Source organism: Mytilus edulis, chromosome 3 (assembly GCF_963676685.1).
Source record: "Mytilus edulis chromosome 3, xbMytEdul2.2, whole genome shotgun sequence".
In the NCBI taxonomy this organism is placed as follows: domain Eukaryota; kingdom Metazoa; phylum Mollusca; class Bivalvia; order Mytilida; family Mytilidae; genus Mytilus; species Mytilus edulis.
The window spans coordinates 6,904,793-6,976,881 of record NC_092346.1 but is presented as its reverse complement, the minus strand read 5'-3'; the positions used below and the strand labels follow the sequence as shown (position 1 = coordinate 6,976,881).

Here is a 72,089-nt window from a genome sequence, read left to right as displayed (position 1 = left end):
AGTACAATTACAGAGAGATCCATTATGAATATACATGTACTTAAACCCAAGTTATTGTTTGGGAACTAGAAATGTGCTTCTTTTCGGCCCTTTTTTGGCCCCTTATTCCTACATATTTTGGGCAATTAATCCAAAACTAAATCCCAGCCTCCCCTTTGTTATATGGAGTATTGTGGTACAGTTTGAAAGAGATCCATACAATTACACACAAGTTATCGTCTTGAAATAAGAAAAATGCTTGTTTTGGGCCCCTTTTTGGCCCTTTATTCCTAACTTTGATTCCATGACCCATTTAAAGGAATCCAAACCTTCTACTTGTGGTTTTAAACATTATGATACAATATCAGAGCAATTGAAATACTTATACACAAGTTATTATCCTTAAGCTATAAAATGCTTGTTTTGGGCCCCTTTTGGGCCCTTAATTCCTAAACGGTAGGGACCATCATCCCCAAAATCGTTCCAAAGCTTCCTTTTGTAGTATTGAACCTTCTGAAAAAAAATCATAAAGATCTATACACTTAAACTAAAGTTATTGGCCGAAATATAAGTCTACTTTGATCAGTTTTAGTTAAAATGTTAAGGGCGAAAACTATTACAATAGTGCATTTTATAGATATTTGGGGGCATTTTTTACTAACTTCCCATTATTTGCCAGGCTAAAAATTTTTACTTGTCTTAGAACAGATATGCACCTTTAAAAAAACCCTAAAAGTTTAAAAAAATAAATATGATCTTGAGAGAAAACACCTACTGAGTACATGTACTACATGCAAGTTATCTAATACATCTGTTGCACGAATTTTTCTGGCAACCTGCCAAAAGGTAAAAAGTATGTCAAAATGCATTTTTTCTTTTTTTTTATAATATTCTTTGCAAAATATAACAAGATAATGCTATATTTAAGAGATATATCAATTATTCAGACCTTTAAAAAGTACCTAAATTTTGGTGATTTTTTTGCATTATTTTTTTATAATTCACAAATATGCAAATTAGGCTGTTAAATGGAAAATAGTGTGAATTAACCAAAATTTTTTTTTTATCTTAACTCCTAAATACCCAAAGATTTTGGAAATATATATAATGTTGCAAAGTTATAACTACCAATTTGGACGAAATTTGAGATTTTGCATGGTTTTATGGCAGACTGGCTTGATGATTCACCAACCAGAACATATCAGAAAATTATGATTATCTCATAAATATTCATAATCCGGATAGACACGTAAGGATATTTATAAATCTAAATACGTTCCGACGATTATATATAGTATTTAAAACCCGTTGACACTTCATACCTATCACTTAAATAACCTATCTGAAACTAGGATTGCATATACAGCTTGACATGCGGTTGAATGATTGACTTGTGAGTCATTAATACATCAGCGATGTTCTTGTAGTTATTTTTAGAAAATGTAATCATTTACTGTTTATAGCGAAACACTATTTCAAGGAATTACTTTTATTCATGAATCGTAGATTTGCACTTTTTACCAATCTACTGTTTTTATGAATATGTGACTACTTCTATTTACTATCAAATAAAAGAATATAACATTTACTCTTAGATCTGCTTCGTATCAATTCCTGTATAATTTCGCCATTTGGTCTCTGGTGGAGGGTTGCCTTTTTGACACTCATACCCCATGTTCTTATTTGTAAATACTAGACGTCTACATTACTAGTAAAAAGTTGAATAATAGAAAAGGGATGTTAAAAACAGGAAGTCTTTTATAAAATGACAAAATCAAATACTCAAACATATTAAACAAATGGAAACAACTGTCATTTTCCTGAATCGGTTCAGTCTTTTCCTAATGTAGGAAATGGTAGAATAGACCTGGTTTTATAGGAAGCTAAACCTATAACTTATGTAACAGCCACATATAATTCCTTTATAATGACAACACTGTGTGTGAGCAAAACAAACAGACACAATAGGTAAAAATGTTAAATTTAGGATACATTAGTCAACATTGTATTATGATCTTAATCACCATACAATTAAATATATATTTTAACAAAGAAAAAGAAAATGACATGTGAACACAAAATAGGCACTTTCTTTTTCTTTGTTAAAATATATGTAGCAGCATAACTTACTACATACTGAAACCGCGCACAGCAGGGCGAGACAGACACAGAGCAATGGCAGCAGAAGAAACAGTTGAAAAGAATTGTAGAATAAATATATTTGATCCTTTTGCTAATCATGTAATCAGTCATTTGAGACCAAGAACAACAGAGACAAATTGTTATTTCGGAAATTTTATTTGAAAAAAAAATCATAGAAGATTTTCTTTTCAGCCTATCTTGTGGCAGACATTCTGTTCTTTAATAGTTTGGCTTATATTCTTATGCATATGTTGGCCTATAGTGTGGTGCATATGTTGGCTTATACTATGGTGCATAATTTGACTTATATTCTGGTGCATATGTTGGCTTATATTCTGGTGCATATGTTGGCTTATATTCTGGTGCATATTTTGGCTTATATTCTGGTGCATATGTAAGCTTACATTCTGGTGCATATGTTGACTTATATTCTGGTGCATATGTTGGCTTATATTCTAGTGCATATGTTGGCTTATGTTCTGGTGCATATGTTGGCTTGTATTGTGGTGCATACTTTGACTTATATTCTGGTGCATACTTTGACTTATATATTCGTGCATACTTTGACTTATATTCTGGTGCATACTGTGGTGCATATTGTGGTTCATATTTTGCATCATATCCGGCATATCCAGATTCTGAAAAAAACCAAATAAGCATGACTTGAATGAGATGTTGGCGAAAATTGTTAACATTTCATAACTGTGAATAATTTTGAATATCGCAAATTCAAACTCGCCATTACACATTTTAATTGTTGATGGTCATATTTCTACAACATGTTTATAAGAAACATATGAAAGAAATATTCTAAATAATAAATGCAGTTTAAATTTTCATTTGACTATAGGTATCAACAGGACGGAAACCAACACAGAAGTAAACCAACTTTGATATTAAGACTTCAGCGATGGATGAGAGGAAACATTTTCAAAATTGTCTAGAGTCAACTGACTTTGGCTATGAAAAATAAAGACAGACAACTATATTCCTGACTCCAAAAGCAAATCCTTACTTAAGGAAAAATTCGAAAAGAGACAATTGATGACCAATGTCGATTCTTGGGATGATTATAAAACAAAAACAGTCAAATACTTCGTACCCGCCCTATTTTGTCATATGCGTATTGTAGAAAACCAAAACACAACTTAACACATTGAGTGTATGACATAACAAATGCTGTATATTACTACAGGTGCCTTTTTTAAATTCGTATACTATTAATTGCCAATTACCTTTAATCAAAGAAACAAAAAAACACAGCTAGTATGCTGAAGTATCATATTAATAAACAATTTAGATATCTTTCTTAATTAACTAGGATTGCTACTTTTACTATAGATGGTAGTATGTTCTCTATGGACACTTTGGCTCCTTCACAAATGAAAACTCTCGGTCATGATATAGCCAGCAGTGCTGAAAGTGGCATGAGACACCAATAATCAATCAATAACTCAATCAATCAATCAATCAATCATACAAGGAACTTTCAATTTTGTATTTATACTGATTGTAAATGAAGGATTATCAACTAAGTATTAGTACTTACTATTACGTCGACAACAATTTTTATAGTCATTACAATCACTGAGTTTTGTGTCCGTTTCCAGATAGTAACCATATTTACAATGGTGACGGGTGCAATATCCATTTCATGCACTTTCACAATTACATTTAAGAAACGAGTAACCTATTAATTTAAATTTAAATGAAGTAAGTTGATAATGAATATACATATAACGAAAACAAAATAATTGTGTGATTGAGGGATACCACTTATCCTTTGTTTTTCTATTAAGATACAATAAATATATTTTTAGCAGCACACAAGGTTTTTTTCTCTTTTATTTTTTCTTTTGTTGTTGTTCATATCCCATTATACTATCATTATGAATAAAGACAAGTAGTATTAAGCAATACAAAAAGTCAATGTGAACAATATGTTGTACTGTGTGAAAGGCGAGACAAGGTATGAGATAAAATTGAGAATGAAAATGGGGAATATGTCAAAGAGACAACAACCCGACCATAAAACAGATAACAGCAGAAGGTACAATAAGAGTTTTTTTATTGTAAAGAATTAACATTTTATATATACTGTAAACCAACTAATTTTCGCGGATACTTTATTTCGCGTTTTACCCTTCCTATTCCAATTCGCCACTATTTAATTTCGCGATTTTTCAATTAACTTAATGTAGGTTAGTAACGAAAGATCGAAGTTTTACATATTCATGACGATTAATATTCGCGTTGTTTTTCTACTCGCGAAAGTCGCGAAAATAAATCGCTCGCGAAAATTAGTTGGTTTACAGTAACAGCTTTTTATCAAACCTTAAACCCTGCTGTATCCATTTTATTGCAATGACATTCGGAAACGTGACAAACATTTTATGAACACGACAAAGAAAGTAATTGTCTTATAGGGTGTGCATCGTACAGGTCTTTGAATTTAATTTTTCTTTCAATTTACGTGTAAGTATCAATAGTTAACTTTGAAAACAAAAATATGTTTCTTCATAACATGTAAAAAAACATAGTATAAAGGTATTATTTCTGACACCTCGTGTATATGGCATATACTGTACTTTTTTAGAAGGCATCTTGCAACAACTCAGTGAAGAACCCATAACTGTCCTATTGCATATAAAAATGTGTCCCCCCTTTTCTGCATAAAGTCATTTCCGATTGGCTGTTAAAAGTAACACCCTACCTCTTGGTCAACCCAGAGGCTATATAGGTCTGATCTAGATGTAGTGTTAATGTGTTCTCATTCTTAATATATATGAAATATCAGAATGGACTTTAACACATACAACTTTAAATCAATCAATCAGCCGAAAAGTTCTATTTACTATAAACATGAGTTATCAATGCTCGTGCACTGTAGATAAGAAACAACAGTTATAAAATAAACATAACTATGAAAAAAGAGAGAAAGAAAAGAAAATAAAAAAACATGTATGTGCAATCACAATAAATTATCCAATATATTTTGTGAAATGAATGTTATGAATACTAATATAATGAAGAAATGATATCTTACTAAATAGTGCTTCCCTTAACTTTTAGGTAAGTTAACATGAGGGATATTAAGTTAAAAGCTGTAAACTTAGTAAATTGTTACAGCAAATTTGCAATAGAGATATTGTTACGTTGGGAAAAAACATAATTTTTCTCTTGAGTTATTGGATTGTGATTAACTCTACTAATGTGTGACCCCTATACCTATTTCTAAATTACAACCTCTATGCCCTTCTGCGTACAATTATTACTAATCGCAACAAAGTGTGAACCCTTCAAATGGGTAGTGAGCTTAAGTAATTGGTCTATTTCCTTTTTAAAAAATTTAAAACAACCACTCTTAGAAACACAATTAAACTTGGCGAATAAAATTATAAACCTGGTACCTTTGATAACTAATTAAGTCGGGATGGATTTATTAAACATAGAACCTGTACCGCACAGAGCGGCGATTACTAAAGTTCCGAGGAGTATCTGGGCTGCGATCATCTTGGTGCTGTAAAGTACTGTTTTGGAATTGGAGGTGTGGACGTTGCTCTAAATATAAACGTAACATTGATTTTTTATACAGATTTGCCACTACTTACATGCAAGATATTCCAAGTTATGTTTTTGAAATAGAATTAAAATGCTAAACAACCACGCACACACCTGTCAACAGATTAATTCCACCTGTTGAGAAAATATTTAATAAAATTGTGGAAAATGTACATTACATTTGAAAACAAAAGTCTCCGCTGAGTCTGTAGGGAAAACGGTAGTATTACATTTTCCCTGCATTAGGTTGGCCTTTTGTGTACCCAAGACAGGTGAAGGAAGTCAACTTAGGAGCACTGTGATTGGATGTAAGGGTACAATATATTTTTTTTTATTTATCTATGAATAACTGCAGTGTGTATATTTATAATATAAATTTGAAAATCTTTTGAAATATTTTCTAGAGAATTATTCGAAAAGGCTTCCAAAATTTCATAAATTTAGTGCAAAATGACGGTGCGCATGGATAACATAAACAAGCTCCGTAGAAAATTGGTCATGATACTATATTGCTTTAATTTTTGAAATAGAGTAATAAAGTACTAACACCACACATAACTGTTTTATCCAAGTTTTTATTATAAAAAAGTAGTAAATTTAGAAAATGTTAGTATTGTCGCCTATGGCAGAATAAATAGTACCGTTTTCCCTGTATCGCTCACTTGGTTTACAAATTATGAATCAAATATGAAAATATGAAAGTTTTAAATAGCTTAGTAGAGACGTACCTGCGTTGCACAACGTTCGCTATGTATATCAGCACAGGACAAAGAACCTATACAGATGATCTCAAAATTACAAATTTAAACAAAACAGTTTTAACATACAACATGTACAACATTGTACATTTTATTTTACAACTCAAATTTGTTGATGAATACACAGATAAATAATAAATGATGTTGTATTTTACAATATATTAGCAATTCATGAATTAACATGCATGGAAAGCTTGTTATACAAGATCCCGCAGTACTAAATGTAATTACAAATATCAAATCAATCAACAATATGTTTTACAATAAGAATAATATCTGACTCATGTTATCTGATTTTGGTTAATTCAGGATTTATTCTCCATTTCTATGGCAGACTGGAAAAATATGTAATCAATAAATCAAGAATATGACATTGTGAAATCCAAAAAGTCTGCTATCTGCCAGAATATTAGTATCCACACTTCTGCTAGGTATTTTGAAACAGGTTTACAGCCACGTAAACAATAGTAAATCATCGAATCTAACTAGTTGTAGGGATTCGGTTTTCATAAAATTCCTACTACTAAAATTGATCGTAAGAGGTTAACAATTCAGTATATGAATCGTTAGATTTTATTTTCGCTTAACCGATTTTTTTTTCGTCCGTTATTATTCAGATACATTTCCAGACGATGTAGAATATATAATTTTAAAACAAAACAATTATTTGGACAGCTATAATTTATTCCCTTGTCGCTAGGTTTTTATCAGTCGGCCCTCATTACCATCACTTTGTAGTAGATCATCAAGATGTGAGGGAGACTTTATTGAATGTGTTGTTTCCTTTATTTCAAGTCCGATAGATAGATGCTTTCAACAATCACCAAACGTTCAATTGTCTAGTGATAGTGCATCATCTATACAGCGGACATTAACAGTTAAAGAATAATGCTAGCTTCTTTTCATGTGAATAAGAAGCTACTGTAGAAACCGTCCGATGAATTATGAAACAAGTCAGTAAGAAGATAATACATTTTGTTCCATAAGAATACCAATTTTCTATTAAAAAATCACAAACAATTACATACTAGGTGAAAGTTTAATGAGTACCCTTTAGATATATAATATAGTAAAGAACATTTACATACAGATGAGTGCAGTCCTAACTTGTACACGTCACAAGAGGACTCGAAGAGGCGTACAATTGGTCCTTATGATGTATTATCTATAATGAGTTTATTTACATCCACTGGGTCGATACAAATCCTGCGGAGTTTTTATTCCCCGATGATATCACCAGCCAAGTTGTCAACACTTCTGTGTTGACATGAATTATCATTGATATGGTCATGATTATAAATTAACTGTTTAAAAACATTGAATTTTTGAAATAATAGGGCTTTTCTTTATCATGAATAAATCACCTTTGCTGCATTTTGCAAACCTTTTAGGAACGTTTGGTCGTCAATGCTCTTCAAGTTCGTTCCTTATTTGTCCCTTTTAACTTGTTATGATCGAGCGGCATTAATGAATCTATTGTAGACGAAACGCGCGTCTGGCGAAAATGCAAAGTTTTACTCTTGGTATCTATGACGAGTTTATTTATATGGAAAAAGGTTATGATTTGAGTTTAGAATACCGATAAACTGCATAAATTAAATTCGCCACTTTCAATGATGTATCTATGTGACTGAAACAAATGTAAAAGCATTGTGTCATATGTTATTTGTTTTATACTTAATATATAAAACCCAAAGATTTTGGTCAAATGTTAATTAGAAATAATTCAAATTAAGACAATATATTTTGAGTGCTTTAGTGACTTTTTGTAAATCAATCTATCTAACATTTTACATTTCTTTGTATATGATTAACTCTATTGATAAATATATGTTTCTCTTTATGGAAACAACCATAACGATAACATGTTTATCCGTTTGACACTAATCCTTTTCTATAGAAACTAATGTTATAAATACCTTTGTCTGTTTTCTAAGGCAGTTTAGGTCTTAGGTCTTTTATGGTCCGGTCCTTGCTGATAAAGTTTAAAGAATTGGTAATCCGTTTATGAGTTAATTATAGCCGGACAACCAACGGATATTTATGATTGATATAATCCTGCAATGATGTTTTCTAATACTTGTATTTATAAAAGATTAAAACTAGTTGTTTGCTCGGAGTTGTCACTGTTTTAGATTTTACTTTTGAAGTAATGTCGAAACCGTTTAAAATATTTATTCTGAAAAGAAAATAATAGCCTAATAGATACTTCGGCTGATTAGAATCTTGACGTCCATACTTGTTTTTTATATTGTGGATCTTTACAAATTAACTCTTTAGTGCGCGATAGGTTTTTACTGACCATGTACTCAAAAGACACAAACGAGTGGACACATCATTTCAACAGGTGTTGTTAAAGAAAGAACGAACCATTTCACTCGATTTTCACCAGCAGTGCTCACACGGAGTCGGACAGGCACACCAACAACAGAAGAACTATTCAAAAGATTACATTCGGACCAAGGTGTTACTTATAATGACTGTCATGTTATCAATATCGTATACCTTTTAATGAATGTCAATTCTCACTTTTGTAGACCAAAAAAGACTTCCTGTTCTCAATGTCATATACCTTAGAATAAATGTAATGTTATCTCTAATGTATAGTAGAAGTAATAATATCTGTCATGTTCTTTTTACTGTAGACCTGATCATGACAGTCATTTTCTCAGTTTTTCAATATTGTAGACCTTGTTATGATCCATGTAATTACCATTGCAGACCTAAAAATGACTCTCATGTTATGATTTTATAGCAGTTTCGTAACCTAGATTCCCTACACTTGAAAAAACATTTCGAACCGTTATGTTGAAGATTTGTATGAATTTTCAGAGAATCAACAAGATAGTTATATTGATGTGTCTGTATATTTGATACAGGGGTTAGGACATGATTTCATTGGACATAAAGCGAGAAAATGACCTTTCAAATAGATCTTAATTCTTCAAAATTCATGGCTTCTCTTTTAAGTGAATTTTACTGTAGTTCAGTCAAACACGTCTGTTTAGAATTATGAAAGCAGTTGCATATAATTTCCTAATCCACTATAAATAAATGCTCAAACTAAACTTATTATTCCTTTATTGGTTAATCAACCCCATATTTTAAAGTTGAACAATGTATTAAAGATAAACATGCACACACACAGCAATATTAAAACACAGTTGTCGTGTGCTGCTTAATTAAAACAATATAAAAGGTCTTAAGAAAATTGTTAGTACATGAATCATTTTATTGCTTATGTTATGATGAATATATATTCGAAATCATCTCAAAATGTCTTTTACATTGTTATTACTAAAAGATTAGTAATGAATTATTGAATTAACTAATGTTTATTGTTTGTTCTTATGTTTTACTGTCACACTAATGTCACAGGTTAGGGGAGGGCTTGGTACCAGGGCACGTGTTTAACCCGCCACATTCTTTTTGTGTCTGTTCCCCAAGTTAGGAGCCTGTAATCCAGTGGCTGTCGTTTGTTGCTGTATTTCTTATTTTTTTCGTTCACTGTTTTGTACATAAATTAGGCAGTTATTTTTTTTTTATTGTTTTACAATATTCATTTCGGGGCCTTGTATTTCTGACAAGTATACTCTGTGTGTTTTTCCAATCGTTTAAGGCTGTACAATGATCTACAGTTGTTAACTTCTATCATGTCATTTAGTCTCTGATGGAGACTTGATTTTTAGAAGACATAATAATGACTTTCCAATTATTACTACTAAAAATCTTATAATGACTTTCATGTTGTTACCATTGAAAATCTATTAATGATCTAAGATTAAAATGTTATTACCGGTGAAAATCTTACCACCAAATCTAAGTACGTCAAATCTGGTTTCATACGAAAAAGGGTCGAACAGAAATTTTTCATTGATTTTGACAGTTTTAGGAAATTCTACATTGCAGTCTTAGTCATAAACATATATCTTGGGTTTTTAAAAGCGCAATTCTTTTTATTTGCTGTTTCTATAAAATATTTTGGAAAATATAGGTGACATGGTTACTAAGGCTTGTAAACAGGAAAAAAGGGCGAACATTAAATTGTTTTTACTCCCGGTATATGAAATGGTTATAATCTTATATGCAATAAAATGTTCTGTTATTTTCCCAAAGTTTTCAAATTTAACAAAGACAAATCGGAGGAAATCAATAATGGTATTAATTCTAATGATGAATCTCATATTTTTATAATGAATAATACTTCTCAATGACGCTTATGCTTACCTTAACTGTATTAGTCAAAACTTTTCTGCATTTTCAGTCCTCAACTACTTAATTTGTTTGCCCTATGAACTTTATGGATTCGAGGTTGAATGATGAGTCATTTGTTATCACAACGCTCTTCTGGTGTACAAAATTATATGCCTGGTATCTTTGATGAGTTTTGTTATAATCACCGAAGACATGATCAAGATTCTCATGTTCTCACCACTGAGACCTTGAAATGTTACTATGTTCTCACCACTGAGACCTTAATATGTTAGTTTGTTCTCACCACTGAGACCTTATAATGATGCTATGTTCCCACCACTGAGACCTTATAATGATGCTATGTTCCCACCACTGAGACTTTAAAATGATACTATGTTCCCACCACTGAGACCTTATAATGATATTATGTTCCCACCACTGAGACCTTATAATGATATTATGTTCCCACCACTGAGACCTTATAATGATGCTATGTTCCCACCACTGATACTTTAAAATGATACTATGTTCTCACCACTGAGACCTTAATATGTTAATAAATTCTCACCACTGCAACCTTATAATAATGATATGTTCCCATCGCTGCAGCCTCATAATGATACTACGTTCTCACACTGAGACCGTATAATGATACAATGTTCTCACCACTTAGACATTATAATGATACTATGTTCCCACCACTGAGACCTTTAAATGATTCTATGTTCTCACCACTGAGACCTCATAATGATACTATGTTCTCACCACTGAGACCTTATAATGATACTATGTTCCCACCACTGAGACCTTATACTGATACTATGTTCTCACCACTGAGACCTTATAATGATACTATGTTCTTACCACTGAGACCTTAAAATGATGCTATGTTCTCACCACTGAGACCTTAAAATGATACTATGTTCCCACCACTGAGACCTTATAATGATACTATGTTCTCACCACTTAGACCTTATAATGATACTATAATCGCAACACTGAGACATTGACTGTCATGTTCAAACTATTGTAGACCTAGGCATGACTCACAAGTCTTCAGAACTTCAGAAATAAGAATAAATCTCATTATATTTGTACTGCAGACATTATAATGACTGAACGAGTTTTCACTATTGTATCATGTTCTCTCTAAAGTAGACATACTAATGACTCACATGTTCTCCCAACTGTAGACATACGAATTTAATGTTCTTAGTACTGTAGAACTGACAATGAATATAAAAAAGAAGATGTGGTATAATTGCCAATGACACAACTCTCCACAAGAGACCAAATGACACAGAAATGTCATTTTCTCATATTGTAAAACCGTAGAACGACGCTCATGTACTCAATATTGTATATGTCGTGTACATGTTATTATTTTGTACAGGTTATTACTTGTACAAACATTCTATACAAGTAATTACGTGTATGAAGCCATCATACAAGTTATTACTTGTACAAATACAATTGTACAAGTAATTACTAGTACAATTTTTACTGAGAAAAAGATAATAACTTGTAAAAATCATTATATTTGATGTTCTCAAGCAATCGTTTCCCTTTAAACAAATAATTTACTACTTACACATATAAAGGTATAAACTTTCAACATGTGTGTTCTTTTTGAATAACAAACATATAAGCAAAACTTAAAAAAACAAGTGAAGACTTAAGTGTAAAGATGGAAAACAGTGTAGAAAAAACTATAAAGAAATAATTAAATCTAATAATTCGCTTTCACAAGCGTAAGATAGTACAGAGAGAATAGTAGTAATGTAAAGGTAGCCAAATTCAGTTCCAAAAGGATAGCACTCCAAAGATATTTCTTATGACAGAATGGTGTTTTGAGTGTACCAGTAATTGAATTGTTTATATTGTGCAGTTGATGAATTCTATCCTTTGATAAGAACAGCACATGCCAAAAGATGATTAAAATATTTAGAAATTGTAGACAATGTTACAGTTAAATGGAAGACAGAGGTCTGATTGACTGTAGAAATATCAAAGGAGTTGTACTGAATATTGCAGAAAGTTAAAAAATAGGAACAAACGTTGAAATCATGATTGGTTTAATGAGTCAAAATCAAATCGAAAAGATTCGTAGAAAGGATTTGACAATGTTTGACATACCAGAGAGCACTGAGGTATACGTCATGGAAGCAGTACAAGTGCTTTCTTGAATTGGTGACCAAGATCATGTTCACTGCAGTTGGCGGTGTGGCTGTAAGACAGGCAAATGTAAATGAAAAGATCAACTTATTGTGTAATTCCAGATGTCATGCTTCCTTGTCTTGTGCAAACAAATATAGATTATTTTATCTATAAGGTTTAACTTTCAATTCCAATATATGATATTACATATGCAACTTTTTATCATTATTTTTTTTTTATAATAAATTGTAGAAGGGTTTTATTTTATTCTTGCTTTTAACGACTTGTTACTTTGCACCAGTAGTTAGTATTTAAATGGCAAGAAGCTGTTAAGCTTATTTTGCTCAATGTTTCATGCTAGGTTATGTTGTTACTCTGCGTTCGTCGTGTGTCTTATTTCTTCTAACATTTCAAAAATAATGCTAATATAAAAAGGAGATGTGATATAATTGACAATGGGACAACTCTCCACAAGAGCACAAATGACAGAAATTAAACACTATAGATCACCACCACGGCCTTTAAGCATAGTCAGCTTTAAAAGGCCCCGAAATGGCAAATGTAAATCATTCAAACGAGAAAACCAACGGTCTTATTTATGTACAAAAATGAACGGAAAAAGTATGTAACACATCGTCAAGCGACAATCATTGAATGACAGGCTCCTGCATAATGTGGCGGGATTAAACATGTCAGCAGGACCCCAACCCTACCCTTTCCTGGGACAGTGGTGTAACATTACAACATAAGAACGAACTATAAAAATCAGTTGAAAAAGGCTTTATAGAATGCAAAAAAAAAAGAAAAACAAACACAATTGATTTCAAAAATACATACGCTCTATGATAAGAAAAAAATTAAACAAACAAATAAATAAATACGAACAAAAAGAGTAAAAGAAAATTTTTAATATTACCCGACAATTGACAAAACAATACCAGACCTACTAACTCAAAGAAAGGAGTTTTTCAATAAAACATTTTGTTAAAAGCAAAAGTAGAAGCACATACAGCTAAAAGATATTGTGTTGTACAAGTTATTATCTTTTTTCTCAACAAAAATTATACAAGTAATTACTGGTACAATTATATTTGTACAGGTAATAACTTGTATGATGGCATCATACAAGTAATTACTCATACAAAGTTTTTGTACCAGTAATAACCTGTACCAAATAATAAAATGTTTACGACATATACATGATTATGAAACTATGTTCTCATCAGTGTAGAGCAAATAACGGATTTATCTACCTACTACTTTAGACTTGATAATGACGCGCATATTTGCACTAATATAGACCTAAAATAGCTCCTTGGTCTCATTATTGTAGACATCATCATGACCCATCACTAAATATTTTATGACTCATGTTCTTACAACTGTAGACATAAAAACGACAACCCTCGTTCTCATTATTGTTATTAGACTATCTTCTCACTAATAGAGACCATATCATGACTCTCACTACTTAATACTTAAGATCGTCCTTTTGTAGACATTATAAAAACCCGTGTTCTCCGTGTTCTATACTTAAAAAAGACTCCCATGTTCTCACCAATAAAGACCTTATAACGACTTCTTTTCTCACTACCTTGGACCTTATGATAAGATGACACAAACGTGTACCGAATTATGAGACTATAATCTCACTAAAATATACTATTGACTCTCATGTCCTTACTATAGACTTAATAAAGACTGTCATGTTTTAAGTACTGAAGCTCTTATAGTATAAAAAAAATAAAATAAACTATAGGTCCCCTTACGGCCTTCAACAATGAGCAAAGCCCATTCTGCATGGTCAGCTATAAAAGGCCCCGAAATGACAAATGTAAAACAATTCAAACCAGAAAAACTAACGGCATAATTTACGTAAATAAAAATGAACTAAAACAAATATGTAACACATCAATTAACGACAATAACTGAATTACAGGCTCCTGACTTGAGACAGACACATAAATATAGATTGTGGCAGGGTTAAAAATGTTAGCGGGATCCCAACCCTCCACCAAACCTGGGACAGTGGTATAACAGTACGATATATGAGAACAAACTATAAAAATCATTTGATAAAGGCTCAACTCATCAGATGGATACAAATAAAGTCTGTCATGTTCTCAATATTATAGACCTAATGAAATGCTTTGCTGAGCGCAGCCTGATACGACCAGAGAGGTCGAACCCTAAACAGCTGGGACTAATGTAGGCACAATATTCAAGATTGACACTATCTGAATTCGGGTTGTGATAAAATTTTGCCATAATTTAGGTTTCTGACAAAAAATAAACATGGTCAAAGATTTTACAAAGCAAAGCGCAATACTGTGCAATTGAAGATTTCTTTTTGAAACTTTTTCAAAAATTTGTAAAATGTTGATTTTTTTTAATTTGAACCGTTTAAGAAATATTGGAATCCCCCTTTCAAATTTTGTTAATCCCCCTGGTAGCATTAACCATCAAACCCAATCCCAGTCTTTCCTTCGTAGTATGGAACCTTGTAGTACAATGTTAGAGAGATCAATACACTTAAACATACGTTATTGTTTACTTATAATGACTGATGTTCTTAGTTCTGTAGACCTAATAATGACTCATGTTGTGAGCACTGTAGACCTTATGGTGATTCTAATTTTCTGCTTACTGTAGACCTCATAATGACTCTCATGTTCTCACTACTGTTTGCCATATAATGACCATCATACTCTTCCCATTATACACCTAGAAATAACTCTCATATGCTATCCATTCTGTAAAACAAATACGAACTATCATGTTCCGCCTACTGTAGACCTTCTAATAACTGTCATGTTCCCAGAACACCTTAAAATGGCTCTCATATGTTACTGTTTCTGTAACACAAATAATAACTCGCATGTTCTTCTTACTGTATACCTTATATTGACTGTAAAGATTTAATACTGTATACCTTATAATTACTGTCGTGTTCTTAATACTGTATACCTTATAATGACTCTCATATGTTTCCTTTCTGTAACATAAATAATAACTCTCATGCTCTGCTAACTGTTTACCTGATAATGACTTCTGTTCTTAGTAGTGTAGATCTGATACGGCTGTCCTATTTTAACAATTTAAGACCTAATAATGACTCTTTTGATCTCCCTTTTGTAGACGTTTCACTTTTGATGAACTTATAACGACTATTATTTTCCCCTACTGTTGTACTTATATAATAATGACTGATGTTCTTAGTTTTATAGACCTAATAATGACTTAAGCACTGTAGACATTATGATGATTATTATGTTCTGTTTAATGTAGACGTCATAATGACTCTCATGTTCTCACTACGGCAGACCTTATTACAACTATCATCTTCTTAGTACTGTTGACTTTATGATGACCTCATACTCTCCCAGTGTACTCATAGAAATGACACTCATAAGTTATCCATTCTGTAGAGAAAATACGAACTCTCATGTTTTGCCTACTGTATATCTTATAATAACTGGCATGTTCTCAGAACTGTAGACCTCATACTGACTCTCGTGTTTTCACTACTGTATACCTTCTAATAACTGGCATGTTCTTAGAACTGTAGACCTCATACTGACTCTCGTGTTTTCATTACTGTATACCTTATAATAACTGGCATGTTCTCAGAACTGTAGACCTCATACTGACTCTCGTGTTTTCATTACTGTATACCTTATAATAACTGGCATGTTCTCAGAACTGTAGAACAAATAATGACTCATGTTATCACTACTGTAGACGTTATAATGACTCTCATGTTTTACCCAATTGTAAACCTAGAAATGACTCTCATATGTTATCCTTTCTGTAACACAAATAATAACTTATGTTCTGCTTTCTGTATACCTTACTGTGTTTTGTATATGCATCTTTTTTTGGTTCTTATAACGTGACTCTGTACTTTTAAAGATCCCATCATTATGTTATTGTTTTGTTATATGTCATTATGTTATTGTTTTATTATAAATTTGATAAAACTTTGAACGACAAACGACAAAATTAGTTTAAGCATAAAATGGATTCTTCAAAATTCTAATGATTTTCTGGATAATTTTGAATCTGGGTGTGTTTATGAAATTAATTCGTACATAACTTTTGATTTTTAACTCTGCACACCACCATTTCACAAGTGAAATTATATTTGTTTTGAATAAACATTGAACGACAAAATTTCTTTCTACGTGATGTTTACATTTTCTGACGCCAAACACGCGAAACTTTGAATGTGTTTTTAAATTTGATATATGTTTTTTTGTAAATGTTTGTTTGTTTTGAGATTGACTGCTGTAACTATATTGTGGCTATTTTACCAATGATGTCTGATTTGTTCACGCATCGTTGTAAAAATAACGGAAATTGATGCGACTGTCATATAAGTGAGAGGTTCAGTACTACACAACCAGGTTCAATCCACCATTTTCTACATTTGAAAATGCCTGTACGAAGTCAGGAATATGACAGTTGTTGTCTATTCGTGTTTTGATGTGTTTTATCATTTGATTTTGCCGTTCGATTAGGGACTTCCCGTTTTGAATTTTCCTCGAAGGTTTTGTGATTTTACTTTTTATAATGACTGGCATGTTCTTCGTACAGTAGAACTTATAATGACTGTCATGTTCTAAGTACTGTTAACATTATGATAACTGCCCAGTTTTTAGTACAGTTAACCTTATACTGACTGTCAAGTTCTTAATACTGTAAACCAAATAATGACTCATGTTCTAATAACTGTAGACCTTATAATAATTCTCATGTTCTCACTCTTTTATACCTAAAGATTACTTAGATATTCTCATCGAAGATCTTATAATGACACTCATGATCTTCGTATTGTAGACCTGGTATTGTTCCTCATGCTCTCCTTAATATAAACATCATGCAAACTTTCATTTGTGCACTTTATTTTGCTTATAATGACTATCATGTTCCCCCTTCTGTGGACCTAATAAGGACTGATGCTCTTCGTACTGTAGACCTAATAAGGACTGTCATGTTCTCTCTACTGTAGACCTTGTAATGGCTTACATATTCTCAACATTGTAGCCTAATGACTCTCATGTTTTCTATACTTTAAAACAAATAATGATTTTTTTTTTGTGTTTAATACTGTGGACTGTTGACCTCAAAATGATTATTATTTTCTCACTACTGCAGACCTCGTTATAATCGTCATGTTCTGAGTACTGTAGATCTTATAATGACCTTCATACTCTTGTTTGCCTAGAAATGACTTGCACATGTTATAATTGGTCTTCAATGTGCTCGACGAAACCTCTTTCTAAATTATTAACATCAACAATCAAAGCTGGGCTTCAAAGTAATTGTGAAACTATCTATTCTAGATGTGGCGTGAATCAGATGTGGACACTAAAAAATTCAAGAGTTTTAAGTGTACACGCAATCCAAGTCTCTTTCATCTTGCAATAGTATAAAAACATTTGATTTTTCTACACTTTACAAAAGCATTCCCCATTCCAATTAAAAGACAAATTGAAAGAGTTGGTCCTGCTTTGTTTCATAAAAAGAATAGTCAACGTAGATAATAGTATCATGTCATAGGAAGGGAAAAATCCTACTTTGTAAAAAAAATCACTCGGATTCTAACAACACATTTTCTGAAACTGACAGTATCAAGATGCTTGTTTCTTGATTGACAACATATTTGTTACGTTTGAATGACGTGTTTTCAACAAACAATCGGCATTCCCATTGGAACAAACTGTGTCCCTCTTGTCGAATTGTTCCTTTATTCATATGAGGCTGATTTCATACAGGAGCTTCTTAAGAAGAAAGAAAAGAAGTTAGCAGTATTCTTTAACTTTACTTTCCGCTATATAGATGGTGTTCTATCATTAAATAATTCGAAATTTGGTGACTATGTTGAACGAATCTTTCCATCGAACTTGAGATAAAGGATACAACAGATACAGTTAAGTCTGGCTCATATATTGGCTTACATCTAGAAATTGACAATGAGGGTCAGTTGAAAACAAAACTTTACGACAAAAGAGATGATTTCAGCTTCCAAATTGTAAACTTTCCATTTCTATGTAGCAACATTCCATCAGTGCCTACATAGGGAGGATCTATCTCCCAGTTTATACGATATCCCATGGCGTGTATTTGCCATCCTGATGTCCTTGATAGAGGATTACTGCTCACAAGGAAGCTATCAAACCAAGAGTTCCAAGTGATGAAGTTTTAGTCATCCCTTCGTAAGTTTTACCGGATGCCATCAAGAGTTGGTTGACCGTTATGGAATATCGGTTTCACAGATGATAACGGATATGTTCCTAATGTCGTAACTATAATCCCATACCCTTTTCCCGAATGTGACCTACTGAATTAGACTTATTACCGGGTTTGTAATAACATGAGAAACACGACGGGTGCCATATGTGGAGCATGATTTGCTTACCCGTCCGGAGCACCTGAAATTATCCCTAGTTTTTAGTTGGGTTCGTAATGTTCAGTCTTTAATTTTTCTATGTTGTGTTTTGTGTTCTATTGTTTGTCTATTGGTCTTTTGTTGCATTGAGGTTATCTGTTTATTTTCCACATTTGAGTTTGAATGTCCCTCTGGTATCTTTCGCCCCTCTTTTATCCATTCTGTAGAGAAAAAAAACGAACTCTCATGTTCTGCCTACTGTAGACCTTATAATAATACATGTTCTCAGAACTGTAGAACCATTAATGACTATGTTATCACTGATGTAGACCTTATGATGAATCCCATATGTTATCCTTTCTGTAACGCAAATAATAACTTATGTTCTGCTTTCTGAATACCTTACTGTGTTTTGTATATGCATCTTTTTTTGGTTCTTATAACGTGACTCTGTACTTTTAAAGATCCCATCATTATGTTATTGTTTTGTTATATGTCATTATGTTATTGTTTTATTATAAATTTGATAAAACTTTGAACGACAAACGACAAAATTAGTTTAAGCATAAAATGGATTCTTCAAAATTCTAATGAACTTCTGGATAATTTTGAATCTGGGTGTGTTTATGAAATTAATTCTTACATAACTTTTGATTTTTTAACCCTGCACACCACCATTTCACAAGTGAAATTATATTTGTTTTGAATAAACATTGAACGACAAAATTTCTTTCTACGTGATGTTTACATTTTCTGACGCCAAACACGCGAAACTTTGAATGTGTTTTTAAATTTGATATATGTTTTTTTGTAAATGTTTGTTTGTTTTGAGATTGACTGCTGTAACTATATTGTGGCTATTTTACCAATGATGTCTGATTTGTTCACGCATCGTTGTAAAAATAACGGAAATTGATGCGACTGTCATATAAGTGAGAGGTTCAGTACTACACAACCAGGTTCAATCCACCATTTTCTACATTTGAAAATGCCTGTACGAAGTCAGGAATATGACAGTTGTTGTCTATTCGTGTTTTGATGTGTTTTATCATTTGATTTTGCCATTCGATTAGGGACTTCCCGTTTTGAATTTTCCTCGAAGGTTTTGTGATTTTACTTTTTATAATGACTGGCATGTTCTTCGTACAGTAGAACTTATAATGACTGTCATGTTCTAAGTACTGTTAACATTATGATAACTGCCCAGTTTTTAGTACAGTTAAGAGGGTGGTAAAGGGGGGGGGGGGGGGGGGTGCTTGCACGGAAAAAACGTAAAATAAGACATCATTTCACGTTGAACTCGGAATAATTTCTGTCATGACCGTTGCACGAAAAATAAAGACTTTGATGTGAACCTTTTGTGACTGAATCACTGTCTTATTGTATATGAAAACTCTCTGTTGTACTTGATATCCCCGATTTAGTATACCCATTAATGATCATTAATGATATAAATGGTTTACGGATTTAAAAAAGTATAAAACAATCTTCTTAACTTTTAAAATGCAAATATCCCGCAGACAAGATTCTATTCTTGATCCATTTCATGTATTAACAAGAGTACACACGTTGTCATGTTATCAAAGCCACCAGCTTACACGACTCGTGGTTAAAAGAATCAGAAATAGAAAGTTTGAACTGACAGATGATCCTGATGGAAAGTGCACGTTAAAGCTCATCACTGTGAAGATGTCGATCCTATTTAAAGTCTTTCTTTTCATTTTACCAAAAAAATCAAAGAATCGGCAATGAGGAAGCATGTATCAAGAAGATACGAAAAGTGTGCACAAGTTAAAAACAAGTTGCTTTCTTTAAAAAAAAAGAAAAGCAATACATGAACCTAAGACCGCTGACTGCCGGGTCACCAAAAGATTGTTGCTGAATTTGTGTTTGCTTTTGAATTGAAATAATTGACTGTGAATAGAAGAAGCCAGTTGAACGTATATGTTTATAGCTTCTATTTGAATAGTTATTTTAATGCTCGACTATTTTATAACTCATTGGAAAATCCTAATTTCTACTAACCGGATGACTTATGCAAGATGCACAAACCTATCGCAATATAAATCTATGCACTCAGTTTGCTTTATAATCTGGAATTCTGGATGCCTTTATTTTATCTATCACATCTTTATATTTTGTTTCCTAAATGAATGCCTTTATATTCTCAACTCGTATTTGAAGCTGTCTTTACTCATGGTATAGATGTTGTATGCAGTTAAACCTGTGGCATGCAATTGATTGGGATCTCTTATGAAGAGACTTATTTTGGTCTCATAAAACATCTCAAATTTTAAGGATTTCCTGATTTTACTTAAATCAATTCAAACATTATACAGATTTACTTAGTTTTGCCAAAGAATTTCTTCATTCAGAAGTTTATGAATACCTGTACACACTTTCAAAATAAATATAAAAAAACGCCAGACACGAGTTCAGTCTACAAAAAAAGCATCAGTAACGCTCGAATGAAAAAATTTAAAAGGCTAAATACATTACAAAGTTAAGGAATCTATTCCTTGGGTAGACAATCCTCAGCTTTTTGAAAAGGTCAAAGTTTATAATAGGACAGTGACTCTAAAAAGAAACAAAAAAGAAACAAGTCGAGGTCAAGTTAATTATAATATATCCCTAATCCCATGGACAGCGTTCCCTAGTAATTCATACCATGCACGTCTCATTAGTCCTTTTATTATTTTAAATTTTAAATTTATATTACAATTATGAACTAGAGAAATATATATGGCAATACAGCAATCCATCAACATATTCATACCAGAGGACTCGAAGCAAGTGGTACAACGATTTTGAACTTATCGCAAACTGAATCAAATCGAAAGTATAGGACAAATAAATATGTATGGCCCTTTACCAATACGTTTAGACAATACAATGTCAGTGTGATGTAGTTTAATTTAATGAACAATGTGAAAGGCCAAATAAACAATTCTATAATTGTATTTATAATGGCTTGTTTAGTCCATATTAGCAAATTTTGTCGACACTCTTACACATCTTCCACTTCGTGATGTAAATCCTAGCATAAAGGTGAGACAATCCGGTCTGTCGCTTATTTCATTGCTTTCTTCATGATTGGTGGTTTCTACTAGGTCACTTGCGTCTGAATCAGATGAATCGTATTCTGACTGCTGTGCATTTTCATCATTATTTACCTCAGAAATTTCCTCTGTAAGCAACCCCTTTGGAAACAAAACATTATCCTGTTTGACATTGTCAGTTAATACATATAGATTTAGGGGTAAAGTACCTGCTTTAAACTTTGTAGTTTCCTGTCGAACGCTCTTCTGTTTCATGCACTTTCCAAAATCGTTTGCCCAATCTCTCATTTCTGATTTTTGGATGTTACTGAGCTCTTTTTGACATTTTTTATTTGGGAATCTCAGTAAATTTATTAGAGTCATCCTGCTTTCAGGTATAGGGTAGTATGAAAGCCTGTGAGTATAATAATATGCTGACCAGGTAACTGACCTCTTCAAGCCTTCATAAACTGTATTGAATAGATTCCGCGAGTATTGTAGCATAGTTTGGGTTTCATCTTTAAAATGGCTGACAGCATGTAAATTTTCGACAGCCACAGTCAGCAATGTTTGCATTTGTACTGGATATGTTGAATTTGACATTTGTATGGTTAATTTAATGTGTTCTAGCTCTGATGAAATCATTTCGACCGATTTTACTGATTTTGCAGCGACTGTACCTTCTGGGCCATTTGTTGATTTTATAGAATTTAGCATTATCTTGACTTTTGATACATGACTTAGTAAGTATCTCTTGCAGTCGTTAATTAAATCCACTGCTTCTGAAATTGATTTTTTACTGCGTGGTCTGTTCTTTAAATGAACACAAAAGGCTGAATATAACTTTCCAAGATTCCGAAGAAATTCTACAATGCCTTCAACACGTGAAATAATCTTGATGCATCCTGATTGCGAATCTGTTACGAGGATAGAATCAGATTTGTCTGTCGATATCCCCATAGGTTGCAAAAATGATGCATTCATTGAAGAACCATCTTGGTTTCCCTCTTTTCCTGTTCCCGCTAGAATACTAAATTCTCCATTGCAAAACAATCTAATTTGACGGGTTTCGCAGTCAGTAAATGCAATACCATCTTTATACGCGGCTAAATATTGCGTTTTTTCAAAAATTCCTTCATTGGAGCTTAAAACCCTTGTAAATATTTTATCATCAAGACAAAACATGTAAATGCCACATGATTCGTTAGATCGAGATCCAAAAGTTACATAAACAATATTTTGCGATTGACACATTGACAAAGCGCTTTGTGATTGCCCTGGATACATAGTAATTGGACTATCCTTTCCTTCCATAAGCACACCATTAGACAACAGTTCAACAGAATAAATCATTTGGCTTCGGTCGCTTGCAACCAGCAACATATCATCAGATGCCTTTGCAATGGTACTTGGTAGTATTTCTGGTTTCATTAATACCTTTGATGTGTCGATATTGCGCTTTGTAAACGTTGGTTTTAGGTTATCTAGATGTGTTTCCAATGCCCGTCGTAATTGTTCAACTGTTCCTAATGTTTGTATTCCTACACCGGACAAAAAATCTACGAGTTGACCTTTTTTCATCTTTTTAGGTTTTACCTGCATACTTTCTTCCGTGTAAACGGAAATGGCCTCATTGTGATTACAGATAAATAATGAATTTTTAACAGCAACTAAGCATCTTGCATTGGGGTATGATTTATGTACAATTACATCTACTGGAACATGAAGCCTTAGCTCAATCAGACGAGATTCGTTCAGATTTATATCATAATCTAAAGCAAAGATATTATTATTATCTGTCGTGGCAATGGCTACAGGGTGTTTGTACATTCCTTTTTTGTTCGAATCGCATAATTTGTATTTCTCGGGAACTATGGTGTGCACAATTGATTTTTGCTTTTCAATTTCTGCTATTACATTATCATTTGTCAAATGCAAAATACAATCAACATCCATCCGGTCTTTGTTTATGACACTATCCCGTGGTAAAAGCCGTTTTAGGTGGTCACTATTCTCTCTAAGGGTGCGTAGCATGGGTAAACTGGACCTATCATTATCAAGCAATATATGTCAGTTCGCAAAACTTGCTTTTAGACTTTTTCCAACATGTACAGCATCTGGAAGTAAGGAAAATATGAATTGAGGATCTAATGTTTCTGACTCGCGATCGGCTATTATCTTCTCAAATGCTGATTTGTTGCCTTGCTCGCAGTCAGCTGTGAAAACTAAAACTGCCACCATTACGCATTTCGACCGACTCTTTGCTGATACAATAATCACATGCTCTTAATGGAGAGTGTATACTTGTATGGCCTGTTACAGCACAATCGGAACACACTGTTTTTAATGCTAAGCAATTCCTGCATATGCTATGGCATCTAATTTTATCAGAATTCTTCAAAATATTGTCGTCTATGGCATATCGTTCAAGACATGCTAAACACGACTGTACTAAAGTTACTTCTGATAGAAACTGGTCTTTCAGGTCGATTCCCGTTTTCCCTGCCTTAGTTTTATAATACACCGAAACAGGAAGGCTAGCAGTGTTATCTAGCAGAGATGCTTATGTAACATTAGCTTCAGTTACAATAGCGGATTTCAAATAGCTGGCGTCTGGTGTTGGATTTCATTTCATGAACTTGTAATCAATTGTGTTTGAGAGTCCAACAATAATGTTTTGGTTCTCATCAAACTGGAATCCACGCTTAATTGCTGTGCCGTCGTTTGCTAAGGCAACCGGGTATACTTCGACTTTGTCTGTCTTCACAAGTGCTGTAGCTAAACTTTCAGGACCAGTTGATAATTCCAATAAAGCTTTGAGCCAAGGTTTAATTGTACCACTTTCGGTTGTATAACCAGACGAGTGCTTTAGTCTTGTAATATGACTAGGACCTCCAAAATTCATGTTTACGCTTTCTGCATCTTTAGTACCCCCTTTTCCTGTCCCAAACCACATTGGACCTCTTACAAAATTGACCGTCTTTTCACCGCCTAAGTAACCAACAGTATTGAAAAATTGGATAACATTTTCATCATATACATGATTTCTATTTTGTAAGTGCATAGTTATATCGTTGAGATATTTATATAGAATACCAGACTTCTGTATAACGTTGCGTTTTATGAGGGAATCTAGTCGAATGCAGACATCATCAGCCTTTTCTACTGAAATTGGAAATACGGCAAAGTTTGCGTCAATTAGGTCTGGTTCATTCTCTTCAATGTCACTTTCCGTTTCTGATGTCTCAGTTTCGGACCAAAAGTCACCCATCACATCATCAATGTCATCTGTATACTCATTACCGTCTTCATCAGTGTCATTATTCAATTTGTATCCCCTGCAATGTTTTAATTTTAACGTTAATCAACTATCATACTAACTTTTGCATATTATTTCACGTCCTTTTTTAGTACAAATGTTTTGAACAAATTAGAATCATAGACTACTTAATAATGCCGCATTTTTCGACATAAATTCAAAATTTGAACCATAAAAATCAAGTTTTATGAGGACCATATATCAGATCATTCGTGTGATAGTTTCGTTATTGGGGAATAATATTGGCATTGCACAAGGTCGTGTACTTCTCAGACTGGGTACTAAATCCATTACATGTGTACTAATTGATGGTTTTGTCATATAGATGCATGATATTAATTATTTGTTGTTATTTACTAGTATTAAAGTAGTACTTGCGAGAGCTCTCAGATCAGTACAGTACTGTAGGTCTTTAATGCATCTTAATAGTTTTTTTGTGCTTTGTGTCGATCAAAAAAGGCAAACTTTGTTTTACATTTGTTCTTGTGTTGTGCTCTTTAACCAATAGTATAGGTTATGTGAAGCGGGGAGTGCCTTCGAACATCTTTAATACCGCAAATCACTAGTCTTTGAACTGGTCTTGTCGTTTGTTGTTGTATGTTATATTTGTTTTTTTTTGTTCATTTTTTTAACACAAATTAGCACGATAGTTCTCATGTATTAATTGTTTTACATTTGTCATGTCAGTCCTTTTATAAAAAGCTAGCTATGCAATATGGGTTTTGACAATTTTTGAAGGCCGTCCGGCACCGGTGCCTTATGGTTGCTGAAGTCTCATCTTGACTCTTTTTGACTCTTGTTCACAAATGATATCGGATATGTTCCTTACGTCGTAAATACAATCCCCTTCCCTTTCATGAATGTGACCTACCGAATTAGACTATATACCGGATTTGTAATCACATATGCAACACGACGGGTGCCACATGTGGAGCAGGATCTGCTTACCCTTCCGGAGCACCTGAGATCACCCCTAGTTTTTGGTGGAGTTCGTGTTGTTTATTCTTTAGTTTTCTATGTTGTGTCATGTGTACTATTGTTTTTCTGTTTGTCGTTTTCATTTTTAGCCTTGGAGTTGTTAGTTTGTTTTAGATTTATGAGTTTGACTGTCCCTTTGGTATCTTTTGTCCCTCTTTTGTTAAAGGTTGAATCGTTGGTAATCATAACATATCTTATTTTCACAAGGATAATAATGAGATTGATATGATGAAAATGACAATAACTTGTTGTTTATTTTATGTGAGTCTTAGTATACTATCAAATATTGTTCTATTATTTCTATTTGTTAAGTTTCAGTAATTATTTACTGCGATGACCTTTATTAAAAAATAATGACGTCGTTCAGGGAGGTAACTAAGTTAAAGAAATCCTTTAAAATCAACATGGACTCATGCAAATTAGGTTAATTTATATACCAAATATTAATTATCCATGATATCTAAGAAATAGAACCAACCATGAAATCTTAACATTAACCAATTAACCGTGAGAAACCTGAATACTAACAATTTCTGACCACTTGCTAATAATATTTAAGAACAATGAAATTGGCTACGGAGAAGCAGCAAATACCAATTTCTAAGCAGTGGTGGATCTAGAAATTTTCATAAGTGGGGGCCCACTGGCTGCCTAAGAGGGGGCCCGCTCCCGTCAAGCTTCAGTGATTTCCTATTTAATCAACCAAATTTTTTTTATCATACACATGATACACATAACAAGATAATTTTGTTGCAAGTGCAATTAAAAAAACTCCTTATTTTCTGGCAGCGGGTTTCTCATGAATAAACTATCATTTTTTATAATTTTCTTTAATCAACTCAAAACAATACATGACAATAATAATTAAGTAGAATACCAATAGTTCGCCAATAGCACTCACTCTGTCTGAAATGATGTTTGTGACAATTCCGTGTCCAAATCACTATCATCATTTTTTTCATCCATATCAATGTCAATTTCAATGGGTTGTTGTTCTTTTGTTTTTATCCAAGTTGACATAAATCTTTGTTCCTGTTTGTAATCCGGTTTAGTTTCTTTTCTTTCCATTGGTTCAGTATGTTTAGTGTGACCTAAAGTACAAAATTACCAGTCAAGTAAAAACCTGGCAATAAATACCTAACATATGGGACATATGGGTATCAATGAAATACCATGGAAAGAGCCACGTTTAAATGCAGATAGACTTGTACTTTTACAATTGTTCAAATATGTTTGAATTAAAGTTGGTCCTACTCTTTTTCATAATGCATGTTTTGAAATCTGACTACCTTAATATCTAAAGCTCATATCAACTCGGGGTGCAAGTCAAAAGAAAATCTATATACATGTAGTTAGGGTTGAGGAATTGTCAAAATATTATGCTGTGCATTGAATGACTAACGAACTGACATAGAAGCCAAACTTCCGTCGCAATATGAACATTTTTTTCTGAGTGGGTAACATAACTTTAAGATATAATTCTAAACAACACTTACGATTTCTAAAATACTGCACACGCTTTGCGGGTGTTCTGTCTATCGGTACAGTTAATGTTTTCTTGCACTTGCCACATTGTATGGTATATTCATTAATAGCTGTACATCCCAAATCTTCCAGATCTATCGAAAAAAGATGTTCCATATATCAACGATAGTTACAAACCATCGCTAGATTTTTGACCATTTACGTTTGACAAATTGTGTTTACGTCTCTAACAATGTTCATTGGATAACCCTGCATTTTAGGCTAGCGATTGATTTAAATAACTGCAGATTGTCTCGTACATATAAAAAAGAAAACTTGGTATGATTGCCGATGAGACAACTCTTCACAAGAGACCAAAAAGACACAGAAATTAACAACTATAGGTCATCGTACGGCCTTCAACAATGAACAAAGCCCATACCGAATATATGTACAAAGCTATAAGTGTGGTACCTCTGATAATATTTATGTAAATATTCATGTCAATATAAAAAAAACCTTGGCCTTTTTTTGAAATCATAAACAAAATAACATAGCATCTACCAAACAAATGCGAAGTTCATTATTTCGAAATAAAGAATATTTGAAAGTTCTTTTTTGGATGATACAATATGCAAACCCCATTCACTGACATACATACAATTTTAAACATACCCTTTTGCATTACATTAAGGCTATCTTGTTGTTCTTTTTCCCTCACAATACTTTCGCCTCTTTTTTTTCTCTTTACGATGTCCTCCTCTTTTAATCTAATGATGGATCTTTTCCTGCCCCCTCCGGATTGTCTTTGCTGTTTTTTATCATTAAGGTTAATTGAAGTTTCTCCAAACACTAGTTGTATTATAGGGGTGTTTTTTACAAACGCAACTTGCTTTTTCTTGACATTAACTGAAAACAGAAAGATATAAAAAAGAAGATGTGGTATGATTGTCAATGAGACAACTGTCCAGAAGAGACCAACATGACACAGACATAAACAACTATATGTCACCGTACGGCCTTCAACAATGTGACGAACCCATACCGCATAGTCAGCTATAAAAAGCCCCGATAAGACAATGTAAAACAATTCAAACGAGAAAACTAACGGCCTTATTTATATGAAAAACTGAACGAAAAACAAATATGTAACACATAAACAAACGACAACTACTGAATTACAGGCTCCTGACTTGGGACAGGCACATACATGAATAATGTGGCGGTATTAAACATTTTAGATGCATGTTCTTACATGAAAAGGATTTGATTAAAAATAATAAAAGAGAAAAATTATGTGTTTACATTAAAAATAAGACCCCCTCTTTCCCTCCTATTTGAAAAAAAAAAAACATTTTCTACATTTGAAAATCCCTGTACCAAGTCAGGAATATGAGATGATTTTTCATTTCCTATCTTTAATTATCCATTTTTAGATGGTGACGTTCCCTTGTCACCATCTTACGGTGTTTATATATCTCAACGTGTACGATTCGCTCGTGTATGTAACAATGTTTTAGATTTTAACGAGAAATTTATGTATTACTGAAAAATTATTACACCAGGGTTTTCGATATCACAAACTAGTCAAAACATTTACTAAATTTTATCATCGGTATAAGGACATCATTCGTAAATATAACTCAACATGCAGACTTCTTATACGTTCAGGTATTTCACATCCAATTTTTTATGGAAATATTCTTTATAAAGCACAAAGGTGTCAGTATTCACCTCAAAAACTAACAAAACCTTTGAATAGATAGTTACGATACTGTTGTCAGGTCATTAAAGATTGCATAGGGTCTTTGCATCGGAACTAAACACATTTATTAAAAAACCAGTTGTTGGCATGACACGGGTTATGTTCTTCTTATATATGTTATGATGGTATGATACTAAACCCCTAACGAGAAGGATTGTGCCTGATGTTCATATGATGAAATCATAATCTTTCAGTCAGTTTAATTAATTGAAGTCTGGAGCTGGCATGTCAGTTAACTGCTAGTAGTCTGTTGTTATTTATGTATTATTGTCATTTTGTTTATTTTCTTTGGTTACATCTTCTGACATCAGACTCGGACTTCTCTTGGACTGAATTTTAATGTGCGTATTGTTATGCGTTTACTTTTCTACATTGGCTAGAGGTATAGGGGGAGGGTTAAGATCTCACAAACATTAACCCCGCCGCATTTTTGCGCCTGTCCCAAGTCAGGAGCCTCTGGCCTTTGTTAGTCTTGTATTATTTTAATTTTAGTTTCTTGTGTACAATTTGGAAATTAGTATGGCGTTCATTATCACTGAACTAGTATATATTTGTTTAGGGGCCAGCTGAAGGACGCCTCTGGGTGCGGGAATTTCTCGCTACATTGAAGACCTGTTGGTGACCTTCTGCTTTTGTTTTTTTTCTATGGTCGGGTTGTTGTCTCTTTGGCACATTTCCCATTTCCATTCTCAATTTTATTTAATAAAATAAAATATGGTTAAACTTAAGCAGAACATTCTTTGACCCAAGAAAAAAATACAGACCCCCATTACAGATGATTTATTAAATGTCTACAGGCCATTACAAATGTTTTATAGATGAGGGTCTGAATGAGGAGTCCTTCAATTTTGTATTCTTAAATTTTGTATGCCTTTTTTCTCTATTCTTTATTCATTTTGCCGATTATTCTTTATTCGTTATATTTGAGCACAACATTATTTCCTATTTATTTCTTTTTGGCGCCTACCATAATTTTTCTTTATTCTTTTTTTTTTGCCCATTTTTCTCTATTCTGTAAACTCCATCCTCACCCGATAATAGTTCATAATACAGCCGTATTTAACACATTTCATTTTATTCAAATTGATTTTTTCAAAGCTCTTAAATTTGTCTTTATTTGACCTTTCAAATATGTTATGGTCAAACCATAACATTTTAGGGCTATAAAAATATAGAGGACCAGGGTGTTGGTAATTTAGATTTCTTTTTATTACTGCCTGATTGAACACTTTAGTTTTCTTTGCTGTACAAATCAGTAATTGTCCTTTTTTATGTGTAAATGTTTAAGTTTTTATATTAAAAAAAAATGGTGATGTGTAGATATACGAGAAGGGACATTTATCATTTGTTAATTGCACGATGCATCTTTTTTCGAACTTTATTGTGCCCCTGAAGGGTATAACTCATAACCAATCGTTTTCATTTATTAAATCACATGTGCTGAACGTTCATTTGACGTCACCTCATGATCTAGGACTAGGTGTGGTTATATAGATGGTTTCCCAGCGTCAGACTATATGAATTCAATTGGAACCATAACATCGTTGTGATCGACAATTAATATAGTAAAGTGAACAGATCGAAACATACTATATTTTTAATGTGTTAAATAATAAATAAACAGTATCACTACAAATGTATGGATGCAGTGAATGGATGTTACATGTATCTCAATCTCTCCTGAAGGAGCAGCGTAATTATTAAAACTGCTTAGGTAAGTCTTTTTCTTTTTGTTCTCGCTATAAACTGCTTTCATAAATAAGTTTTCGTAATAATGTAGGGTGGACATGCGTGTACTTTTTTTAAAAATCTATATATAGAAGATAATAAAAGAGACGAATTCATTTTCTGAAAATGTATGTGTCTTCTTCGAGGTCCGCGTTTTTATACACATGACATACTTTTCGATTAAAAATTACACATGATGTTTACACAACTGAAGTATGCATAGATCTGCATAAACTCGCGATTTTACTTATTCCATCAATACCCGATAATATAAAAGCACAGTGGCGGACCCAGAACTTTTTATAAGAGGGGTCCACTGACTGACCTAAAAGGGGGTGGGGCTCCAGTCATCCGTCATTGATTCCCTATATAATCAACACGAAAGAGGGGGTGGCGGTCGAGGATTTTGAAAATAGAATAAAGTGTCCTGGCAAAGGATAAACATAAATGATCATAAATAACTGATCGCATAATAATTATGTAAACAAATATAGAAAACAACCAACATGTGTTGTGCCAGTCTCAACTCGAATGCCTGCATTGAAGTGTTTTGTCATTTTGTTGGTTATTTCTGTATTATTGTTTTAATTTCCTTCCATAATTGTGCAGGCGAGAGAAAATTCAGTGTAAAAAATAATGATAAAATTGATGTGGATAATCTGCATACCTGCCCGAAAATCAGGACTAATGCTACATGAATGAGTATGAAGATAATGACCTTGTAAAATGGGAGATTCCTTTAGATGAAGTTTCTCTAAATTCCACGAAGTATCTGTGGATATAGAAAAGACCTTTGTAGCACCATCTTGTTTTTCTATTCTACTTATGGTGACTTGTATCACCCCCCCCCCTCCCCCCCCCCCGATGCCCAATCTTTTCAGCTTCTGCTTCGAGCCCACCGTCATCTGAAATTGTTTTGATAACTTGCTGTAGTGAATGGTTAATGTTGACGTTTATCCTCTTTCTTTCTTTCGCTAATGTTATGTTTGAACGTTCAGGACATTGATAATATATGACACATTCAATGATGGCGGAATTTGTATTTTCCGCCATTTGAAACTTTTATACTGGTTTGGTAACTGAGAGATGGCCAATTTATAGAATAGCTTACCAATCACTCTTGTATACCTAAAAATTACTTAGATAGACTCATCATCGAAGGTCTTATAATGACACTCATGATCTTAGTACTGTAGACCTGGTATTGTTCCTCATGCTCTCCTTAATATAGACCTCATGCAAACTTTCATTTGTGCACTTTATTTTGCTTATAATGACTATCATGTTCCCCCTTCTGTGGACCTAATAAGGACTGATGCTCTTAGTACTGTAGACCTAATAAGGACTGTCATGTTCTCTCTACTGTAGACCTTGTAATGGCTTACATATTCTCAACATTGTAGCCTAATGACTCTCATGTTTTCTATACTTTAAAACAAATAATGATTTTTTTTTTGTGTTTAATACTGTGGACTGTTGACCTCAAAATGATTATTATTTTCTCACTACTGCAGACCTCGTTATAATCGTCATGTTCTGAGTACTGTAGATCTTATAATGACCCTCATACTCTTGTTTGCCTAGAAATGACTTGCACATGTTATAATTAGTCTTCAATGTGCTCGACGAAACCTCTTTCTAAATTATTAACATCAATGTTATCAACAATCAAAGCTGGGCTTCAAAGTAATTGTGAATCTACCAATTCTAGAGTTGGCGTGAATCAGATGTTGAGACTACAAAATTTAAAAGATCTTTAAGAGTACATACAATCTAAGTCTCTTTCATCTTGCAATAGTATAAAACATTTGATTTTTCTACACTTTACACAAGCATTCCCCATTCCAATTAAAAGAAAAATTGAAGGAGTTGGTCCTGCTTTGTTTCATAAAAAGAATAGTCAACGTAGATACAAGTATCTTGTCATAGGAAGGGGAAAATCCTACTTTGTGAAAAAATCACTCTGATTCTAACAACACATTTTCTGAAACTGACAGTATCAAGATGCTTGTTTCTTGATGGACAACATATTTGTTACGTTTGAATGACGTGTTTTCAACAAACAATCGGCATTCCCATGGGAACAAACTGTGTCCATCTATTCGAATTGTTCCTTTATTCATATGAGGCTGATTTCATACAGGAGCTTTTTAAGAAGAAAGAAAAGAAGTTAGCAGTATTCTTTAATTTTACTTTCAGCTATATAGATAGTGTTCTATCATTAAAAAGATGAAATTTGGCTATGTTGAACGAATCTTTCCATCGAACTTGAGATAAAGGATACACCAGATACAGATGTCTGTCTCATATATTGGCTTACATCTAGATATTAACAATGAGGGTCAGTTGAAAACAAAACTTTACGACCACAGAGGTGATTTCAGCTTCCAAATTGTAAACTTTCCATTTCAATGTAGCAACATTCCATCAGTGCCTGCATAGGGAGTATTTATCTCCCAGTTGATACGATATTCCATGGCGTGTATTTGCCATCACGATTTCGTTGATAGAGGATTGCTGCTCTTAAGGAAGCTATTAAACAAACAGTTCCAAATGATGGAGTTTTAGTCATTCCTTCGTAAGTTTTACAGGATGCCATCAAGAGTTGGTTGACCGTTATTGAATATCGGTTTCACAGATGATAACGGATATGTTCCTAATATCGTAACTATAATCCCGTACCCTTTTCCCGAATGTGACCTACCGAATTAAGACTTATTACCGTGTCTGTAATAACATGAGCAACACGACTGGTGCCATATGTGGAGCAGGATCTGCTTACCCGTCAGGAGCACCTGAAATTATCCCCAGTTTTTAGTTGGGTTCGTATTGCTCAGTCTTTAATTTTTCTACGTTGTGTTTTGTGTTCTATTGTTTGTCTATTGGTTTTTTTTTTGCATTGAGGTTATCTGTTTATTTTCCACATTTGAGTTTGAATGTCCCTCAGGTATCTTTCGCCCCTCTTTTATCCCTTCTGTATAGAAAAAACGAACTCTCATGTTCTGCCTACTGTAGACCTTATAATAATACATGTTCTCAGAACTGTAGAACCATTAATGACTATGTTATCACTGATGTAGACCTTATGATGAATCCCATATGTTATCCTTTCTGTAACACAAATAATAACTCTCATGGCCTGCTAACTGTATACCTTATAGTGACTGTCATGTTTTTAATACTGTATACCTTATAATGACTGTCATGTTCTTAGTACTGCAGACCTTATAATGACTCTCATGTGTTTCCTTTCTGTAACACAAATAATAACTCTCATGTACTGTTAACTGTTTACCTAATAATGACTTATGTTCTAAATGCTGTAGACCATATAAAACTGTCATATTTTCATTATTTAAGACCTAATAATGACTTTCATGTTTTCACTATTGATGAACTCATAATGAATCTTTTGATCTCACTTTGGTAGACGTAATAATGACAGTCATGTTCTCAATATCTAAGACCTTATAATGATGTTTCACTATTGTTGACCTAATAATTACTATACTTATGTTCTCATTATTGAAGATCTTATAATGACTCTCAAGTTCTCAGTATTGTAGATCGTGTTATGATTATCATGTTCTCATTACCGTTGGCCTTATAATGACTGTCATGTTATCACTTCCGTATACCTTATAATGACATGCACTGATGTTTGTTCAACTGATAACACAAAAGGCACCAAATTGAGGGCACCATTTGGAATAAAAATGTCCGGCCATACATTTTGAAATTTAAAAAAGTGTTTAAATTTGGACAAATTATAGAATATTCTTCAGAAAAAAAGTTAGTGTACATCAGTTTTATTATAATCAAAGTGCTGGATAGCACCTCTGGAAAGTTTGAAACTGTATTTGTGTATTATTTCAAATATGTTTTTAATCACAGTTTAGATTTTTCAAACTAAATTATTGTCTCGCCAGCAATTTCCAAAAGTCACTTTTTATGCCCCATTTATTGGCATTAATTTTCTGGTCTGTGCATCCGTTCGTCCTTCCGTCCGTTCGTCTGTCCCATTCAGGTTAAAGTTTTTGGTCGGGGTAGTTTTTAATGAAGTTGAAGTCCAATCAACTTGAAACTTAGTACATATGTTCCCTATGATATAATCTATCTAATTTTTATGCCAAAATTAGAGTTTTACTCCATTTTCATGGTCCACTGAACATAGAAAATGATAGTGCGGATGGGGCATCCGTGTACGATGGACACATTCTTGTTTTATATATCTATACTTCTAAATTTGAAGACCGTTTTTATGTTCAGCTGATAAATGTATAACCGGAGAAAGCTACAAGTCAAACTTATATATATATAAGGGTATATATACTTGATAGGGTATACTACAAATGTCACCCCTTTACATCTAGAATGATAAAAGTGACGCCAACAAAATTCAGACTTGACTTTTGTGTTTTGTGGTTATAAGCATTGCGTATAAGTTTCATAAAATTTGGTTCAGGCAAACCGAGATAAGAGAACAGAAATCAATTTTGGGATGTATGGACGTACGTACAAGTAAGGGACGTACATACTTATAGAAAAAACAAGGATAAAACTCAATATGGTGGGGGCATAACAATAGTAGTATGACATCAGGACTAAAAAGTTTATATACATTAGATTCATACAATGTTGACCTGAGGTACTTATAACTCTGTAACACATTTTAGTTGCTGCTGTGTAATTTACCATTGAGGCAATGACATTTGAGATTTTCGTTTTCAGCCATTTATCCGCCACTGCATTGTTAAGCACTAAGCACGTCATTTTGCTAGTACATGGACAAATGTTATTAAAAAAAATTCATTTTAATAATTTCTACAGCTCTTGTCTATAGCTTGATCTCGGTCCTGATACATTGAACTATAATATTCCAAGAAGTAGATGATGACTCGGTTGCTTTTAAATTATACGGATGCTATGATACTAATTGTCATTAAGACAATGTTTTTCTGTTGTCAGTTTGATCCACTTGATCATGCTGAACGAGTGAAGGTCCTTATATCCACATTGGGATGGGAAACAGCTGGTATGTAAATAACGGAATTAAAAGTTTTCAAATGATTTTTGGCATCAAAACTTCCAGATCGATGTCATTTTGACAAAAACAATACACAACAGCCGGTATTTACCTTTACTCGTCTTTGGCGTGAGACATTAGCCATATAATTATCGATTACTTTATATTCTATCACCTGTGTATTGTGAAAATAAATCAAACCATTATCACTTGTCAATTATCCGACAACTTGGTCAAATGTTAACTATTTCTCGCATACCGGACTCTATCGATACACTCGGGCTTTTACTTATTCAATAATAAACAGTTGTAAATATCGTGCATAGTAAACAATAGTGCGGGAAAATGTTCATTCATGAAATAATAATGAATGAAACGCTGTCTCGTGTAGATTTCTTTTGATTTTCTCTTCAGTCAATGACCGATCCGCAAAGTAGAGTGTGTGATACTTATTTTCAAAATGAAGTTAAATTCATCTGAATTGTCGGTGAAAATTCATTACTTTTTTATTCAAGCTGTAATCTTTTCAAAAGAGTAGCAACTCAAAATATCCAAGAATCAGACTTCGAACACTAGTACTACCTTATCTTGGAGCAGTCAACATCTGCGATAGTCTGTCTCACCGGAAGTTGAGGCCGACGCCTTAAGAAAGTAGCTATAGTAAGCTATAGCAAGCTATAGCAAACTTTCCAAAAACTAGACATTTAGTTATAAAAAAACATATGCATTATATTTTTTTAATTTGAAGTTCATATTACTTTAACAATGGAGGCAATGACTATGAAATATCTTGTCATAATATCTGTATTTTGTAAATAAAACGGACTAATATTAGTATTTACAACGGATTTAAATACATATATCTTCAATAGGTTAAGGATGTACTTAGGTGAAATCAAAAAACGAATTTGGAATTTAAAATTGATACTATAAGTCAGAAGAGCATTAGTTAAGACACAAACTAAGCTAAAAATATTGATTGGTTTTGGGTCTCCTTTTCGAATTACATGTATATAGAAATGGCAGGAAAAGGCTGACTCAGACTTTTACCTTATACTTGCATTGGTATCATTTGGGCTTCAAATCGAAAGAAAAGAAATCTATAATATGCTTAAATTATGTTAAATGACCTTTTATGAGCTATTGAAGTCTTATATGAAAAGAAAAATGGGTGTTATGGTGCAATATATTTTACCCTGTATCGTATGAAAAAATAAAAATCCGACACAAATTCCTACACCTGACCTAAGTACATCCTTAAGTACTGTAAGCAATAACAAGAAAGTCTCTAGAAAAAAGGTAGAATATTGAAATTTCAATATAACAGGTATTAACATATACCACACACAAGTTTAAATATCAACAAGCATTTATGACAGCCTTTAAAACTTAAAATAGTTGCCAGGGTGATGGATATTGCTAACCATAGATTATTCAGACCCGTTTTTTAACATTCGAAGGAACTGCAAAAACGTTAATTCTTCAATTTGAAGTTCACAAACAAGGGTATTGATGCTATAAATATAAGTAATAATCTTCACCATAAAAGAGTAAAAAGCAACATGCCTTATTACTTTAAGGATCAATCTTCTTCTATAGTATCCTATTCCTACACCAACCCTGTTGCATCTAAAATGTTTAATCACAAAAAAGTGTTGCAGAATCTAAATATTGATGACCTCAAATCTAAAGCTAAACCACCTGATTGTGCCTGTTCCCAATTCCCTTTTCGTGTATAATCCTGCTGGCCAAGTAATTTCTGGAGACCTAAACATAGTCAATAACTACAAGTTGAGACAATTTTTGTCAAAGGGTCCGAAATACAGAGAGCCACAGCCAATCAATTGGTAGCAGAACTTCAAACTACTAATGCATTTTGTTGAGGGTTATGCAAAAGACTGGGCAAAAAGAGAAAAAGTTGAGGTTGACACTCTTTCGGTGTGGGTAAAATCAGTGAGGTCACTGATTCAGATAAGAGTAAGTAAGCTTAAAGGGTCAATGAGCACCAAAGCTCCTTCCATCTGTAAAGACCCTCATATAATAGAGGAGTTGTCTTGCCTCCATGACAAATATGTTGTCGTTCCAGCTGACAAAGCCTCAAACAATATTGTTTGTGTTTGCAAGAAACAATACATTGTCTGCCTGATTAAGGAACTGGCGATAAATAACACACTTTGAAATCCTACATATGCACTAAGTACGCTTACGAAGCAGGAGATCCTGGAAAACCACAAATCGGTTCTAATCTCCTTTGGTGTTAATCCAAAGGATGAAGACCAGGATCTTCCATCCTTATATTGGATTACTAAGCTTTACAAGAATCCTTATAAGGAAAGGTATATTGCAGGTTCTTCCAAGTGTTCCACTAAACCCCTTTCTTATGTTCTTACTGCCATACTCACTGCAGTCAAAGAAAGACTTCAGAAATATTCCAAAACGGCATATTCAAGAATTGGGTTTAATCAAATGTGGATACTGAAAAATTCAAAGAGTTATTGGTGAATTTATAATCTCAATCATTAAAACATTGTACCAACATTAAAACCTTTGATTTTTCAACTCTTTATACCACTATTTCACATACTAAACTTAAAGCTCGACTGAAATAACTCGCCAGCTTTAACAAAAAGGGCACTAGACGTTTAAAATATCTAATTTTGGGCTGGAATTTAGCTTCCTTTGTTAAAATCATACAGAGTCAAGGAAAAAATATACCGAAGAGGATATCACTGCCATGCTGGACTTTTTAATTGACAACATATTTGTTGAATTTGGAAGTTTGGTCTTCCAACAGACTATTAGAATCCAAATGGGTACCAATTGCTCTCCTCTACTTGCAGATTTGATTTTATATTCCTATGAAGCAGAATTTTTCCAAGGGCTAGTACAGAAAGGAGAAAAGAAATTAGCCCAGTCTTTTAATTTCACCTTTCGGTATATTGATGATGTACTGTCTCTCAATAATAATAGATTCAATGATCACTTACATTTAATATAGCCAAGTGAATTTGAAATTAAAGATCCTACCGACACAGATAAATCTGCTTCATATTTAGACTTTTTTTTCTCGAAATGAGTACTGATGGTAGGTTGAATACCAAAATTTATGACAAACGCGATGATTTTAATTTTCCTTTTGTCAACTTTCCATTTCTGTGTAGCAACATCCCACTGGCACCAGCATATGTAGTATATGTGTGTCAATTGATACGTTACTCTAGAGCTAGCTCAAAGTACGTTGATTTTGTTGAACGAGGAATACTACTTTCTCAAAAGTTGATAATCAGGGCTATGAATCAATCAAATTAAGGTCATCACTCAAGAAATTTTACGGTCGCAATCATGAGCTGATTGGCCATTATCACAAAAGTGTGTCAGAAATCATATCTGATATGCTTCCTCAGTCATAATAACCTTCCATCATTACCGAACTGAACAAAGAAATTACACGACGGGTGCCGTATACGGTGCAGGAAATGGTTATCCTTCCGGAGCACCTGATTTCAATCCCTGGAGTTGGTGTTGTTTCTTAATTATTATTTATAACTGTTGATGTAAATGTCCTTTGGTTTTGTGAATCTTCGTTTACTCCTTGGTTTTGATTGTTATTGCCTTTAAAGCATTTGGAAAAAATTGATTAAACTTCAATTTCGAACTATTTTCTGACTGGTATGTTGATGAATCATATCAATTATAGTTTTGTTTCCTCTTTCATAGGCAATCTTTGAAGCTGACTGACCCTGTCCATTACATTTATTACAGTCTGCTCCTCTGTCTAACAACATTCTCAGTATTTCGGTATGGCCATATTCACAAGCCATCATTACAGGTGACTGACCATCATTATCACCTTTATTATAGTCTGCTCCTTTGTCTAATAACATCTTTACTATTTCTATATGCCCATTTACACAAGCCTTCTTCATTAAAGGTGACTCACCATGCCTTCCATATTTATTATAGTCTGCTCCTCTGTCTAACAACATCTTTACTATTTCTATATGACCATGTTTACAAGCCTCCATTACAGGTGACTCATCATACCTGTTACATTTATTAAAGTCTGCTCCTCTGTCTAACAACATCTTTACTATTTCTATATGCCCATTTACACAAGCCTTCATTAAAGGTGACTCACCATGCCTTCCATAGTTATTATAGTCTGCTCTTATGTCTAACAACATCTTTACTATTTCTGTATGACCATGTGCACAAGCCTTCATTACAGGTGACTCACCAAACCATCCACATTTATTATAGTCTGCTCCTCTGTCTAACAACATCTTTACTATTTCTATATGACCATGTTGACTAGCCTTCATTAAAGGTGAAATGTCATTTTCATCACATTTATTACAGTCTACTCCTCTGTCTAACAACATCTTTACTATTTCTGTATGACCATGTTTACAAGCCATCATTAAAGTTGATGAACCAAAACTATTACATTTGTCATAGTCTGCTCCTCTGTCTAACAAAATCTTAACTATTTCGGTATGACCATGTTGACAAGCGGTTATTACAGGTGACGCGTTATATCTATCACATTTATTACAGTCCGCTCCTCTGTCTAACAACCACTTGACAAATGACATATCACCTAAATAACAACAATGCAATAAAGAAGTTCCATAGGTATATTCATAGGTATAATCCTCCTCCTCATCATCATCATCCTCCTCAACCTCATAATCATCATCATCATCATCAAATATATATATATAACGTGAACAACTGTTTTTTAATAAGTATTCATGTTCATTACAGATATTTGCCAGTTTTGTCTGGTTGGATATATCTAGTGTTTTCAAATAGCATAGCAATTTCTGTTTAAACTGAGGTATCTTCATATTGATGTTACTAAATACATCTTGTAATTTTCCATTTGACCAGTCATCAATCATTCTCTGTATGTACATCTGATGATATTTTGCAGGTACTACAGTAATAAACGGATCCATGTTATCTTTTGTTTCTAATAAAAATCGTTCCTTGATTAAACCACTGTCTGCATTCCTTATCAAGCAATATGTCATGTGTTTGCCATATATCTTAGCAAGAAAGTCAAATATCTTATCATGTAAAATTTTGTAAACATTTTTTTCTTTCTTTATGAATGTATGTGTAAGTGAGTCAAGTTCATCTTGTAATACAAGTCGTGATGTTCCCCTGTCTAATCTGCATGCCTCACACGTGTTCTCTATAATAGCCCTAGTTTGTTCATTCAACTCTTCTGTTAACATTTCTTCCTTTAATTTGTTGTTAAACATGACACATAAAGCCAAAGCACAGTATTTAGCGTGATGCCCTTTCTTTAGAAACTTATCAATCTCTGCTTCATAAATTGAAAATGGATTTTGAAAGAAATCTGTAATAATAAGTTTTGAATTATCATGGCACAGTTTACATAAAAGAGGAAAACAGTCATAAATATCATAAAAGTCACTTATCTCAGAGGCTTTTGCATTGAGATACAACTTAGCTATTAATTCTTTTTCCGGTTTTGACAAGCAAATGTTTTTAGATAACATGTTACATACACATGACTTAAAAACTGACAAAGAATCAAACGTTTCGTCTTGATATACTTGTAACCGACATGCTGCAAGTATTTTTGTTTGTTTTTTTTCAAGATTTTGTCTTATATCTTTTAGTATTGGTTCCCAACATTTAATGTCACTCTGGTCCAGCGAAAAGTTTCCACATAAATCATCAACAACAAACAATGTTTTCTTATTTGGATTGTTATACCTCAGAATGTCACCTGGCTCTGTGACCACAAGTACATCATATTCTTCTACCATTTGTAAAGCTACATGTCTCAGTGTTGCTGTCTTCCCTACACCAGAATTAGCTGTTATAGTTACACAACTGTTTTCCTTTATGCATTTGAAAATATGCTCTGCAGCTCTTGTATTAACAAACATCTTATCATCACTGTCCTTCCAGTTTTTGAGTAATTGTTCATTTCTTGCTGAAAGACGAATTTTGGAATATAAATAAAAATAAATAAACGATTAATTGATCAATATAACTGATTGGTCTACACTTTTAAGGGTTTAACATATCTGTCATTATCAATGGTGCACTATGTTGAAATTCACAAATCTCATTTTTATTCTTGGAATATATTGTTGTCAATTAGTTTTTATTTCTTTTCAAATTTCTTCTTGGAATGTTTGTAATATGCATTTAGTATGCATCAGTTTTCTCATAGACCGAACAGTGACAATATATTTGTAATAGGTTTAAATAAATGCTTCTCATGACACAGCTTGATACGACCACAGATGTTTAATCCTGAACAGTTGGGGCAAGTATGGACACAACATTCAAGCTAGATACAGCTCTGAATTAGGATAGTGAGTATATTTGATGCAGCATATATATATATATATATGTTTCTGACACAGAATGAATATGGTCGAAGAACTAAAATATTTGAAATAGGATATTAACCTATTATTGTCCAATAATGGCAATATCTAAATATATGGTTAGCATGGTTAGATTCAGCATATCACACAAAAAAAAAATCTATATTTTATGAAATCAAACAAAGTTTCAGCTTGGATCTCAATGTGCAACAATTTGATAACAGGGCCCAAAATCCAACATAGAAGTTATTAAATTCAGCATATCAAAGATTCCCATACTTTTAATTTTTGTGTTGAAATCAAACTAAGTTTAATTTTAGACACCGATTTGTACCAATTCGAAAACTGGGCCAATATCAAAAAAGATAAATACATGCTTATTTTTCAGCATACGAAAAAAAACCAAGATTTCAATTTTTGTGAAATCAATTTTGGACTTTCTGATCTTAATGTTAACTTCATAGAAAATATGGTTGCCTATTGTAACTGGTTCCTATCAAACCAACTTTAGCAGAAAACTTAACAACTTTTTACCCTGTTGTCGTTTCAAGAAAAGCAATACCTATGTTGATTATCTTGATTTTCTTCACAGACAAGATAAAAAAAATCTTAGCACGGTAAGAATCAGCACATCCAAAGAACTCCAATAATTCCATTTTTTATCAAATCCAGCAAAGTTTAATTTTGAACCCATTCGACCTCAAGTTTGACCATTTTTTTAAATGGGGCCACAACAACAATCTAAATACAGCTAGATTCGCCATATTGAAGAACACCAAAAATTCAAGACTTTGAATTAAATCACATTGAAATAGGTACCCGTAACCATACACCCTAGACGGTTAGGACATTTCCCACAAAAGTCAATCCCACACGTCCATTTTGGAATGGAACATTGTGGTACAGTTTTATAGATTTGAATACATAAGTTATACTCAAGTAACTGCTCTGAAACAAGATGAATGCTTTCTTCACCCTGTTTGTCCCTATTTTCCAACACAGCCAGGGCATAAACCCCAAAATCAATACCAATCTTTATTTGTAGTATGAAAGCTTGTGGTACAATTCCTCAAAAATCCTTACACTTTTAGACTTCAGATATTGTCAGGAAGCTAAATGGCTTCTGACGACAACGAAGAAAAACATGGTCATACCATTATACGGCTGTTCTGAATTTTCCTTCATCAGAACTAAGATATCAATATAACTAACAACTTACATATTTCTTATTGATTCAAAATCAAATATCGTTGTTGTATTACTATATTATTATTACATACAAAATCAATATTGACTGGTTCATTTTTTTTTGTCTAAGTATCAGAGCTTATCAACAAAACTTATGTGGATTACTGATCTTTGAACTGAGGTAAAGGTTATGAGAAGGTTGTCTAAAGGACATGTACATGTATGCCTTGTAAAGATTTTGGTGGTATACTGATTGATTTATTTGTCTTAGAAACATTTGTTTTGTATAAGATGTTATTGGATTTGAACTAGCATTAAGTAACTGCAAGTACTTCAGATCAAGGATTTGTATAGTGAGAAGGATTGGAATCTCGCGAGCAGTTTGCATTGGCTGTATATAAAAAGCTGCGTATACGAGATTTTGACGAGATTAACCGTGATGCATCTCGTTTGTCGTTTTATGTCATCCATTAACAGTTAAATTCGTGTCGCATCAAGATTAAAGTCAGCCTATTGTAAGTATAATATATATATTTGCATGATAATGATACTTTTATATGTAATATTATGTCAGTTCAGATTAAGAAATCAATTAACATCGTTACAATACGCATTATTTACAGCTAAATTGACTATGCATATTTTCTCCTGATCATCGCCATAATCCCGCCCAAAAAGGCTGTCCAAACCCCATCTTTGAGTTCAATCTCCTCCTTCAAAATGAGGAATTATGTGAAAAAACTTTAATAATATGAAATAAATGTGTTTGATACGTGAACAGTTCAAATAATATGGTGAAAGGTGCTTTGGTTGTTGCTATTTTGATGAATGTTTCAGGCCGACCTGTCCAAAATGGCTCCGCGTCAGTGCAAAGTAGGATGGGCTTAGATAAAATCAATAAAGTATCTCATTTTGTCGATTTCAGCTATGAAACGTAATTATTTCATTTAAGTATAGTTTGTTTGGTGTTCTTTAAAAAAAAAAGTGCTTGTAAATTGATAACGTGTGCTATTATCATCGTTTTAAAATACCACTACGGTCACCAGATGCATCCAAATGTTGTCATTATGGGCGGGATCAAATTAACATAAATTAACTTCCTTGATCTCGAATTTTCTGAGAAAACGTGATGGAAATGTTTACATCTATACTTGCTTCTGTGTTAAATTGGATGTTAACAACAAAGGTACTGTATTTCTCAACAGAATTATATCTTTTAAAACGGCCTATTGTGCATACATGTACAAATGTATGTCCCCTAGAGGTCGGAGAGAAGCACTTGTAAGCAGTCATATTATGACATAATTACCCTTTTTCATATTGCTTCTTTTTGTGTTTACTATAACTATGGTGAGAATTTCTTCCTACTAGAATTATATTATTAATGATCTGTTACAAAGGTTTCAGGAGTATCATAATATGTTAGAAAGCTTCGTAATATTTGTACTGTTTGTTCTTTGTGAGGGCCTCAAGGTAGATAAGCGAAAGCTAATTGAGTCACCCTTTTTAAATAAAGTCATTACTTACTGACTTACTTACTAGTAGGAGATGGGTGAATCAGAATGTCCGTAAAAGAACTCTGAAATCAGAGACCGCTCACAGTGGCGAATCCAGCCATTTAAAAAAGGGGGTTCCTAACCCGGGACAGGGGGGGGGGGGTTCCAACTATATGTCCCCATTCAAATGCATTGATCGTCCAAAGAAATGGGGGAATCCAACCCTCGGAACCCTCTCCCTGGATCCGCCACTGGCTCATGTTTTGTCTGTTGTTATTTACATTTTATACGACATTTTATACAAATCCTTGGTCCAACTCTAAATAAAATTATTCAAGAACATGTATATAAATAAAAATATTAATCAGAAAGAGACTACAACAAGCTGAAGGTATAATCCAGTGTTGAAATGATAAAAGAAAGGTGCACATGTTTGTGCTGAAGCGCAGCTGGCATTTGAACACCCCCCCCTTTATTCCTTCATTGAATAATTGGAAAATGCCTCTATACCATTATTGAATAATTGGAAAATGCACGTTCATCCGAACATCACAATCTTCAATTTTCTACCAGAACAAGCTAGTGCTACGACTTAAACCTAGTCTAAAATATTCATCTTAAAAAAATCTAACGAACCAAGGATTTTTCTCGCTATACAGATCCTTGGACCGCCAAATAAATTAAGAGACATAGAAAAACTGCTTTTATGGCTTGTTAGTCTGGCAAACATTCGTTAAGTCTGAAATTCATTATGGTGAAAAACTAAACAAAATCACAAGCTGATGTAAAAAACAGAAAGGACAGTCTGCAAATTTTAAGTTTGTCTCAAGTTGCTGTTCAATTGCTATGTTTTGATTTACGTGTTCAGTATGTACATGTTTTTGTATATGTTAAGAGTTTGCATGTATGTATGTAAGTTGATCCATCTGTTTACAAGTTTACAGTTATAACTTTAATTGTCTGAATAAATTTAGAAACTACTTTGGGATAACCAAATGTGTAAATTACAAGTTTAAAACCATTCAAACGGGGAAACCAACGGTCTTATCTATATGAAAAACGAGAAACACATATAAATTACATAAACAAACGACAACTACTGTACACTTGTACATCATATTCCTGACTTAGGACAGGTTCAAACAAAAACTGTTTTCTGTAACATTTCCATTAAGTACATGAAGTAATTGCATATTTCAATTTCAGATTTCATATTTCAAGATTTCTTGAGCCTACGTAGTATATACAGCCCTCTGAAGATAGAAAAAGTTTGTGTAGATAATAGCCAGGTAAATATTTTCCTTTCTTACTATTATGCTTAAGTACAGTACACCGACTACTTAACACATGGAATTTATATTCATCTGATCTTAACCTCATTTTCATGATTCAATGGTCAATGGTTTTTTTTTTTGTGTTCAGTCCAGTGTATGAATAAGAGACAAGACAATTTTTATGTATATAACTGAATTTTAATGTGCGTATTGTTATGCGTTTACTTTTCTACATTGGCTAGAGGTATAGGGGGAGGGTTGAGATCTCACAAACGTGTTTAACCCCGCCGCATTTTTGCGCCTGTCCAAAGTCAGGAGCCTCTGGCCTTTGTTAGTCTTGCATTATTTTAATTTTAGTTTCTTGGGTACAATGTGGAAATTAGATTGGCGTTCATTATCACTGAACTAGTATATATTTGTTTAGGGGCCAGTAGAAGGACGCCTCTGGGTGCGGGAATTTTTCGCTACATTGAAGACCTGTTGGTGACCTTCTGCTGTTGTTTTTTTCTATGGTCCGGTTGTTGTCTCTTTGGCACATTCCCCATTTCCATTCTCAATTTTACCTTTGAAATCGGCAAAGAAAAATATCCCATCATGACAAAACAATCCACTTATGGATAAAAAGTTAACAACATAAAAGACAGGAACTGCTCCTTTTTGGATGTACTGTATACTTATCTAACATCCTGAAGTTGTGACTGAAATCTTTATTTATCAATATAAATACTATAATAATTAGTGGTTTTAGTACTCAACTAAGCTATTATTTTAAGATGGACACACTCAGTATATATTCCGGGCGTACATGTATATAGAATTTATACTTTAATATTATGCTCTGTCATGTCTGTTAGCATGAGGAAAAAGAAAGATGAAATATTTTTCTAGCAATCTTTTTAAATGTGCTATTTGTCAAATTGTCAGTAAATAATTGTCAACCCATATAGATGTATAAATTACTGCATCATGGATTCATGCATTGTAAGTTATTCCATGAAGTTTTCAATTACCCATGGAACATGGCAAAACTTTAAAAGTTTTGTATTACCACTATATGACAAGACAAGGTATTGATCATGATATAGTTTAAACAAGCCTACCAGAAGTAATTCTTAATTCTGAAGCCCAAATCTCACATATCATGTTACTCATGTATATATCATTGTGCATATGTAAAAAACAGCAGTTTACTTCATAAATAAAGGAGTCATTTCTATATAGACATTGACCTCTTTTGGACTGATCAAGACATGGGACTCAAGTTGTAACCCCCTTTTAAAAATAGCTGGATCTGCTCCTGATAGAACTGAGGTTACGAGACTAGTTTTTGTAAATGCATTGAAAAGTGTCATTTATATTTGTATTAATATTAAGTTCATTTAGCATGTCTGGTTGTTACATTTTTTTTATCCTTTTTTTTAAGTTTATATGGATTAGTGTATCTTGTCCACAGTAAAATCAAATAAGAAATTTGTCAAACACATGTTATGTTCCTGAGGCACATGTGCCTTACAATTTACCTGAGACACTTTATCTGTACCCAGGATTTCCATGTATCTTTTGAATAATACCCTGTGTATTAATAAAGCAACAGATGGTATTATGCTGTACATATAGGGGTATTACCACCTTTGTTTTCCCCTATTACAAAAGAGGGTCTAAATGGGGTTAATAAATTTGAGAATTGAAATAATAATTAGTGATCAAAGTTATGCTTGGGTAAAATAGGAAACAATGGGGTGCCAAATTATAAAGAATAGTCATACATGATAAAAGAAGGAGGTAATATTACACTGAAATTCATTAATGAACCCGGTAAAGAATAAAAGAAATTATCAGATTACATGAAATTCTAATTGTAATGCATGAGAATTTGACCAAATAGGCATAAAAGTCATGAAGCTGAATAAGAATTTTAAATTATTATTAGGTCAAACAACCATACAATGTAATAATGTAATATGTAAGTGTGCTAGGGTTTGCACTTTTAATCTAAAAACAAAAGGTGGGGGGTAGGAGGGGTCCTGATCCAGAAATCCTGGGCTTAACAGTGGCGGATCCAAAACTTTTCCTAAGGGGGGGCCCGCTGACTGACTTAAGTGGGGGGGGGGGGGGGGGGGCTCCAGTCATGCTTCAATGATTCCCTATATAATCAACCAAATTTTTCCCACGAAAGGGGGGGCCCGGGATACGCCTATGCTTAAAAACACTAAATCTTGAGGGCCAGCATTTAAAAAACAAATTCTGACATCCTGAAAGGGTCAATCCACAGTTTAAAAAGATAAAAGTCCTATCCCCCTTCATTAAGGATGTAGTTATATGTTTCTTTATTGTTAATTTTGAAAGTTGACCTTCAGAAAAAAAATGTTAGTTGTTGCCTACCTATGCCTTACAGGCCTGACAGGGTTGGGTTGGTAGGTCAGTATTTTTTTAGGCAAACAACATAATTGACATGTGTAGAACTTAAGGGCCAAATAAAAAAAATCATGTGTGGTTCCAATTACCCTGCCAACCCTACTTTTTAGTCTCTATAATAATAGCCTAACCTACCCTAAATATAAAAAAAGAAGATGTGGTATGTTTGCCAAAGAAACAACTCTCCACAAGAGACCAAAATGACACATAAATTAACAACTATAGGTAACCGTACGTTCTTCACTAATGAGCAAAGCCCATACCACATAGTCAGCTATAAAAGGCCCCGAAATGACAATGTAAAACAATTCAAACAAAAATCTAACGGCCTTAAATATTAAATAACGAAAAACAATTATTTAACCCATAAACATGATAAACAAACAACAACTTAAGATTTTCTTAAATTTTCATTGTTGAAGTCAGAATATTGCTCAAGACTAAATGTAAAAAGAACACCCTAACTAAGGGAAACCTCATTAGGCAAATTAGTTAGGTTTAAAAATAAAATCAATATTAACCTTTTTAACCATAACTTTACATGCTATATATATGCCAACCCAATTGGCTGTGAAAATTAGACTAACAATTCTGTTTTTATTAATTTGCAGAATGCCAAAGTTAAGGAAAAGGAGGGATGTTCCTTCACAGAGAAAGCGTAAAAAAGTCCAATCTACTGACTTGCACAATGACCATTCTTATAGTATGCCAAACGAGGACATAGTGCAATTATGTCTAAAAGAAGAAGTAGAAGTGCGTGGAGAAAGGATTGACCCTGACTTTACTTTGTACACTGCTGAGCCTGTAGAGGACATAGAATGTACCTCCTATCAAGAAGAAGTAGCTATAGACATGATAGAGGAAACCGAATGTGTGACATCATCATATACAGACCCATTCGATAAACTTAAGCAAGATGTTGTCCAGAGTGGTTGCATCAGTTCACCATATGTTTTAGATACAACCAGTGATTCAATCAAGATAATGCTTTTATATCCGTCCGCTGAAAGAATATCTGTTAAATTAAATGTGATGATAAATAGAGATTTTTTTGCCAAAGTATTTGTACACAGAATCCAGCTCAGCTAAGACCATGACCTATGGATCGGTTTACCAAGAATTTTTGACAGTGTTAAACACATCCAAACATTACTTATGAAATTACAAAGTTATTCTGTGTGTACAGGAAATTTCGAGGCAGATTTAATGTCTTTTATACCAGTGGGCACATCTGTCGAGAGCGCAGAAGGTTCTGCAAGTAGCCAAGGTTTTCGAGAAGGTGACTTTGAAGCAGTGAAAGGTACCATTTCCTATTCATCAACTGTAAGAAGCATGAACTGTTTACTACTTGTGCAGGGAAACAGATGTTCACCCTGTACACAATTAAGAAGAGTGCTGATAAGTAGAAAACACAGACGAGAAGAAAAAGAGAGAAAAAGTAAGGAAAACATACCAAACTATTTACACAGCACTATAGGACATACCAAGATGTCCCGTACTGAACTAATTACAAAAATTCACCAGCAGAAAGACAGAATAACAACCCTACAGAGTGAAATTGACAAAACTCAACGGAAGTTTCAACGTGAGGTTAGCAGTAAAGGTGTAACATTAGACTTCAGTCAGACACTTGAAATGCAAGATACAATGGCAGCATGTACAACTGAAATAATGAAAGCCTTTCCTGATGCCAATTCTTATCAACGCCTTGTCTGGTCAGAACAACAAAAGAGCACGAATGTGAAGTCATTGAAGGGTATGCGATGGCACCCAATGATACTAAGATGGTGTCTGTACTTGCGTCACAAATCAAGTGCTGCCTACGAGGCTTTAAGAGATTCGGGTTTCATTACTCTTCCAAGTTCAAGGACATTATTCGATTATTCGCATTATACTAAAAGTGACAATGGTTTTTTGCCAGATGTAGTGAAAGAACTGAAAAGTGAGGCTTCGAAAAGAGATATGTACAGTACAGTTGATCCTTGGAAGAATTATGTAGGACTTTTGTTCGACGAAATCAAGGTTAAATCAGACTTGGTGTATGATAAACATAGTGGCGAACTAATTGGTTATTGCAATCTAGATAAGGTCGGAAACCAGATAATGAACTTTGAAAGAAGTATGAAAGATACAAGTTCTACAGAAACAGATGCAGACATTGCCAAATACATGCTTGTGTTAATGGTGAGAGGTGTTGCAACAGACTTGAAATTCCCTTTAGCAGGCTTTGCTACCTTAAGTATTACTGCTGATTATCTTTATCCTATTATTTGGAAGGCTATTCGCATTTTAGAGACCGGCTTTGCTCAACTTAAAGTACTCTTTCTGACTTGTGATGGCGCATCTGCAAATAGGAAGTTCTTCAACATTCATGGACAGGTGAATGAATTTATTCATTACACAACCAATCCTTATGCCGATGACGAAAGAAAACTTTATTTCATCTCAGATGTTCCCCATCTTGTGAAAACAACTAGAAACTGTTTCAGCAATTCATATTCCCACAAAAACACCAGAAAAATGTGGAAAGATGGAAAAGATATTTCGTGGATGCATCTGTTGAAATTGTTTGAAGACCATTGTGAACTATCACTGTACAGTCCGTGTCCTAAATTGACAAGAAGTCACCTTGACATGACAACCTACGGTTGCATGAAAGTCAACATTGCAGCACAAGTTTTGAGCTCCACAGTAGCGAATGCCCTTGAAATGATGTATGGAGATAATGTAACCGAGACAGTTAATTTCATCAGAATTATGAACAAATTTTTTGATTGTTTGAATGTAAGAAACTTATATGAAGGTAGAAATAAGAGAAATCCTGACCTTGATCCATACACAACAGTCAATGATGAAAGATTACAGTGGTTGAGAGTAGACTTTATTAAGTACTTTGATTCCTGGGAACAATCAGTGATGCAAAGAGCTGGTAATTTTTCAAGGAAACAACGCAAAGGAATGCAATTGAGTCATCAAACATTGACAGGTTTTAAAATCAGTGTGTTTTCAATTGTAGACTGTGTTAAATTTCTATTAGAATCTGGCGCAAAGTTTGTCCTCACACATCACTTTAACCAAGATCCCTTGGAGCAACATTTTGGACACTACCGACACAGGGTTGGGGACAATAACAACCCTACAGTGAATGATGTTCGTCATATGATGACCTCCATGAGAGCGGTTGGAGCTCAAGCTTTGGCACCCAAACGAGGAAATGTCAGTAACCAGAGAGACAGGAACTTTGTGATTGATAACACTTCGCTACCAAAGCGCAAAACATTTTAATGTAAATAATGCAGGAAGTCTTTTTGTACAAGTTTAATTTACATGTACATGATGTATACTTGTCATATGTATTTATTTCCAAATAATGTATTATTTATGCAATTCTAATAGCAGTATATGAGTGTTTGGTAGTTTGTAAACATTTTCATGTAAACTTGAAAGGTGAAATGTACACATGCATATGGTACATACATGTATGTACAATTGTACACGTATGATTGCAGGTATCCTTTATAGTACTTAAACTAAAAATAGTCTTAGTTAACCATTGGTCAGGTTGATGCTTATGAAATTGAGAAAACATTTGTAAGGGTGCAATTTTCAATATTTATTTTTTTGTTCTCAGTAATTGGGTTCACTAAAAAGTTATAAAAATAGACGAAGTTTTGAATTTTAGTTGAGTCCTTGCATTTGATAGAGTTTTTCTTTGTCTGGTGGGGTATGGAAATTTTTTACTAACATGCATTGTACAATGTTGTACATGTATCTTGTGTGTGCAAATTTGAGACAACACTGTCTGTGATTATTTGTTGTGTTCCTACATGTATTTCATGTTGTCATGTTTGTCATCATAATATTTACCTTATATGAAAGATTTTTTGTTTTTGGACCAGATACAATACTCAATACAGTAAATAGTAATTCATAAATCTTTATGCATTTGATAATTAATTATTTCTAACTTTTCAATGTTAATTTCAAAGATACAGGAACAAATATTCAACACTTTTTTTTTAAACATGCTTATTAGTGAAGTGTTTTTTCTCTCGCATGGTTCTGTCTAAAAAGGTAATTAAGGTATGTAGTTTTTGAAACAAAAAATATGTGAAATAAATTGTGTATAACGTGTAATATATGATGTTGTTTTTTTTATTGCGCCAATCTATATTTGTACAAAATTTTTTCATTGTTATATGAATGTGTAGAAATTGAGAGAGTTAGAAAACGTTCAATGTTTGTCACATGCTTGATTTATAATTTGATATTGTGAATTTTGTTGTGTGAAAATAAAACTTTCAGCAAGAACAAATCTCTATTATTAAAAGCTATCCTGGATAAATTTACATACATGTACATATAATTGTATGTGTCCCTGATACTTTAGTAGTGTTCAATTCATGTTCATGAGTTCCTGTGTTTTGCTGTGGTCGTCATAAGAAATGATACATGATTCCCAATGAGACAAGAATCCAAGGGACAAGGATATATAAATAAGAGTTGTATGAATGCCAATGAGACAACTATCCACCAGAGTTCAATGTTCTGACACCAAAATTGTATTTATATTTGTCATATTTCTTTGTTTTGCTCCTGATGTGCTAGGTTTAAGTACCACAATTGTTCTTATTTATTATCTTATATTGACAGAATATTGATGGTTGTCGTGGATACAAATAAATTCATTTCGTCCCTCATTTGTTGAAGACCTTATATTGTTCCTGTTTAGTGTAGGCCGTATGAGATAAGTTTTGTAGTTGGATTGCAGCTAAATTTTCTTTCAGTAGTAGTTGTAAAGCAGTGTTATGAAAGACAATAAATAAAAAGACATTTACACATTTCACTCTTTTTAAATATTCATACAACAGTTACATCAAGATCATGTGGAAACAATTTAAATAATTATATTTCATGTATGAACAGAACAAAACTAAATGTCACAGTGTCAACAGTTTAAAGATTTCTCCTTTAAGGCTTGTCTTAGACTGGATGAGGGTTGAGATTTTGCTTTCTTGGTCAGTTTATTGCGTTCTATACGAGTAACAGCAAAGCCACGGATGGTTAAAAACAAATGAATGATGTCTTCAGTTATAGCTGACACAATATCTGCAGTTTCACCTTGCATAAGAATGTCACAATAATGTTTTACCATGAACCCTTCCATCATAGCTTCTTTTAAAGGATCAATAAGAAGCGAACTAGCACTATATGAAGGTTCAACTGTTTTGCGAATAATTGTCTCTAATTCACGGATTAATAAGAACAGGGAATCTGATGGTTTCTGAAGGCCACCACGGTCTTGTGTCTTATACCACTTGTCATATTGTTTCACAAAGTTAACACCTGAAGAATTGTCTGTAAATTTATTTATGACGGACAACTTCTTAGTAGAGTACCTGGTGTATCTCTTCTGTAGGGCACGAATGGTGTAACCAGCAATATAATACAGAATGCTTTGGTCATTTTCTGTTAACTTTTCCTGATTTGATGTTGATTTCTGAACAGCTGTCATTGTTTGAACTTTAAAAATTTCACCAACAATATCCTCATGTACCATCTGTAGGAATAAGTTGGTATGGTTCAATGAGTGAGATGGACAATGCGAGTGAAAAGTGTTTGTCAATTCTGGCTTTACTCTACTTATGTGTAAACGGCGAAACATTTGCTCTTTGTCACATGAGGAAGATATGTTGATTGTAGTTTCAACAAATATCGGCTGAAAATATTTCAACAAAATGTCTTGCACTACTGCTGAATTGCTCACAAATTTGCAAATGTCTGTTATGCTGTCATTGATGGTAAATGGATCATTAGCAATGTTGGACAAACTGGACTGCAAAGCTGTAGGGAATATTTCAGCAAATGAACTTTCATTTAAGGCGTCACGGACTGTGCTAGGTAGTTTACTATCTGCATGTGTGCGATGGTCTGTTGCTCTCAAATTCTGTCCATGTTGTTTCTGGACATGACCACGGAAGCCTGAAATTGTTTTCAGAGTCTTTTTGCAAACAGGACAAGTGTATGAAGGTTTAATACATGTATCTGGTACAGGTTCAGACTTTTTCTTTTTGGCAATGTAACATTCTTCATCACTGTCACTGGGTTCTGGATCATACTCAGTATATTCACCTAACAAAAGATCAAGGTCAATATCTTGGTCCCAGGATAAAAAATCTGACATGGTTGTAACATTGAATAATAATTTGAACTGAAAGTTGATAACTAAATATTCCATTTTATAATATATCTAAGCTTGTTCTGATACTGAGATCAAAGACTTCATTTAATTAATCATCTTGATTTTTTTTTAAATTAAATGTTATGTTTTGAGATTAAAGGTTGTAATTTATTTAATTATATATATTCTTCACTAATTAATCTAATCACCACAAAAGTATATTTCAATTACAAACAGTTCCTTGCATAATTAATAAAAAACAAAGAACTATTTAAAAAAACAGAAAGTCAAACAACAAGCTGTGACAATCAAATAATTATTTCATCTTCCTCTTTGAGTAAATGATTATTATGAAGATAATAAATGACTACCAAAACTGCGGTCACATGAGGGGGAAAACTCAATATTTTTTATCTTTTTCCGGGATGAATATCAAATTTACAAACTTAATTTAATTTTAATACGAAAATTTCACAAACAAACTTTATAAACGCCAACTTTTCCTTTTGATCTATTTAGGTAATTATCGCTTTGTAATTTAAGAGAAATAAGAATTGTTTTATCGGTAAGTCTACACAAAACTAATATCGTAAAAAGATCGTAAGATCGTAGCTTACCATGTGTATTTTCATAACGTTGTTAACCAAGCGATAAAACCGGATATTTACAATACAAGCGAGTATCATGGTATAAGTGGCGAGTTTACGACTTCTCACGATACGCGAGAACTAATGAGATACCGCGAGATTCCAATCCTTCTCACTATACAAATCCTTGTTCAGATCTGTACATTGTGTCTTTTGTGTTTTTGTTAGCCATTTAATCAACTTTTTCTGAAAGGCTGTTAATTAACTGACACGATTAAGATATTTGAATACTGTATTATTCAGTACTTCATTTGTGTTGTTATCAATACATTAAAACATGTATAAATATGCATTTTTGCGCCTGTCCCAAGTCAGGACCCTCTGGCCTTTGTTAGTCTTGTATAATTTTAAATTTTAGTTTCTTGTGTATAATTCGGAGTTAAGTATGACGTCCATTATCACTGAACTAGTATAGATATTTGTAAAGGGACCAGCTGAAGGACGCTCCAGGTGTGGGAGTTTCTCGCTGCATTGAAGACCTATTGGTGACCTTCTGCTGTTGTCTGTTCTATGGTCAATGTCGTCTCTTTGACACATTCCACATTTCCATTCTCAATTTTATTACTATCTAATTAAAATCCTGTATGGTCATATATACAGTCAATAACTATTATTAGATTTCGTGTGTGTTATATGTCTAGGGAGCATCATTTTTAATTCTTTGAGAGGGCTTTCATAAATTTTGACTACTCTCAGATTAGTAATACTGTGTCTTATGCCAATTTGTATTTGTGGATAATACCAATACAATGAATCAACTCATTTTCAAATATTTGTTTACAGGTTGTTATTACTTTGTAATATTACAAAACTGTTGAAGGTTAGGTTGTGACATAACACTTGCTAACAAGTATATATATCTGAAAATTTAACTGAACAACCAGAGGGTAAAAATAATGTTAACATAAGGCAGCAACCATTTGATTTTTTCGGAAGGGGGGGGGGGGGGGCTTTGTTTATTTTCCCAGACAAATTTTTTTTCTGCCTCTGGCGAAAAAAAATCTACCTTTTGGCAAAAAGTTGAAAACAATTTTTTCTTTTAATTTTAGCACTACATATAGTGGCGGCTGAGGGTGAAAACAACAAATTATTTTTTTTTCTCTAAAAACTGGAAACAAACTTTTTTTTCCAAAAAAAATCCATAGACTCAACCATAAAGGTATAAACAGTCTCAAAAAGCTGACGCAATATAAACTAAATTGCCTGATTTGACATTATGATTAATTTAAAAATCCAAAGGTTTCTACCTCTTACCAACCAGAAATCCCACAAAATATATTGAGAAGATGTACCCCAAGTCCCTTCAAACTGTTTACCTCTTATATTCCATGGTACAGTATCCTTCTGTGAAGTTTTTATTGTTTCCATTTCTTGTGTTACTTTCCTATGGTCATCCTGTAATGTCTCATGGGATTTCTTCACTTCAGCATGGTGTTTTTGCAGTAATTCATGCGATATTATCAAACTTTTAAATGATTCTTTTAGTTCCCGGATTTCATTATTGGAATGTTTTATGTCCATCATTATTTCTTGGTTGGTTTGATCTAATGGTTTTGTTTTGAGATGATCACACTCCTGCTTCGTTTGCTGCCCACCCAATCTATCAACAGCCTGCAAAATAAAGGATGATACTTATTACTGTAAATGACTACAATAAAGCTTGCAGGTTCAAAAACGGGTCTGCCTAATTCTTGCATTACTCCGAAACAAAATAACAAACCAGTAATATATGGCATATCTTAAACATAAATGAAAAAGGTAAATGAAAGAGATTTAGTGTCTATTGATTAAAAGTCCATGGTGAAAATGAGGTCAAGGTCATATTCTAATATCTCATTTAAACTTTTGAGCATGGAAATGAAATGTTTAGTCAGTGCATACAACAGTAAAAGAGCTGACGAAAGATTTTTTTCCAGTTCTTAATATGCATAACTCAAGATCAGTTAGAATGAAAAAGTGAGCAATCCAGCAAAAAATTTAAAGTGACACCACCAATATAAAAATTCAAAACTGTTTAGGGTTATAGGGAGGGTTGGGATCTGGCTAACATAACGTTTAACCCCACCACTTTCTGTATGTATGTGCCTGTCCCAAGTCAGGACCCTGTTATTCAGTGGTTGTCATTTGTTTGTGTGAAACATATTTGTTTTTCTTTTGAAATGTTTTACATTTGTGATTTTGAGATTTTTTATAGCTGAATATTTGGTAGGGAATTTGTTCATTGTTGAAGACCGAAGGGTGACCTATAGCTGTTAATTTCTGTGTCATTTGGTCTCTAGAGGAGAGTTGTCTCATATGCAATCATACCACATCTTCATATTGACATCAGTTGGGTCAAATGTTTTTTTTGTCACATTGACTTATTAAGGTTTTTATAATCGTTCTTATGTTGTACTGTTATACCACTGTCTCAGGTTAGGTCGAGGATGGGGAACCTGCTAACATGTAAACCCCGCCACATTCTCTATGTATGTGCCTGTCCCAAGTCAGGAGATTGTAATTCAGTGGTAGTCGTTTGTTTGTATGTGTTAGATATTTGTTATTTTCTTATCCCAGGCATAGATTTCCTTAGCCGTAATTGGCACAACTTTTTGGAATTTGGATCCTCAATGCTCTTCAACTTTGTACTTGTTTGGCTTTATAAATATATTGATATGAGCGCACTGATGAGTCTTATGTAGAGGAAACGCGCGTCTGGCGTACTAAATTATAATCCTGGTACCTTTGATAACTATTGTATTTCATTCATTTTTTATACATAAATTAGGCCTTTAGTTTTCTCATTCGAACATGTGGAATTGTTTCACATTGTCATTTCGGGGTCTTTAATAGCTTAATATGCGGTATGGGTTTTACTCATTGATGAATTCTGTACAGTTTAGTTTAAACATATTTATTTATAGTGGATTGGGAAACAAGTTTTGCAACTTATATTAATCCCTTTCCACTTTGCGGGTGCGAGTATCGTACAGTGACCTATAGTTGTTAATTTTTGTTTCATTTGGTATCTTGTGGAGAGTTGTCTCATTTGGCAATCATACCACATCTTCTTATTTATATCAGATGAGTCAAATGTTTTTTTTTGTCACATTGACGTATCTTGGTTTGACAGCATGTCTATCCTTTTCCTCATAACATGCATAATAAGCAAGATATTGACATAAAAGTTTACATTTTTTTTAAATTGGTTAATCATGTTAATAAGGCTGCTGCTGTTGTGGCAAAAGCGAATGCACCAAAATATGCATCCTTTGGTCTTGCATTCTGCAAATTCGGTTGCAGGTGAGACAATAATAAATTATGGACACAAACTGAGATGTACAGACAGTAATGTAATGTTTTACAAAAAATCATAGTAAGTAGTTCCTCTCTATCTGAATTTGATTTCCTACAAAATATCATAGATCTATCACAAGTTGATCCTGTCAAAGCAGAAACCTGAACAATGAAGATTGGTAAAGTATTCAAAGTTCCTGGACCATGACCTTGGGGGCAGAGCCTCATGATAGTCGTCAAACTGATATGCACTGATAGTAATGCAACTTTACATAAAAAATCAATAATCTACCACATGAAAAATGCTGATTTATTCAAAGTCACTGGACCATGTCCATGATGTTCAAGGGGACAGTGCCCAAAATAGTCGTCAAACTGATATGAACTGATAAAAATATGACTTCTTACAAAATATTATTGTTCTATCACAAGTTGATCCTATTTAACAAACTTAAGCAGAAAACTAAATATTGAAATATTCATAAGTTATTGAAACCTAGGGGAGAGGGCCTCAAAATAGTTGTCAAACTGACCTGAACAGATAGTAATGCAACTTCATACAAGATACCATTGATTTATCACAAGTAGATCCTATCGAGCTAAGTTAAGCAAACAAATTAACCTAATTTCTAATTAATTCAAAGCCATTAGACCATGACCTTAGTAGGAGACGGGGCCTCAAAATAGTGGTTAAACTGATGTGTACTGATAGTAATGCATCTTTACATGAAATATTAATGATCTATCACAAGTATTTCCTTTCAAACTAACTTTAGCAGAAAACTTACAATTGTTGACGAAGTCATCCTAAAAGCAGTCCTTGTGTCTCATTTTCCGCGACCAAAGTTGCAGGCGCCACAAAAATCAAAATCATATATTTTCTATAAAATAAATTTCATAAGTGTGTTTAAGGCAAATTAGTTCTATTTGGTTTCTTGTAATTTGGTTTTAAATATCTACTGACAGGTGACCTACAATTAGTTACATGAACCTTGATATAGATACTTACACAAGTTATATCATTCCAAGCAGTATTGAAGAACCCTGTGTCTAGTTTGCCATCATCTAAATGAGCCAGGTGATTCCTGTAGTATTTGATCCTTGCTAAGTCTGCAGCTGGTGTGGTTTCTATTGCAGAAGGTAAACTGTCAAACCCACAAAGAGGAGGGGTGATTGGAGTCAAATTCCTCAGTAACAGTATCATCAAAGTTACGTCGAATGTTTTAGAATCTGGTACATCTAGAAAATACATTATATAATAAAGATTATAAAAGTAAAAGCAAATAGCAAGTTTGTTTATTAATACATTTTTAGCCAAATCAATACTTCATTGTACTTGGAAATAGTCTTACCTAAAAATTGTATAGTGAGTCCATCATGTTCATTGATTACAGTTGTAAATAAGTGATTCAAAGGAACATAAATTTAGTAGTTTCGAAAAACTAGAGGCTCTAAAGAGCCTGTGCCGCTCACCTTGGTCTATGTGCATATTGAACAAAGGACACAGATGGGTTTATCACAAAACTTTGTTTCCATGATGGTGATGTGTTTGTAGATCTTACTTTACTGAAATTCTTGCTGCTTACAATTATCTTTATCTATAATGAACTTAGCCCAGTAGTTACAGAGGAAAATGTGTTGTGTAAAAAGTTACAAAATTTACGAAAAATTGTTAAAAATTGATTATAAAGGGCAATAACACCTTAAGGGGTCAACTGACTATTTTGGTCATGCTGACTTATTTGTAAATCTTACTTTGCTGAACATTATTGCTGTCTACAGTTTATCTCTATCTACAATGATCTATAATAGTATTCAAGATAATAACCAAAAACTGTAAAATTTCCTATAAATTACCAATTCAGGGGCAACAACCCAACAACAGGTTGTCCGATTGATCTGAAAATTTCAGGGCTGATAGATAGATATTGACCTGATAAACTATTAATCCCGTGTCAGATTTGCTCTAAATGCCTTTGGTTTCAGAGATACAAGCAAAAATCTACATTTTACCCCTATGTTCTATTTTTAGCCCTAACGGCCATCTTGGTTTGGTTGGTCGGGTCACCAGACACATTTTTAAAACTACATACCCCAATGATGACTGTGGACAAATTTATTTAAATTTGGCCCAGTAGTTTCAGAGGAGAAGATTTCTGTAAAAGTTAACGACGACAACGACGGAAGCCAAGTGATGTGAAAAGCTCACTTGGCCCTTTAAGGACAGGTGAGCTAAAAAGTACCATGTAATACCATTAGTCAGAGGCGGATAACCGGGACTCACCATGCTCACAAACATGTTTACCCTCTGTAAAAGCCAGGAACAAAAATTTGAACAAAGCTGCTACTATTTCATTTGAATTCTTTGCCATTTTTTTTTTTAACTTTTATTGCTTATTACGGAATATTGCAACATGGTTTCATGATTCTTGCAATTGATAAGCTAGCACAATTTGTGTTTCCCTTTTCGTATCATATTCAGCTAAGTGTGACTTGAGGAGGGGGAGGGAGATTTATAGGTTCTAGCTATAAATAATGTTATTACAGACAATTGTGAAACAAAGTGGGAATGTGTCCACAGAACAAAGATGATGCCCTTGCTTGCATATCATATAAAGTTATAAAGGGACATAACCGAAGAATGGTAAAAGTGACTCTACCAAAATTTGAACTTGATCTGAGTTTTGTGGAAATAAGTATTATGTTTAAGTTTTAAACATTTGGTTGAGGAAAGCTTAAGTTAGAGAACCATGAAAATAAAAACGAAAATCCAGCAATTTTTTCCATTTATAAAGAGCATAATTCTTGAACAATAAAAGTGACACTCCCAAAATTCGAACTTGATCTGTATTTTGTGGAAATAGGCATTGTGTATAAGTTTCATAATAGCATTTGGTTGAGGCTAACTTAAGTTATAGAACAGAAATGAAAAAAATCATCAAATCATAACTCTAGAATGGTAAAAGTGACACTGCCAAAATTCAAACTTGATATGTATTTTGTGGTGACTAAGCATTGTGAATAAGTTTCATTAGATTTGGTTGAGGCTAACTTACATGTAAGTTAGAAAACGGAAATGAACAATTCAGCAAGGGCATGAAAAACTATATCTTAATTTTAAACATACTTTCATTTGAAAAAGCTTAGAGATACAGCAAAAGGAGTATGTTGGATGAAGTCCTAAAATGGCCCCAATTTCTGGCAAAAATTCAAAATCAGGATTAGTTAACCAATGCAAAAATAAATCATTGCTTGTACGATGACAATATCAAATTTTTGGTTGTTGAAATTTTACATAGTTCACTTTGTTCATGACGTCACATTAATAGCACTCATTTTGAATTTTATAGACGAAAATTAAATGAAAATGGATTAATTACCATTACTTTCTTGCATCGGATAGGAAACATATAGAGAGCAGGCGACCACTAAGAAAAACTTTTAGCATAATCTTTGTTATGGCATTTTACATATCTTGCACAAATATTTAGTTTGTCAACCCCTGCACACTTTGTTTCCATAGATGCGTTTATTTGGTTGAAATCTGTACGATTTTGTAAAATGTTGCCCTATTTGGGATGTAAAATTCATCACTCCAGAATAAAACTTTTTAAAAAAACTTCTATTTAGTTTACTCATATATCTTTTTGTCAACTTAAACATAACGTTAACTCTAGAAATGTAAAAGTAACACCACCAAAATTCAAACATGCTTTGTGTTTTTAAGTTATAAGCATTGTGTCTAAATTGTCTGTCATTTTGATGAGACAAACTAAAGTTAGAGAACAGAAACTCAAAATTCAGCAATAACTCTAAATAAATAGTAAAAGTGATGCCACCAAAATTCAATCTTGATCTGTATTTTGTTGTTCTAAGCTTTGTGCATAATTTTAATAGCATTTGGTTGAGGCAAACTAAGGTTAGAGAGGGTAAAGGGGCATACATCTAGAACTATAAAAGGGATGACAGCTCAAATAAAACTTGAGCTATTTTGTTGTGGTAATGAGCATTTTGTATAAATTTCATTACATTTGGTTCAGGCTAACTAAAGTTAGAGTACTGAAACCGATTTCGGGATGTAAGAAGGGACGGATAAAAGGAAGGACATACATGTACAGACTGACATGGAAAGACAACGGTATACCAAAATGCGTTCTGAAATTGGGCGTATACAAAAACTGATACTAGAAAAAGGATATTTAAATTATCTGCAATAACAAGTATTTTGGAACAGAAGGTTTGGCTATAACAATATATATATAAACATCATGTAAAGCACAGTTTTGTGTATACTTTTTGGGAATCTAGGAAAGGTAAACATTGTTTTATGAAATAAAAATTTCTGTACTCACCGGGAAATCTAGGACACAGAAGGTTCCACTGTGATTGGTTGATTCTATGCTTCTTTTTTAAGTCAAGCAATTTGTTATACTCCTTTTTTATTGTTGCTTCTAAACATGCTGGAGCAAATTCACTATCAAAGAAAGTTCTTGCTGCACGAGGAGAAATTCCAGTTAATAACAAACTCATTCGAACATAGTTTTCCTCCTCTACAGAAAGAGATGCCATAGTTAAGACTTTTTTATTTCTTTCCTAATTTTAGACAGAATTCTCTAAAGCAAAATATATTTATTCTAATTGTCAAATCATAGTTATTCACTATATGACAATAATTCATGACATTCAAATTTGATTTAATCTTGGTTGTTGCCCCTCTGATGAAGAAAACCACTTGGAAATCTGGTTTATTTACCATGTATTTACTGAAAAATAAGTTATACATTAATTTTAATGTCTGCATGAACTGGTCAATTGGATGCTTTCTGGTATAATTCCTGTATATACTGATATTTTAGTGTATTTTGCATATATAACATGTATAACAATTAGTAAGTAATTTTTCAAAACCCAATAAAAGACTTCATGAACGAAAATTATTATTTCAGGGCAGTATGAATAACAATTGATTGTTCAGTTATATTCTAGTCATTCTAACATTATAAGGCACAAGAACCAGGGGCGATCTCAGGTGCTCCCGGAGGGTAGGCAGATCCTGATCAAGATGTGTCATCCTTCATGTTCCTCATGTTAATCAATTTTGCCATAATTCTCGTTCGGTGATGTCACAGTCGAGAATACTTCTTGTAAAGACGGCTCAATTGATAATTATCCGTGGCTATCTCTTAAAGTTAAATTACAAAATTGTCAACCAACTCATGGCGTCTGTAAAATTATCAAAGGGATACTTAAATTTACCGCTATAGATATTTGGTTCGTTAGCTTTCTAGTACACTAGAATACACCCGCGAAATCGCGGGCATTCAGACCGTGGTTGAAAGTATGTGAAGTGTTGGAGGAAGAATTTTTTAGAAGAATTTTCTTTTTTGTTTTCTATTAATTTCAATATGAACATTATAGTATATTATGCATGAACATTCATTAGGACAACTATCAATTCTCAGTTTAACAATCAATGACTTTTTGTAAAAGATTTTATGACTGGAGATTATTTAGCGCTTATCTGTATATTATGTTCATTCATTCCTATAAATAAAGTGTTTTTGCATTTTCACTATGAATTCTCAGTTTACTAATCGATCCACGGCGGTCATTGATATATTAAACAGACCGTCTCTATTTAAAAAAAATCTGTAATCGTCGTGAATAGAACACTTTGAAATGATATCAGATAGTAAATACACTTTATTCGTGATGTATATATGTTCAATGTATACAGAAAAAAAACGCAAACCGGATGTCTAGTTTGACTTAAAATTTTGTCCAATGACGGAAAAAAATATCCGGATGCCTTTTTTCTCGTTTTTCTCCTAAAATAGCTCGATCTGTATAATCTTAAGAATGAATGACAAATGCGACTATGCACTGAACCTATAGGACACAGAGGCAGGATGCTTAATTTATTGTGGAAGAAAGAGAAGCGACACACAAAATGAGGTCTTCTCGTTTAATAGTATAGATGCATAGTTTTCTTCCTCTACAGAAAGAGATGCAATATTTAAGTCTCCTTCGTTCCTTTGCTAATTTTAAACAGAATTCTATCAAGCAATAGATCTTTACTACAATTTCTAAATCATTGTTATTTGCTATGTGACACTAATACATGACATTCAAGTTTGCTTAAATCTGGAGTGTTATGAAGAAAATACTATGATATCTGGTATATTAACTGCAAAATAAGATATAAATGAAACAAAAAGTCTAAACAGGTCAATTGGATGCTTGTTGACCAGTATAATATTTGTACTGATTTTTTCAAATCTCCTTTATCGTGTGTATGTGCATTTAGTTATTAAAAAGTAGATAATATCTAATACATTGCTTCGCCAAGCGCAGCTGGAGTTGACAACAGAGGTCCAACCCTGAACAGTTGGGGCAAAAATGGACACAGTATTCATACTTGATACCGGTCTGAATTTGGATTGGTATTAAGTATTTGACACATAAAAGGTTTCTGACACAAAATAACTGCATTTAAAGAACTTGTATTGGTTATGTGAATTGAATTTATAATCATTTTTTCATCAACAAAAAAAATATAAATAGAAGAAATTTTCTTTTTAATTTCTGAAATCTTGAGAACAAATTGTCCCCCCACCTTTTTTCCAAAAAAATAATCTTTCCCTTAAGATATGGTCATAATCTCAATTCAAATTTCCAATGGAGTTTGCAATAATAACCCATTTAAATACATCATAAAAGTCTTAAAATAGAAAATAATATTCATAATCATGGCTAAAATCAAATTACACTGCTTTTAAATTATGTTTTATACTTTAGTAATTGTCTATTAACCAGGACAGTGAGGACACCCTTGTTTACCCCCTTTTTTGCCCCTAATTCCTAAACAGACAAACAGACACAGTCGGATGCAGGACATTTGTATACCATAATACGTTCCGTCAACATTTTGACGGCGTATAATAACTGCTTCTTACTTGAAAGTTGCAGATGTTGGAGCCATCAGACTGTTTATCCCATTTTGACTCATTTTTAGATCTTGTATTGGTGATCATTTTGCTAACCTCATGTATCTATTTTATAAATTTTATAAGCTTTTAAATAAAAACAAAAAAAAATAATTGTAAAATTATTATTGAAGAGCATTAACCATGTTTACTCTAATAATGTGTCGTCAAATGATTTCAGCCATGTGTTAACTTATTTGGCGATCTTGTCTTGCTGTCAGATCATTTTTGCTGATCAAAATTTTCTCTCTATTCATCATGAGTTTTAGGCAAAAATGAAAATAAACAGTTCACAAACACAAAGAGATACAAATGTAAGTCTTGCCTTTTTGTTATGTTGATATTAAAATATAAATGTTGAAAATAGAATAGCAATACTTAAACTTTAACGGGGGCAGGTACAAATAATCTATACAGAAATTAGATGTTCAAATGCTAATACAACTGCATACCAAATATCATTGACCTACCATTAGTCCAGTGGTTCCCCGTAAAATGACTTAATCACAAACTAATACCGGTACATGTAAACTAAGCAAAAGTTTAAAAGTGAATAGACTTGCTGACTAAAGGGGGTGTCAATGCTCATATCACTGGATACCAAATAACATTTACATACCACTAACGAGTGGTTCCAATAAATCATTAATTAAGCAAACTTATGACTCACTTCTTGACTCCGTTGACTCCGTCAAGGCAAGCCAAACAAATTAAAGTTAAATTCATCATTTACGGGAAATAACTCCTATAAATATTTCTTTTGACAATTTTGATGTAAATTTGCATTTAGTACAGATCTCAACATTCTAAACATGTTTGCCAATGTAAGAAGATGATTGATTGATGATAATGATGATCGATGGTTGCTTAACGTCCAGTGGTAAATATTTCATGCATGTACAGACGATCCGATATAAGATACCGGTATGCTCCATTTCGAAAGGTTTCTACGGTACATGATGTAATTTACACAATTTGCATTTAACCCAGGGCTATTTTTTATTTTTAGCAATGTCAGTTGGCAGCTGTTTAAAATTTGATAACTCAGTGATGATTGTGGCCAAGTTTAAGTAAATTTGACAACTTTGTTTCAGAGGAGAAGTTTTTGTAAAAAGTAATGGACCACGACAGATGTCAAGTAATAAGCAAAGCTAAATTACCTCTTTTTTTATTTTTTCCCCCATATGAGGCAAATGCAATTTCTTCAACAGAATATTTGTTGCCTATAATTGCTTACATTGTTTTGCTTTTGAGCAATGCACTGTGCTGTTGAATATTAATTAATCCCTTCAAAAAAAATATATTTGAAGACATTTTCTTTTTAATTTCTGAAATCTGAAATGAGTAAAATTGTACACCTCCCTTTTCCAATTTTTTTCAAATCCCCCTTTCCCATGTTGCAAAAATAATCTCAATTCAAATTTCTTATGGAGTTTGCAACAATAACTACTCATAAATCCATCATAAAATATCAAAATATAACATGACATAGTCATGGTTAAAATTAATATTAATTAAGAGTAACTTCTAAGAAAAAATTACAGCTAATCATCTCAAAACAATCATCATTTCTTAATTCATTATTTTCAAGCAGTGTAAGGGAGATAATCAAACATGTATTTAACAGTATTCTTTAAATGGAAATCGATTACCTCCGTTTCACTGCTTTTAAATTGTCTAAATTGTTCATTAACCAGAAAACCCTTGTTTCCCCCTTTTTTTGCCCTATTTGCTAAATGATTTGAGCCATAACCCCCATAACCATCCCTTTGTAGTATGGAAACTTGTGATATAATTTCAGAGAGACTTATACACTTAAACACAAGTTATCTCCTGGAAAAATCAAAAATGCTTATTTGGGCCCCTTTTTAGGCCGAACTTATTGAAACCCCCCTTGGAGCAAGAACCCCAATACTCAATTCAAGCCTTTCCTTTGAAGTAAGAAACCGTGTAGTATAGTTAAAGATAGATCCAAACACTTAAACATAAGTTATTGTCTGTAAACTTCTTTTAGGCCCGTTTTTCCTACATGTTTCGGGATATTAACCCCAAACTAAATCCCAACTTTCCCTTTGTTAAATGGAACCTTGTGGTACAATGTCAGAGAGATCCATACAGTTACACACAAGTTATTGTCCGAATACTAGAAAAATGTATGTTTTTGGCCCCTCTTTGACCCTTTATTTATTTATTTATTTATTTATTCATTACATAGCTTTTATATAGCGCCTATCTAATAAACATAATACTCTAAGCGCTTAACATATAAAATTGAAGGAAAATATATATCACAATGCATACAATAATAGCAATTATATATATATGAACATAAGAATAAAACAGAAATTAAATAGAATAATGATGGAAATTAAGAGCATTGACAGGGGAAATATATATCACAATGAATACCATAAAACATATTAAATATAACAGTCAATAAAAGAATAATGATGAAAATTATAAGTATTTACATTCCAGTAAAACACAATGAAAAGATAAATAAAACTGTCTATTCAATAAAATCGTCAAAACTAAAAATTTAAATAAGTTAAAAATAAAAAAGATCCTATCACTTAAACTTTTTAGAATAATAATAAATTATCACATTTCTTACACATCACAGTACGCCAGTCTAAAAATATGTGTCTTCAAATCTTTTTTAAAACGAGGAAGCGATTGTTCTCTCCGTAAATGAATTGGTAGGTCATTCCACAATGTAGCTCCAGCTCGGTCGAATCGTCTTTCACCGTATGTTTTAGTGCGGACATCTCTTGGATTCGTTATGAGTCCTTCATTTTCTGACCGAAGTGTTCTAATAGGAGCGTATGGTACAATCAGTTCTTTCAAATATTTAGGTGCTTTATCGTGTAATGCCTTAAAAACGTAAAGTATTCCTAGACTGTTTGTCCCATAACCCTTAAATAAATCTCAACCTTCATCTTATGGTATTAAACATTGTGGTACAATTTCAGAACAATTGAAATATTTATAAACAACTTATTGCCTGAAACTAGATAAATGCTTGTTGTGGGCCCCTTTGGGCCCCTAATTTCTTAACCCTTTGGACCATAACCTCCAAAAATCAATCCCAACCTTCCTTTTGTGGTTATGAACATTGTGTTAAAAGGAGTAGGTTCAGTAAGACCCCTTTTTGGCCCCCAAATAAAGCAGTTTTACAAAATTGTGAAAATGTAATCTTTTAGCTATTTACTGGAAAGTAGAATGCTTCTGCTACATAAATATGGGCTGTTTTTGATAATACATAGCCCATATATCGGGTTCTAGCATCATTAAGTCATGATAAATTACTGAAATCTTCACAATTTTAGCATTTTGTTAAATTTTAGACGGTTTCTGTCGTAAATGAAAGTGGCCGCATTCGTGCTCATTCATAATATTGAAATGTAAGTTGTATTTGATGATAATACATAACATATTTAAAGGTTGAGGATGAATACGGATGCGGCCACTTTCATTTTTGACCCCAAAAAAACATCCGAAAATTGACGTTTTTGGCATATTTGATAGATGTTTCATATTAAGCTTGAATCGGATCGTTTTAAATGACTAAATCAGTTAAAATGGTTCAAATAAACTAATTGAAGCAATTGAGAAAGACACTTAATTGTTAAAAAAAATGTCCAAAATCTTTAGTTAGATGAACCTGAAATTTGAGGCCGAAATTGACCCTTACCGATCCTTCTCCTTTCATTGATTTCTAATTACTTATACTAAAGTTATTATCCGGAAACCCATCTGTCTTGGGACGACGCTGACAACGCCGAATGCTGACGTGATACCAATATACACCAATATACACCCAAAAATTTGTAATTTTTGCAGTCTAATTAAAATTGAAGGGTTAAGTTCCCTAACTTAGAGGATTTTTTTGATAAAATTCATGTGTTTGTTTATTTAGTACATTTTAACATGTCTATGGGAACAGAACAAAGGAATGTCATGCTTTAAAACTTTTACAAGTGAATATGTATGTCTGTACACAAGTAGACGTACTTTTTTAAGTGTTGTCATATTTTTCATTTCCTGTACATTGAGATCTGTGACTGTGTGAAAATCACTTTTACAATTTAGTCAATTCCTACCAGTTGGTTTCCACTTGATTCCATAGTTTGATTTCTCTATGTTGATCCCTTGAGTCCTGGTGTTTGACTTAACTTCCGTATGTAAATTCCAACTTGAAAATGGAATACTTTCGTTTTTTTGATAATACATAGCCCATATATCGGGTTCTAGCATCATTAAGTCATGATAAATTACTGAAATCTTCACAATTTTAGCATTTTGTTAAATTTTAGACGGTTTCTGTCGTAAATGAAAGTGGCCGCATTCGTGCTCATTCATAATATTGAAATGTAAGTTGTATTTGATGATAATACATAACATATTTAAAGGTTGAGGATGAATACGGATGCGGCCACTTTCATTTTTGACCCCAAAAAAACATCCGAAAATTGACGTTTTTGGCATATTTGATAGATGTTTCATATTAAGCTTGAATCGGATCGTTTTAAATGACTAAATCAGTTAAAATGGTTCAAATAAACTAATTGAAGCAATTGAGAAAGACACTTAATTGTTAAAAAAAATGTCCAAAATCTTTAGTTAGATGAACCTGAAATTTGAGGCCGAAATTGACCCTTACCGATCCTTCTCCTTTCATTGATTTCTAATTACTTATACTAAAGTTATTATCCGGAAACCCATCTGTCTTGGGACGACGCTGACAACGCCGAATGCTGACGTGATACCAATATACACCAATATACACCCAAAAATTTGTAATTTTTGCAGTCTAATTAAAATTGAAGGGTTAAGTTCCCTAACTTAGAGGATTTTTTTGATAAAATTCATGTGTTTGTTTATTTAGTACATTTTAACATGTCTATGGGAACAGAACAAAGGAATGTCATGCTTTAAAACTTTTACAAGTGAATATGTATGTCTGTACACAAGTAGACGTACTTTTTTAAGTGTTGTCATATTTTTCATTTCCTGTACATTGAGATCTGTGACTGTGTGAAAATCACTTTTACAATTTAGTCAATTCCTACCAGTTGGTTTCCACTTGATTCCATAGTTTGATTTCTCTATGTTGATCCCTTGAGTCCTGGTGTTTGACTTAACTTCCGTATGTAAATTCCAACTTGAAAATGGAATACTTTCGTTTTTGAATGGCCTATCTGAAGACCGAAATATATGATTAGTGTCAAGTATTAGCCGCTGTACATTTACTAAGTAACTAACGTCACTAACGTTACCTATTGTTTACGTTGCCTATTGTTTACGTAACGTTGCCTTGTGCGCAACGTCGCATAACTTGAAAACAATTTGATATGAATACAACGCCTTTCATTACTAACCCTTAACCCTCTTGCTGCCGAGTTTTTTTCTTGTGTAGAAGCCATAAATGTCCCTTTGGCAGCAAGAGGGTTAAGGCGAAGTGTACGTAATTAAAACTACACAATAGATTTTTTTTTAAATTTTACATGTAGATTCTGCTTGTAAAAATAAATCGGAAAATAAAATAAAAAAAGGTGGTAACCGTTTTCGTTTTTGAGATACGAGCTGTTGAAGTTAACAGCATCATACACCAAAATTACAAAGGATATATAGGGAAAATCGTGAAATTCGGCAGGAATTGTTACATTTCCAAGATTTTCTATTATATTAGACAATCGATTTTTTTTTAAATTTATGAGACGATTCTAAAATGTCTGAGGAATCGATT

At 33.1% G+C, this 72,089-nt stretch overlaps 2 protein-coding genes across 2 annotated transcripts; both read right to left on the bottom strand.

Annotated features, from left to right (window-relative positions):
• Positions 1-2,406: 2,406 nt before the first annotated feature.
• Positions 2,407-16,366, bottom strand: LOC139514748 (adhesive plaque matrix protein-like). Its single transcript, XM_071304388.1, has 2 exons — positions 16,327-16,366; positions 2,407-2,759 (listed from the first exon to the last, which is right to left on the bottom strand). Exons 1-2 carry the CDS (start codon positions 16,364-16,366, stop codon positions 2,407-2,409), a joined length of 393 nt encoding a protein of 130 aa, XP_071160489.1.
• A 23,651-nt stretch (positions 16,367-40,017) lies between these two features.
• LOC139514747 (uncharacterized) lies at positions 40,018-64,119 on the bottom strand. Its single transcript, XM_071304387.1, has 4 exons — positions 63,707-64,119; positions 60,364-60,593; positions 57,395-57,689; positions 40,018-42,474 (listed from the first exon to the last, which is right to left on the bottom strand). Exons 1-4 carry the CDS (start codon positions 63,921-63,923, stop codon positions 40,145-40,147), a joined length of 3,072 nt encoding a protein of 1,023 aa, XP_071160488.1. The 5' UTR covers positions 63,924-64,119; the 3' UTR covers positions 40,018-40,144.
• Between the last annotated feature and the right edge of the window lie 7,970 nt (positions 64,120-72,089).

Excerpts from the sequence above, each read along its gene's own strand:
- LOC139514747 (XM_071304387.1), bottom strand. The coding sequence starts at position 63,923 with ATGGCATCTCTTTCTGTAGAGGAGGAAAACTATGTTCGAATGAGTTTG. Across the intron at positions 60,594-63,706 it reads TCTGTGTCCTAGATTTCCCG|ATGTACCAGATTCTAAAACA; the intron begins GTGAGTACAGAA and ends TGTATTTTCTAG. Across the intron at positions 57,690-60,363 it reads CTTGGAATGATATAACTTGT|GCTGTTGATAGATTGGGTGG; the intron begins GTAAGTATCTAT and ends TTTATTTTGCAG.
- LOC139514748 (XM_071304388.1), bottom strand. The coding sequence starts at position 16,366 with ATGAGGTCTACAGTTCTAAGAACATGCCAGTTATTAGAAG. Across the intron at positions 2,760-16,326 it reads AACATGCCAGTTATTAGAAG|AATCTGGATATGCCGGATAT; the intron begins GTATACAGTAGT and ends GGTTTTTTTCAG.